This window comes from Lucilia sericata, unplaced genomic scaffold, assembly GCF_015586225.1.
Source record: "Lucilia sericata isolate MDLA Ls3-8-SP2 unplaced genomic scaffold, ASM1558622v1 Contig001096F_arrow, whole genome shotgun sequence".
NCBI lineage: Eukaryota > Metazoa > Arthropoda > Insecta > Diptera > Calliphoridae > Lucilia > Lucilia sericata.
Window position 1 is genome coordinate 1 of NW_023995070.1, and position 72,089 is coordinate 72,089.

General features: G+C 31.8%; 1 protein-coding gene across 1 annotated transcript; it reads left to right on the top strand.

Moving 5' to 3' along the window:
* Window positions 1-29: 29 nt before the first annotated feature.
* Window positions 30-33,510, top strand: LOC119609966 (leucine-rich repeat-containing protein 15; the record flags this gene model as incomplete). Its single annotated transcript, XM_037965028.1, is given in 12 exon segments — window positions 30-231; window positions 5,468-5,518; window positions 5,521-5,594; window positions 9,813-9,956; window positions 10,065-10,169; window positions 10,296-10,422; window positions 10,592-10,788; window positions 14,479-14,634; window positions 23,319-23,465; window positions 24,255-24,420; window positions 26,959-27,090; window positions 32,064-33,510. Coding segments are annotated over 12 exon segments (2,124 nt in total), but the record flags the coding sequence as incomplete, so codon positions are not given.
* Between the last annotated feature and the right edge of the window lie 38,579 nt (window positions 33,511-72,089).

The window sequence follows — 72,089 nt, forward strand, 5'->3', positions numbered from 1 at the left end:
TAATATATTTGAACAAAATTTCTTTAATTTCAGGTGGCCTCACAAGATTTCCCTTCGAAAGCATAGACGGTGATGTCCAAGTTATTATCATACAAGGTCCACGAAATTCCATAACAACAGGAAACTTCTTACGTAATTTCCTCAAGTTGGAAATAGTACGTATCACAGATTCCAATGTGCCGGCCATAGGACCGGAATGTCTGTGGGGTCTGCAACATTTGAAAATTTTAGGTGAGTAAATATAATCAGCTAAATAAATACGATTAAATGATTTCTTTAAATTATCCCCCAATTTTGTCATGTGATTTAAGGAGGGATTTACATTTCCATAACATTAAATAAATAGACAAATTCTAAACTGAATAAATATTAACATTTCAAAACATAACAATGTAGAGGTAGAAGAAATGTTAAAAGAACAAGTACATTTTATAGCGTTTTCTCAAAATAACAAGAATTTATGACCTTTAAATGTCTCAATCTCTTTTTTTATATGAATGAATGTAAGCAAATACTGCTATAAAATGTTGCGCCTTTTTTTATTTTCAACGTGTGTTAAGGGCAAACGAAGAGAAAAATCAGGAAAAAATTTAAATGTTTAACAATGGAATGTTTGGAAAACATCAACAACTAAGTATGTAGGCGTTTTTGGTTTGAACAATTTGAACAATTTTAAAATGTTTCTTCCTTGATTCTAGGTATTTTTAAGTTAAATCGAAATTTAAACATTTATAAGACTTTACAACCAAGATTTTAAGCAATAAAAACTTACATAAAAAATAGATATGAAAGTATAGTTGGTCAAGTCCAAACATATGACACCCAACAACAACTATATAAAGCTTAAAGTGTTTTTTGGTTTGTCATCTTATATGTGTTTTATAAAGCGAAATTTTTTCAAAATTTTGATTTCCGGCAGTAGGCTTTTTATATGTGTTTGAACTAATTCCTGCTATAGAGATGTTTATCTAATGTTATCGAATTAAAAGTTACGTTTATCCGAATTTTAAGTAGATTAGTTTATGTGGAACTAATATTTTTGTGCATTACAAACAACAACAGCAACCTATTATACCTTTTTCAATGTAGTGATGTTGGTTAGGAAAAAGTACTTTTCAAATCTTGTTTCTTAGTATTCGCGGGAGTGGGTGTTGAATGTTTGTCAGAAGAGCAGATATGTCGATGTCTATATACTGTATACTTTCTAATATAGCAACTATGTTTATGAGCTTGATTATGGCTGTATTAACTCTCGTTTCTGGAATTATTTTTATACCAACAATAATCTCCTTTTTATCTAGATGTTGTATTTTAAGCATTCCATGTTTTTTTCTGTCATCATTTATATGGAGATGTAGACAAATAAAAATAAATACATAGATAAATAAATAATCTAATGCCAATCATTGACTTCATAAGAAAAAAAAAAAAAACAAAGAAAATATAAAGAAAAATTAAAGTACGTATACAATAAAATGAAATATAAAGGAAAATGAACTCAAACAAATGTTGATGACACTTCAAAATTATTGCATTTGTTAACAACAGCCTTTTTGACATTTCAGTACAACTTGAGCATTTCAATTTCAGTTCTGTAGATAACAAGCATTTGTTGTTATAGCTGCAGTTAATAAAATTTTAAGTCTGAAGCTGAACAAATATCTATGTTCGAATGTATGTATGTATTTGATTTCAACTTAAATGATTTTGATGAAAATAAATTCGTTTAAAAATCAATGTCTAACAAATGAAAGTTAAAATTGAAAGAGCCATATTTCAGCTGTCAAGAAAATAAGTTTTTGTATAATGCGTCGTACGTAATTAATTAACTCTAAAATTATTTTGACATTTAATTTATTACCATTTTAAATTAAAAGAATATAATTGTGCAAGCTGTTGAGAAACAATAGCTCAAAAATTCAACTATAGAAAAACAAATTTATAAAGACAAATTTAGTAAGTTCAGTTCTAGTTCAGTTCTAGTACAGTTCTAGTTCAGTTCTAATGCAGTTCTAGTTCAGTTCTATGCAGTTCTAGTTCAGTTCTAGTTCAGTCTAGTTCAGTTCTAGTTCAGTTCTAGTTCAGTTCTAGTTCAGTTCTAGTTCAGTTCTAGTTCAGTTCTAGTTCAGTTCTAGTTCAGTTTCTAGTTCAGTTCTAGTTCAGTTCTAGTTCAGTTCTAGTTCAGTTCTAGTTCAGTTCTAGTTCAGGTCTATTTCAGTTCTAGTTCAGTTCGTCAGTTCAGTTCGTCTAGTTCAGTTCTAGTTCAGTTCTAGTTCAGTTCTAGTCAGTTCTAGTTCAGTTCTAGTTCAGTTCTAGTTCAGTTCTAGTTCAGTTCTAGTTCAGTTCTAGTTCAGTTCTAGTTCAGTTCTAGTTCAGTTCTAGTTCAGTTCTAGTTCAGTTCTAGTTCAGTTCTAGTTCAGTTCTAGTTCAGTTCTAGTTCAGTTCTAGTTCAGTTCTAGTTCAGTTCTAGTTCAGTTCTAGTTCAGTTCTAGTTCAGTTCTAGTTCAGTTCTAGTTCAGTTCTAGTTCAGTTCTAGTTCAGTTCTAGTTCAGTTCTAGTTCAGTTCTAGTTCAGTTCTAGTTCAGTTCTAGTCAGTTCTAGTTCAGTTCTAGTTCAGTTCTAGTTCAGTTCTAGTTCAGTTCTAGTTCAGTTCTAGTTCAGTTCTAGTTCAGTTCTAGTTCAGTTCTAGTTCAGTTCTAGTTCAGTTCTAGTTCAGTTCTAGTTCAGTTCTAGTTCAGTTCTAGTTCAGTTCTAGTTCAGTTCTAGTTCAGTTCTAGTTCAGTTCTAGTTCAGTTCTAGTTCAGTTCTAGTTCAGTTCTAGTTCAGTTCTAGTTCAGTTCTAGTTCAGTTCTAGTTCAGTTCTAGTTCAGTTCTAGTTCAGTTCTAGTTCAGTTCTAGTTCAGTTCTAGTTCAGTTCTAGTTCAGTTCTAGTTCAGTTCTAGTTCAGTTCTAGTTCAGTTCTAGTTCAGTTCTAGTTCAGTTCTAGTTCAGTTCTAGTTCAGTTCTAGTTCAGTTCTAGTTCAGTTCTAGTTCAGTTCTAGTTCAGTTCTAGTTCAGTTCTAGTTCAGTTCTAGTTCAGTTCTAGTTCAGTTCTAGTTCAGTTCTAGTTCAGTTCTAGTTCAGTTCTAGTTCAGTTCTAGTTCAGTTCTAGTTCAGTTCTAGTTCAGTTCTAGTTCAGTTCTAGTTCAGTTCTAGTTCAGTTCTAGTTCAGTTCTAGTTCAGTTCTAGTTCAGTTCTAGTTCAGTTCTAGTTCAGTTCTAGTTCAGTTCTAGTTCAGTTCTAGTCAGTTCTAGTTCAGTTCTAGGTCAGTTCTAGTTCAGTTCTAGTTCAGTTTAGTTCAGTTCTAGTTCAGTTCTAGTTCAGTTCTGTTCAGTTCTAGTTCAGTTCTAGTTCAGTTCTAGTTCAGTTCTAGTCGTTCTAGTTCATTCTAGTTCAGTTCTAGTTAGTTCAGTTCTAGTTCAGTTTAGTTCAGTTCTAGTTCAGTTCTAGTCAGTTCTAGTCAGTTCTAGTCAGTTCTAGTTCAGTTCTAGTTCAGTTCTAGTTCAGTTCTAGTTCAGTTCTAGTTCAGTTCTAGTTCAGTTCTAGTTCAGTTCTAGTTCAGTTCTAGTTCAGTTCTAGTTCAGTTCTAGTTTCAGTTCTAGTTCAGTTCTAGTTCAGTTCTAGTTCAGTTCTAGTTCAGTTCTAGTTCAGTTCTAGTTCAGTTCTAGTTCAGTTCTAGTTCAGTTCTAGTTCAGTTCTAGTTCAGTTCTAGTTCAGTTCTAGTTCAGTTCTAGTTCAGTTCTAGTTCAGTTCTAGTTCAGTTCTAGTTCAGTTCTAGTTCAGTTCTAGTTCAGTTCTAGTTCAGTTCTAGTTCAGTTCTAGTTCAGTTCTAGTTCAGTTCTAGTTCAGTTCTAGTTCAGTTCTAGTTCAGTTCTAGTTCAGTTCTAGTTCAGTTCTAGTTCAGTTCTAGTTCAGTTTAGTTCAGTTCTAGTTCAGTTCTAGTTCAGTTCTAGTTCAGTTCTAGTTCAGTTCTAGTTCAGTTCTAGTTCAGTTCTAGTTCAGTTCTAGTTCAGTTCTAGTTCAGTTCTAGTTCAGTTCTAGTTCAGTTCTAGTTCAGTTCTAGTTCAGTTCTAGTTCAGTTCTAGTTCAGTTCTAGTTCAGTTCTAGTTCAGTTCTAGTTCAGTTCTAGTTCAGTTCTAGTTCAGTTCTAGTTCAGTTCTAGTTTACAACTACAACAATCTACAACTTGCAATTTTGATGATAATTCTATGTAATCTGACAGTTTGTGCTTTTCACTTCTTCGTTTCGTCTTTTTCAAGATTTGACCAACACATTTACTTTAATATCCTTTACACTTATATATAGTAGATTTCTATCGATTTTCAAAATATTTAAATGATATATTTTTCGTATAACACTGACCTATTAGAAAAGTATTCTTGAACAATTACTTCAATTGTATTACCACCATTCTCATACATATTATAACCTAAAATGCAAAAGGCCATAACATCGCAGAAAAATACAGACATGTCCTTTTCAACGATTTCAGATGTAATTAAGTTTAATCACACGCATTTTAAATAAAGCATTAAATGCACAAAGGGTTCTGTAATAATGATGAAGGAATGCTAATAATCTTGCTATTCTGTCCATGATTGGTTATTGCATAGGTTTTTTACATAAATATTATTTATTCAATATAGAGTTTTATTGAACCAATTTTCAGGTATTGGAATTAATACTTCAATATCAATCCTCAAATATTTTTGTGGTTAATTTTGACATTCAAAAAATAATCTGCCAATGAGCACCAAAAATTTTATCTGGCACTTTTTTAAGAATTCTGCAAGAGGACCAAAGGTCGTTAATTTAATTTTTGTCTACTCAGTCAAGCACTGAAAGGACCAAAATAATATTAAGGCCACTTTAGAGCACAACATTGTTGAACTTGGATTGTTTTGAATTCGCATGTCCTTTATAATTCCATTCCTCTTTAAAATCAATCTGTCCTTATTGAAAAACCCTTTTTATATGAACAATGTTTTCATATATTTCACTATTATATCTGGTTTTTGCTTTTTATCTTTTATCTGTATATATATTTTTCTTAATTTCATGTTTATCCGGACTCAATGTTATACCATGCCACACAACATCGATAACGAACGACAAAAAAAATTAAAAAATATATAACTGAATAAAATTATTAACAATCCATGTTTTGCAAAAAATAATCTTTGGAATCAACAACAAAATAAACATGGCTGCCGTTACATCTTTACCATACAATACCACTCCAACAAATTACTTAAAATGTCATAAATGTCCGTTTCCTGTGAATAATGTGTATGTGCCTTACATATTTGTATGGCTCTGTGCTGCTGTAAATCGTATGGAATGCCCTGCATGCATCCTTATCACAATCGTTATCTTTTCTCTTGTAATCTTCATCAAAATAAAACACAACAACAAATATAAAATGCAGATTTCTCCAAGAATAATATTTCACTTGTCCAGCAGAGAGATTTTCGGGGACAAATAATTTGCTGGAATTGGATTTATCGAAAAATAAAATTATAAAAATGGCCAGTTCGGTATTTTGTAATTTAACGGTGAGTAATAAAAGAAAATAAAGTTGAGGTTTTCTATTCTGTTTTGCTCTACTTTTTGTGTTTCTTTAGAACAGATATTCATAAATTCTATTGAAGAATTCCAATGAAAAGGATTAAGAAATACAGGCTAGTCCAATAGCTAGTCTACAGTCTAGCAATATATAAGAATACAGTCTAGTCTATAGCCTAGTCTATAGCAATTCCATAGTCTACTTTATAGCCAAGTCCATACCCTTAGCCTATTAGCCTAGTCTAGTATATAGTCTAGTCTATAGTCTAGTCTATAGTCTAGTCTATAGTCTAGTCTAGTCTATAGTCTAGTCTATAGTCTAGTCTAGTCATAGTCTAGCTTATAGTCTAGTCTAGTCTAGTCTGTATTCATCTATAATCTAGTCTATAGTCTAGTCTATAGTCTAGTTCATAGTCTAGTCTATAGTCTAGTCTATAGTCTAGTCTATAGTCTAGTCTAGAGTCTATCTATAGTCTAGTCTATAGTCTAGTCTATAGTCTAGTCTATAGTCTAGTCTATAGTCTAGTCTATAGTCTAGTCTATAGTCTAGTCTATAGTCTAGTCTATAGTCTAGTCTATAGTCTAGTCTATAGTCTAGTCTATAGTCTGTCTATAGTCTAGTCTATAGTCTAGTCTATAGTCTAGTCTATAGTCTAGTCTAGTCTAGTCTATAGTCTAGTCTATAGTCTAGTCTATGTCTAGTCTATAGTCTAGCTATAGTCCTAGTCTATAGTCTAGTCATAGTCTAGTATAGTCTAGTCTATAGTCTAGTCTATAGTCTAGTCTATAGTCTAGTCTATAGTCTAGTCTATAGTCTAGTCTATAGTCTAGTCTATAGTCTAGTCTATAGTCTAGTCTATAGTCTAGTCTATAGTCTAGTCTATAGTCTAGTCTATAGTCAGTCTATAGTCTAGTCTATAGTCTAGGTCTATAGTCTAGTCTATATCTAGTCTAGTCTATATCTAGTCTAGTCTATAGTCTAGTCTAGTCTATAGTCTAGTCTAGTCTAGTCTATCTATAGTCTAGTCATAGTCTAGTCTATAGTCTAGTCTATAGTCTAGTCTATAGTCTAGTCTATAGTCTAGTCTAGTCTAGTCTATAGTCTAGTCTATAGTCTAGTCTATAGTCTAGTCTATAGTCTAGTCTATAGTCTAGTCTATAGTCTAGTCTATAGTCTAGTCTATAGTCTAGTCTATAGTCTAGTCTATAGTCTAGTCTATAGTCTAGTATAGTCTAGTCTATAGTCTAGTCTATAGTCTAGTATATAGTCTAGTCTAGTCTAGTCTATAGTCTAGTCTATAGTCTAGTCTATAGTCTAGTCTATAGTCTAGTCTATAGTCTAGTCTATAGTCTAGTCTATAGTCTAGTCTAGTCTATAGTCTAGTCTAGTCTATAGTCTAGTCTAGTCTATAGTCTAGTCTATAGTCTAGTCTAGTCTATAGTCTAGTCTATAGTCTAGTCTATAGTCTAGTCTATAGTCTAGTCTATAGTCTAGTCTATAGTCTAGTCTATAGTCTAGTCTATAGTCTAGTCTATAGTCTAGTCTATAGTCTAGTCTATAGTCTAGTCTATAGTCTAGTCTATAGTCTAGTCTATAGTCTAGTCTATAGTCTAGTCTATAGTCTAGTCTATAGTCTAGTCTATAGTCTAGTCTATAGTCTAGTCTATAGTCTAGTCTATAGTCTAGTCTATAGTCTAGTCTATAGTCTAGTCTATAGTCTAGTCTATAGTCTAGTCTATAGTCTAGTCTATAGTCTAGTCTATAGTCTAGTCTATAGTCTAGTCTATAGTCTAGTCTATAGTCTAGTCTATAGTCTAGTCTATAGTCTAGTCTATAGTCTAGTCTATAGTCTAGTCTATAGTCTAGTCTATAGTCTAGTCTATAGTCTAGTCTATAGTCTAGTCTATAGTCTAGTCTATAGTCTAGTCTATAGTCTAGTCTATAGTCTAGTCTATAGTCTAGTCTATAGTCTAGTCTATAGTCTAGTCTATAGTCTAGTCTATAGTCTAGTCTATAGTCTAGTCTATAGTCTAGTCTATAGTCTAGTCTATAGTCTAGTCTATAGTCTAGTCTATAGTCTAGTCTATAGTCTAGTCTATAGTCTAGTCTATAGTCTAGTCTATAGTCTAGTCTATAGTCTAGTCTATAGTCTAGTCTATAGTCTAGTCTATAGTCTAGTCTATAGTCTAGTCTATAGTCTAGTCTATAGTCTAGTCTATAGTCTAGTCTAGTCTAGTCTAGTCTAGTCTAGTTAGTCTAGTCTAGTAGTGTAGTGTAGTGTAGTAGTAGTGTAGTGTAGTGTAGTGTAGGTAGTGTAGTGTAGTGTAGTGTAGTGTAGTGTAGTGTAGTCTAGTCTAGTCTAGTCTAGTCTAGTCTAATCTAATCAGGTCTAGTCTAGTCATAGTCTATAGTCTAGTCTATAGTCTAGTCTATAGTCTAGTCTATAGTCTAGTCTATAGTCTAGTCTATAGTCTAGTCTATAGTCTAGTCTATAGTCTAGTCTATAGTCTAGTCTATAGTCTAGTCTATAATCTATTCTATAGTCTAGTCTATTGTCTAGTCTATAGTATAGTCTGTAGTCAGGTCTGTAGTCTAGTCCATGTCTAGTCTATAGTCTAGTCTATAGTCTAGTCTAGAGTCTAGTCTTATAGTCTAGTCTATAGTTTAGTCTATAGTCTAGTCTATTAGTCTGGTCTATAGTCTAGTCTATAGTTAGTCTATAGTCTAGTCTATAGTCTAGTCTTAGTTAGTCTTATAGTCTAGTCTATAGTCTAGTCTATAGTCTAGTCTAGTCTAGTCTTAGTTAGTCTATAGTCTAGTCTATAGTCTAGTCTATAGTCTAGTCTATAGTCTAGTCTATAGTCTAGTCTATAGTCTAGTCTATAGTCTATAGTCTAGTCTATAGTCTAGTCTATAGTCTAGTCTATAGTCTAGTCTATAGTCTAGTCTATAGTCTAGTCTATAGTCTAGTCTATAGTCTAGTCTATAGTCTAGTCTATAGTATAGTCTATAGTCTAAGTCTTATAGTCTAGTCTATCGTCTAGTCTATAGGTCTAGTCTATAGTCTAGTCTATAGTCTAGTCTATGTCTAGTCTATGGTCTAGTCTATGGTCTAGTCTATGGTGTAGTCTAGGTCTAGTCTATGTCTAGTCTATTCTGTCTAGTCTAGTAGCTAGTCTATAGTCTTAGTCTATATTCTAGTCTATAGTCTAGTCTATATTCTAGTTCTATTAGTCTAGTCTTTAGTCTAGTCTATAGTCTAGTCTAGTCTACAGTCTGTCTATAGTCTAGTCTATAGTATCGTCTATGTCTAATCTGTATTAGTCTATAGTCTAGTCTATAGTCTAGTCTATTAGTCAAGTCTATAGTCTAGTCTATTGTCTAGTCTATAGTCTAGTCTATAGTGTAGTCTATAGTCTAGACTATAGTCCAGTCTATAGTGTAGTCTATAGTCTAGACTATAGTCTAGTCTATAGTCTAGTCTATAATCTAGTCTATAGTCTAGTCTATAGTCTAGGATATAGTCTAGTCTATAGTCTAGTATATAGTCTAGTCTAAAGCCTAGTCTATAGTCTAGTCTATAGTCTAGTCTATAGTCTAGTCTATAGTCTAGTCTAGTCTATAGTCTAGTCTATAGTCTAGTCTATAGTCTAGTCTATAGTCTAGTCTATAGTCTAGTCTATAGTCTAGTCTATAGTCTAGTCTATAGTCTAGTCTATAGTCTAGTCTATAGTCTAGTCTATAGTCTAGTCTATAGTCTAGTCTATAGTCTAGTCTATAGTCTAGTCTATAGTCTAGTCTAGTCTAGTCTATAGTCTAGTCTATAGTCTAGTCTATAGTCTAGTCTATAGTCTAGTCTATAGTCTAGTCTATAGTCTAGTCTATAGTCTAGTCTATAGTCTAGTCTAGTCTAGTCTATAGTCTAGTCTATAGTCTAGTCTAGTCTAGTCTAGTCTAGTCTATAGTCTAGTATATAGTCTACTCTATAGTCTAGTCTATAGTCTAGTCTATAGTCTAGTCTATTGTCTAGTCTATAGTATAGTCTGAGTTATATTTGTGGGTATTCTGTAGTCTAGATTTAAGTTTAGTTTAAAGTCAGTCTATTGTTTATACTGAAAACTAGTTTATAGCCTAGCCTAGTGTCTTATCTGAAGTCTAAAGGTCATTTGCTTAACTTTACACTACAATTTTATAATTTTTCTTTCAGGAATTAAGACGCTTAAACTTGGCTGATAACTCTATTGGAGAGTTAGTACAGCGTATATTCTTTATGATGAGTAAATTGAAATATTTGGATTTAAGTGGAAATCCTCTCCAGGAATTGCCACCAGATGTGTTTCGTGATATATCGGTAAGGAGAAAAAAATAAATATAAAAATTCCTTAACCACAATATTAATAATAATATTTCAATATTTTTTTGTGCAACCGCAACTATATTGTCATTGTTCATTGTGCAGCAACTGAAAGTATTCAAATGTCGTAACTGTCAGTTAAAGAAAATCAATCCGCAATTGTACAATTTATTACCCTCGCTGAGTGAACTCGATTTAGGAAGAAATGAGGTATGAAATTTAAAGAGTAGAAAGAAAGAAAAAACCTAAATTCTTTATAAATTATTACATTTATTTTATTTTAACCCTCACAAACTGTTCTTTTTTCTTCTTTTATTTCTTTTTGCCTTGCTCTAGTTTAAATTTCTTGACAAGGATGAATTTCGTGATGTCAAGCATTTAACCAAAGTTCTATTAGATGGCAATCAATTATCTGTTGTTGTCGATGAACTATTTCGCATGCAAAAAAGTCTTAAACATTTAGGTATGTATCTCTAAAGTAACTCATCATTATCGTTCTACTTCAAGTATTTCTTAGTTCATTTAGTATTTTTATTTTTTTTTGTCTGTTAAAAAGCATTTAAAATTATAAAAGGAAATCCTTTGTTTACTTAATGTAAAGTTTTCTGTTATTTTTTACAATTTTCTTTTAGATTTGTCCTACAATCGTTTGGCTAAAGTTCCAAACGATTCATTTTTACATTTGACTAATTTGACTTTTCTGGATTTGTCATATAACAAATTGGTGCGTTTAGAACCGCAGTCTGTGAGGCGTCTTAGCAATTTGCGAACTTTAAATATAAGTGGTAACATACATATGGATCTTCATGAAATACGAGACACATTTGAAGTAAGTTAAAATTAAAAAAAAAGTAACAATAATGTTAAACTAAGTAAGTTCGTTTCAAATTGAAAGAGACAAATTGCAAGATTAGTTGAAAGCATTATAAAGTAAAATAAAAATAATTTTAAATAATTTGTGAAGTGTTGAAGTATTTAACAGAGAAGAAGAGTGCAGTCTAGAGCCTAGACAAGATTCCAGCCTAGAGTATATTATGCAGTTTAGTCTAGAATCTAGAGACTAGCATAGTGTTTAGACCAGAATCTAGTCTAAAGCATAGACTAGAATCTAGGATTCAGTTCTAGTCAATTAAAGACTAGTGCTAGTTCAGTTCTAGTTCAGTTCTAGTTCAGTTCTAGTTCAGTTCTAGTTCAGTTCTAGTTCAGTTCTAGTCCTAGTCCTAGTTCAGTTCTAGTTCTAGTTCAGTTCTAGTTCAGTTCTAGTTCAGTTCTAGTTCAGTTCTAGTTCAGTTCTAGTTCAGTTCTAGTTCAGTTCTAGTTCAGTTCTAGTTCAGTTCTAGTTCAGTTCTAGTTCAGTTCTAGTTCAGTTCTAGTTCAGTTCTAGTTCAGTTCTAGTTCAGTTCTAGTTCAGTTCTAGTTCAGTTCTAGTTCAGTTCTAGTTCAGTTCTAGTTCAGTTCTAGTTCAGTTCTAGTTCAGTTCTAGTTCAGTTCTAGTTCAGTTCTAGTTCAGTTCTAGTTCAGTTAGTTCAGTTCTAGTTCAGTTCTAGTTCAGTTCTAGTTCAGTTCTAGTTCAGTTCTAGTTCAGTTCTAGTTCAGTTCTAGTTCAGTTCTAGTTCAGTTCTAGTTCAGTTCTAGTTCAGTTCTAGTTCAGTTCTAGTTCAGTTCTAGTTCAGTTCTAGTTCAGTTCTAGTTCAGTTCTAGTTCAGTTCTAGTTCAGTTCTAGTTCAGTTCTAGTTCAGTTCTAGTTCAGTTCTAGTTCAGTTCTAGTTCAGTTCTAGTTCAGTTCTTCAGTTCTAGTTCAGTTCTAGTTCAGTTCTAGTTCAGTTCTAGTTCAGTTCTAGTTCAGTTCTAGTTCAGTTCTAGTTCAGTTCTAGTTCAGTTCTAGTTCAGTTTAGTTCAGTTCTAGTTCAGTTCTAGTTCAGTTCTAGTTCAGTTCTAGTTCAGTTCTAGTTCAGTTCTAGTTCAGTTCTAGTTCAGTTCTAGTTCAGTTCTAGTTCAGTTCTAGTTCAGTTCTAGTTCAGTTCTAGTTCAGTTCTAGTTCAGTTCTAGTTCAGTTCTAGTTCAGTTCTAGTTCAGTTCTAGTTCAGTTCTAGTTCAGTTCTAGTTCTAGTTCAGTTCTAGTGCAGTTCTAGTTCAGTTCTAGTTCAGTTCTAGTTCAGTTCTAGTTCAGTTCTAGTTCAGTTCTAGTTCAGTTCTAGTTCAGTTCTAGTTCAGTTCTAGTTCAGTTCTAGTTCAGTTCTAGTTCAGTTCTAGTTCAGTTCTAGTTCAGTTCTAGTTCAGTTCTAGTTCAGTTCTAGTTCAGTTCTAGTTCAGTTCTAGTTCAGTTCTAGTTCAGTTCAGTTCTAGTTTAGTTCTAGTTCAGTTCTAGTTCAGTTCTAGTTCAGTTCTAGTTCAGTTCTAGTTCAGTTCTAGTTCAGTTCTAGTTCAGTTCTAGTTCAGTTCTAGTTCAGTTCTAGTTCAGTTCTAGTTCAGTTCTAGTTCAGTTCTAGTTCAGTTCTAGTTCAGTTCTAGTTCAGTTCTAGTTCAGTTCTAGTTCAGTTCTAGTTCAGTTCTAGTTCAGTTCTAGTTCAGTTTAGTTCAGTTAGTTCAGTTCTAGTTCAGTTCTAGTTCAGTTCTAGTTCAGTTCTAGTTCAGTTCTAGTTCAGTTCTAGTTCAGTTCTAGTTCAGTTCTAGTTCAGTTCTAGTTCAGTTCTAGTTCAGTTCTAGTTCAGTTCTAGTTCAGTTCTAGTTCAGTTCAAGTTCAGTTCAAGTTCAGTTCTAGTTCAGTTCTAGTTCAGTTCTAGTTCAGTTCTAGTTCAGTTCTAGTTCAGTTCTAGTTTAGTTCTAGTTCAGTTCTAGTTCAGTTCTAGTTCAGTTCTAGTTCAGTTCTAGTTCAGTTCTAGTTCAGTTCTAGTTCAGTTCTAGTTCAGTTCTAGTTCAGTTCTAGTTCAGTTCTAGTTCAGTTCTAGTTCAGTTCTAGTTCAGTTCTAGTTCAGTTCTAGTTCAGTTCTAGTTCAGTTCTAGTTCAGTTCAGTTCTAGTTCAGTTCTAGTTCAGTTCTAGTTCAGTTCTAGTCAGTTCTAGTTCAGTTCTAGTTCAGTTCTAGTTCAGTTCTAGTTCAGTTCTAGTTCAGTTCTAGTAGTTCAGTTAGTCTAGTTCAGTTCTAGTTCAGTTCTAGTTCAGTTCTAGTTCAGTTCTAGTTCAGTTCTAGTTCAGTTCTAGTTCAGTTCTAGTTCAGTTCTAGTTCAGTTCTAGTTCAGTTCTAGTTCAGTTCTAGTTCAGTTCTAGTTCAGTTCTAGTTCAGTTCTAGTCAGTTCTAGTTCAGTTCTAGTTCAGTTCTAGTTCAGTTCTAGTTCAGTTCTAGTTCAGTTCTAGTTCAGTTCTAGTTCAGTTCAGTTCAGTCTAGTCAGTTCTAGTTCAGTTCTAGTTCAGTTCTAGTTCAGTTCTAGTTCAGTTCTAGTTCAGTTCTAGTTCAGTTCTAGTTCAGTGCTAGTTCAGTTCTAGTTCAGTTCTAGTCAGTTCTAGTTCAGTTCTAGTTCAGTTCTAGTTCAGTTCTAGTTCAGTTCTAGTTCAGTTCTAGTTCAGTTCTAGGTTCAGTTCTAGTTCAGTTCTAGTTCAGTTCTAGTTCAGTTCTAGTTCAGTTCTAGTTCAGTTCTAGTTCAGTTCTAGTTCAGTTCTAGTTCAGTTCTAGTTCAGTTCTAGTTCAGTTCTAGTTCAGTTCTAGTTCAGTTCTAGTTCAGTTCTAGTTCAGTTCTAGTTCCGTCTCTTGTTTACAGTATGCGTCGTGGGGGGAAATTTAAGGATTTTACCTTCCTGTAGTTTTAAACATTTTTCTTGTTTAAGGATATTTTTAAAGAAAGATTATCTACGCATTTCTATAGAATTCAAGGTCGTAATATTCAAAACACAAACAAATATATATCTGCTTTTATTTATAAATCTTTTGAATTTGTTTTCACAAAATAAAATAAAAACTATAAATAAATAAAATACATAAAGAAAACTTAAAGGTTATTACATTTTCTACAATAAATAAAATAAAAAGCATACTTACAGGCTTACAAATATACCACAATGGCAAAGATTGCTTTTAGGCAGCTTTTCATGCTTCTCATATTAAATTTACATTTTATGAAAATATCATATAAAGAACCATATACCTTGTGTAGTTGTAAGGAAGACACAAAATAGAAAAGTTATGTTTTTTTCTAAATATTACAAATAAATAACCAATAAAAATTCTTTTAAACACATCATAAAATAAAAAGAAATGAACAAATGCTTGTTAGTGGAGGTAAGAGTAAATTTGCAACAACATTTGAACACATGTTAACAAATACTCGATAGATAAAGAAAAAGAAAATGTATATTTTATTTAAATCCTGAAAAATACACAGATATATATATTTTTTTATTAAATTCTATCCTTGGCTTAAAAATCAGCAGTATGTTGTTGATTTTCTTGCCACACTGTATTTGTGTACGATATTTTTTCTTATTATTTTTGTGTTTTTGCTCTCTTGTATTTTACAATTTTATAGCTTTTGCCACACCTGACACATCTTTCTATTGCTGATATGGGAATATTGCCTGTCGGTTTGTTAGTGCCATTCAAACATTTGCGTTATTTGAATATTTCCGGTAATCACTTGGATATCATGTCCTTACAAGTCATTGAGCCCTGTCAGGAGCTAGAGGTAAGTGTAACATTGGTTTCTTTATTCCTTTTTTTTTTCATTTTATTGTATTTTCTCGGATGTCTATCATTCATAACTGGAAAAAATCCTTGTAAATAATACTTGTTTTTTATCCACAACTGAAGAAGTGTGTGTATGTGTTAATGTTTTGAAAAAATGCTTATATTATGTATATGTATGTGTGATGGATGCTATTGTGTATGTATATGTGTGGTTTTTAAAGTATAATGTATGTATTTCGTTTTCAACTGTCTTTCATTTGTGAAAGAAAAGGGGAAGAAAACAATAAAATGCAATCATATATGACTTAGGAAGCATATTAAAAGGATGTGTGGTGCTTACTTACGTAATGGTTTTTATCATAAAATATTTTCGTTATAAGAAAAAAAGGAAACTTTTTTTAAAGGGGAAACTAAATGGTGTGTTTTATAAGGGAATATTTAGAGGACGACGACAGTTTGTTAGTCAGACAGACTAATAAATACATTGAATATTAGATTATCAGCTGGTATGACAGATAAAGGTCATTCTGGCCCCATCATCATGAAAATCGTCAGTATCTTTTTAGACGTATGTATATAAAACTAAGTTTTACCAATTTTTATGAAAATACTAGGACATTTAATATAATTATGAGCTTAAAAGCCCTATTCGAGGGGATCGGTTGTATAGGGGCTAGGTGAAATAATTGACCGATTTCAACCATTCACCCTTGGACCAAAAGGGGAGTACGTACAAATCATAAAAATTCATCAAATCATCATAAAAAGTGCGATCTATAGCGTGAGTACAAATTTTACATGGACACACAGACAGACAGAGGGACGGACAGACGGACATAGCTTAGTCGACTCAGGATGTGCTTCTGAGCCGATTGGTTTACTTTAAGGTGAGTGTAGGATCAAGCATAATCGCATTAAACCCATTTTTTAATGAAATAAAAATCATATTTTCTAGAAAAATTCTTGTAAAAGTTTCGCCAACTTTTTTATGTTTCCTGAAACACGAAATGGTAAGAGGGATCATAGGAGTATTAAAACTAAATACCATTACAAATTACTCTAGAAAAGACTTAAATGTTTGCATTTAATTATAATAATTTCAAAGATGTATCTAATCATATATCATTACATTAAAAATAAGACAATTTTATTACATTCCTTAAATTTAATTACCAAACCTAAGTATTTTAAATGCTTTATAATTTAATCATTTTAAATAACAGAAAATGATAAAATATATATAAACACATATGAACAAATATACTTATACACATATAGACAAATATACTTATATGAACTATAAAAAAATTGGAATTGGAAAAGTAAAAATTATGAAAATATGAAAATATTTTACAACCACAACATTTGATATAACAGCAGTTGTGTGTGAAAATAAAACCAGAAAAAATAAGAAAAAAAGGACATGACTGTCCATTACCATACCACAATAGAACAACATCGAGTGACCAACACAGTTCTCTGGTACTTATCGCATCCAATGGCAAGCATGTTCGGTTGTATTCTTTTGCAACTGCTGGTAGCAACAACTTCTTAACTTAAAAACTACCAAACAACATTTACTAAATGTGAAAATGTTTATGTGTCTGTGTGTATATTTATAAGTGAGTCCTTGTGTGCAATTTTTTTTTGGAAAATGTGGGAGTAATAGGGTTTTTTTTCGAATTTCCTGAAGTATTAAAAATTCCATTAAAATTAGTTCGATTACAAGCGAAGTTACAAATTTACTGAACGCAACAAAACTTTCAAAATTCTGAAAATTAAAAAATTTCATACAAAAAATCCACCCTCGTAAGTATCATAAACTCTGTGTACTCAGTTTTTAGCTTTCAAAAATAATTTATTATTGCCTCCAGCAAGTAGAGAGAAGGATCATACGAGAAAAAAATCTCAATACTTTTAGTTTACAACAAATAAAAGCAGCTTTTGTTGTTTTTGTTCAATGTTTTCATTTTTGGACATTTATCCACAAGAACAGTAGTCGTAAGCTTACATCCACAGCAGCTGTAAACATTTTGAATGTTTTTATTGTTAATATGAAAGTGCAAGAAAAAAATGCATAAAAGGGAACTGACACATTTCCCAACAGGCATTTTAGGTTAAGTTTAAATCAATGACACATATTACATCAGATCCGAATCAGGCCGCTAATGGGCCTGTAGTGTGCGCTTGGAAAATGTCCAAAGTTTAGAAACTCAGATTCCTTGAATTAGATCCTTAGAACTTTTCAGTCAGTGTTCCTGAGGTGTCCTGGGATAATATCACTTCTTATTTGTCCACTCAAAGTATGTACCATCATATTAACCTGAGATTTGCACATTTTAAGGAGGCTTTTCATACTCCTCTCGTTAATGTCACCCTATATGATCTTTGTAGTTCTATCTCCAGACCCGTTTTAACTCAAAGTCAGGAGCCATGCCCCTAATATCTTAACATTACTTTGTCTGTAATCAGTATTTACTTGTTTAGTTTTAATGTACTCTGGAACTTTCAACTTTCTTCTGAAAAGACAGATTTCAGTCTCCGCCAGGTTAACATTTAGCCCTTTTGGTTACGCCCAGATAAAGGCTTTGTTCAGGGCCTCCTCGACCCTTCTACACAAATAATTTGTATCACTTCCCTTTACAAGTATTACGATATCATCTGTATAGCAGACAGGCCAAAGTACATACCGTGGCTTCCCCGAGTAAACATGAGATCTATTTATTAAGATCTTTGTGTTACGATTGTTGGCTTCTTTAAAAAAATTGTACAAAATACTTTCATAACTCCAAATAAACATAAATTTTCCAGACACATACCAATACATGGCTGCTTATAGTTACATACTAATAGACCCGTCCGTAAAATGATATATCCACTTTTGATTTCAAACAAGTAAGAAATATTAAATATTCAGGTAGAGAAGTAAGTTATCGATATTTTCAATTTGTTTGACCAATGTTTACCTTAGGTATACGAAGGTATAGTTGGTATTGCGATCAGGTCTAATATACTTTGCAGTTCCTGTTTTTGAACGTTTATTAATATTTTCTGCTTATATCTATCTCTTTGTCTGAGTCTGTTGTGTGCTCGTAATTTTTGTCAACATTTTATTTTCATTTTGAGTACATTCTTAACATTGTTCGACGTATGTATGAATGCATATGTGTGTAGTGTGTATTTAAGTGTTAATACTTGTAACCTAGCAGTTTTATATGTAATGTATTTACCAAATAGTCGATTTAAGTACTTGGTTCTCATAAATTTGCAACTCATCAGAAAACCTATTAAAACCAACAATGTTCCATTCTTTACCTCAAATGTTACATTATTTACATATTATTATAAAATATACGAAAAATCTTAAAAGTTGTTAAAAAAATATTGTTTTAGTTTGAAATTTACATTATTTACATAATGTCAAAAAAGTAAAATTTATTTATGATTATTTTTACATAATCATAGTTCCACAAAATCAATTAATTTAAGATATATTCTATAGATTACCTTAAAATTTTCATTATTTACATAATGTCAACAAGTCCAATATTCCAATATTTCCCTTTTCATCACAAAAATATGTGATTTTGCATTGTTTACAAAAAAATTTAAATGATGTCAACAATTGAAATTTTTAATAAAATTGTGATTTACAATAAATTTAAATGTAAAATTAATTTTTACTCATTTGTTTACTTAAACTTGATGTTGTTTACATTATATCAACAATTACAATTTTTGATAAAATTTCAAAAGAAATTTGTCAAAATAATATTTTGTTGTAAACTTAAATTTTATACACTACACCACTATAGTGGGGAGGGTATTATGCGTATGTGCTGATGTTTGTAACACCTAAAAATATTGGTCATACAATCATCGAATCACTTCCTGAGTCAATCTGTCTGTCCGTCCGTCTGTCTGCGTGTCCATGTAAACCTTTGAGCACTCTACAGGTCGCAATTTTTGGGATTTTTGATGTAATTTGGAACGTGCGCTTATATTGGTCCAAGGACAAACGCTACTGAAAATGGTTGAAATCGGTCCATTATTTCACCAAGACCCCATACAATCGGACCCCCCGAATAGGGTTTTAAATGATCTACTATTTGACCCTAGCCCCCATACAAAGTTCCCATCAGAAAATGACTTGAAATTTGGCACAAATAAGTTTTATAAAAGCATCGGCCAATATAACCGGACCTTTCGATTTGGGCCTTTTAGCTCATAACTACGCCAAATATACTACTATATTCCAAAAAATTGGCACAGCTAAGTTTGTTGTAATCCTTAATAACACGGTAAATTTTAGTAATGATCGGGCCGCATTTGACCCTAGCCCCTATACAAAGTCCCCTTCTGAAAATGACTTGAATGCCCACGACTTACTTATAAACACTAGTATCACGATGAAATTTGGCACAAATAAGTTTTATATAAACATAATTCCCGACAATAACTTTTATAAGGATCGGCTCAATTTCTGCCCTAGCCCCCATACAACCGGGCCTTTAGATTTGGTCATTTTACCTTTTAAATCGGCACAATTTGCAGAATCACTTTCTGATTCGATTAAGCTATGTCCCTTTTTGTATAAATCCATTTAATATTCGCAATTGATGTAGGGTATCATATGGTCGACCACGCCGGACTATAGTTTCTTACTTGTTTACATTAAATTTACTTTTAATTCATTGTTTTAAACACCAAAATTTACATTGTTTACATAATGTCAGAGAAAATCTAAAATAATAATAATAAAGAAAATATAAAGATTTACAAAAATACACAGTTTACATTGTTTACCTAATGTCAATAATGTAAAATTTTTAAGGATTTATATTAAATGTTTAAAGTAATGACAAAATCATAAATACCAAAAAATTTCAATTGTTTACCACTAGATTTACATTATTTACATAATGTCAACAATGAAAAATTAGTTGTTAATAATTGGTTTACTTAAATATTGTTTAAATAAAATTTACATTATGCCAAGAATTGCTATTTTCGATCACCTCCTGAAGACACTAACTTAATTCTTAACCCAGCCATAGCTGTAATTTCCAAGGGAAATGTTTTGTTCCGAACTACTGGGATGTATATTTGTTTATGTATACATATGTGTCTGCTTGTAATTGTGTTTGCGTATATTTTGATTACTGTAATCCTGTTTTTATCATAGTTTTTTTTTCACTTGTCTCACACATACAAAAACACATTAATTTTGGTCAAGATGTATTATTAAACCATTTGCACGCTGACCGAAACTACAAAAAACACCAGCAATTTTGGACAGAAGAAACCGAAAAAAAATAACAAGAAAAGCATTGCACTCTTGCACATAATAAAAGGCAGGGCAATAAAGTAATGAAATCGTCAAAAGAAACATTCTGGTAATGCATTATTTTTTAGTCCAACGTATTGTAGTCAACAAATTCAGAACATAATCTATGTTGTGACACATTTTTAACAAGTTACTGCATTTGGAAAAAATTTGACAAATTATAAAGCTTTTTATCACCCTTATTTAACAAATGTTTTCATTTCCTTATCCCCCTTTTAAAACATATGTAAATCGAACTCCTTTATATCTCTGACAAAAAATATTTTGGCTCAACACAGAGTTGTGGGTATTTTGTTGTTAGAACAAATATTAGTATAAAATTTTAGCAGTTTGTTTGCACAAACCAATCTACACACAAATTTTAACAAATATTGTTGACAATTGGTTTAATTTTATATGTTCATATGTATATATTTTGTTTGTGTGGTCAACACATGCTCTAGAGAAAAAAGAAACAGAACCAAAAACCTTACTATTTAGAAATCAATTTTATTTTAGAAACAACATTTTGAAATTGAATCTGGTGCATGTGTTGTTAAGAAAAGTCATTTGATCACAGATTGTGTTTGAATTTATATATTTAATATATTTATTACATATTTAATAAAAATAATATGAAAATTATTTAAAACAAGTTTTAAAGTTTTACAAAAATAAGTCTTAATAATGTGATGAGGCGGAAGATGAAATCGACACCTTCACTGGTATTTGTCTTACAAACTGTAAGGCACTGGTTCAAACTGAGCTATATGAAGTTGCTCAAATCACATGGTTCAGCGAAACCACCCATTTCACTTCAAGGTCAACCTAGCCTATGCTTCTAGGTCAAGCTTATTGTTAAACTTTCATAGTAAGCAACTAAGAAGGCTGTTATCGGTAATAACGGGACACTGTGCTATCGACAATCATGCAAGAAAAATGGGTCTCGAGTACAATGACTAATGCAAAAGTTGTTTTCATAATGAGGAGGAAGAGGAGACTATATCTCATCTTCTCTGCTATTGTCCGACATTCATCGAGAAGAGAAAATGTTATTTTGGCTCTGCTGTTCCCTCAAGTATGGAGGAGCTATTTGGTATGAATCGTAAAAATTTCCTAAATTTCGTAAATCGAACCGGCGGCTATTAAGCTTTCGTAGTAAGCAAATAAGAACGTTGTGATCACTAGTAATGGGATTGTGCTATCGGTAATCATTCCAGAAAAATGGGTCTCGAGTACAATGACTACTGCAAAAGTTGTCACAATGAGGATAAAGACGAGACTATATCTCATCTTCTCTGCACTGTGCCATCGGCAATCATTCCAGAAAAAGTTGTCGTAATGAGGAGGAAGACGAGACTATAGCTATTCTTATCTGCTACTATCGGACATTCTTCGAGAGCAGAGAAGGTTATTTTGCCTCTGCTTTTCCCTCATGTATGAAGGAGCTATTTGGTATAAATCTCAAAAATTTCCTAAATTTCGTAAATTGAACCGACTGGGTTAACGCTGGATGTAGTAAGAAGTACTATAAAGGACTCCTATGACCATTAGATCATCACAACGGCACCGCGCTTAGGTGGACTCAAGTGAGTTACTGAAATTGAGTGGCTTTCCTTAAACCTAAGGTATAGATGTCCTTCCATCCAATAAATGGCTACAGTGTGCGAAAGGAAAGAAAGCAAACCTTTAATTTCAACACAGTGGCACTTGTTTCCCAAAAGTAGGACATCCGAACCTTTATACTTGTCCTAACTTATGGACTAGTATATGGTGTAGTCTATGGCCTAATCTATTGAATACTCTATGGTCTAGCCAAGTCTATAGAAGTTTCTATTAACTGATATCTTTACTAGTCTATTGACTAGTCTACAGTCTATTGACTAGTCTACAGTCTATTGACTTTCCTTAGTCTATTGACTAGTCTATTAAGTACTTGGTCTACGGAACTAATTAGTATATGAATTAACCATTTAACTGCTCTGCTTACTAGTATAGTTTATATAGTCTGTATAGTCGATATACTAGTCTTTCCACTATTATATTGTCTAGTATGTGTCTGTGGACTTGTGTGTTTACTAATCTACAAACTTGTCTAATGGCAAGTCTATGAATCAGTCTTAGCACTTATTAGTCTGAATTACCCAAATGCATGGAATATCTGAATTTTGAGATCACTTCTTTCTTTCTTATTCTATTTTATCCCCTGTAATGGAAAAATTCCAAATTGTATAATAGCATTCGCGAAACTTACAGAAAAACAAGTAAGAAATACCTTACACCAATTGTGAATGTTAAATGTGATTCATTTATAATAATAAAGCATTTATGTTGAATCTTACATAGGTTCCAAATAATGTCTGTTCATGTACGGTTGTATGCTGACTAGGAGAAATAAACGACCGATTTTAAAAATATTCAATAGACTTCGTCATTGGATCCAGAGTAGAGTATGTGATAAATTTTATTAAATTATATTGAAAATTGCGAGCTGTAGCGTGGTTTACACGGTCACAAAGACGGACATACAAAGCTTAATCGAATCAGAAAGTAATTCTGAACCTACTGGTATACTTAAGGACAAATATCGACAGTGTTATTTATAACTATATCAAACTTAATTGTACTGATTTTTGGAAAGTAGTATATTTGACGTTGGCCCAAATCGATCGGTCCGGTTGTATGGGAGCTATGGTGAAAATTGGTCCGATCCCTATTAAATTTATTGTTAGGATTTATTTTTATATAAAACTTATTTGTGCCAAATTTCATCGTGATACAAGTGTTTATAAGTGAAATGTGGACGTTTAAGTCATTTTATGAAGGGGACTTAGTATGGGGGCTAGGGTCCAATGAGGCCCGATCATTACTTAAATTGACTGTGATATTTAGGATTATGTCAAACTTAGTTTTGTCAAATTTTGGGAAGATAGTGGTATATATGACGTAGTTATGTGCTAAAAGGACCAAATCGGAAGGTCTGGATATATGGCGGCTAGGGAAAAACTTGGGCCGATCCTTATAAAATTTATTGTCGGGATTTATTTTTATATAAAACTGATTTGTGCCAAATTTCATCGTCATACTAGTGTTTATAAGTGAATTGTGGACATTCAAGTCATTTTCTGAAGGGCACTTTGATGGGGGGTTAAATAATGATCGATGATCGGACATAGTTTAATCGACGCAGAAAGTGATTCTGAGCCGATTATTTTTTATTTTATTTTTGTTATTTATTTTTAAAATATTTTAAAATTAAGAATCTTTCCTCTTTTAAATCTCTGGAAATATCTTACGAAATCCATTCAATAACCTTAATAATATTGTGTCATCTTAATATTTGTTCTTCTTTACAGTTTCTCGATCTCTCAAGAAATCAATTGCATGGCATTAATGCTGATATTGTTTTACGCATACAGGCGATACGAAATGTACGTTTGGATAATAATCCGCTTATATGTGATGAATGTCACATGGGAAAATTAATAGATGTTGTACGTCAGGTAAGAATAAGTTGCAGTAAAGAAGGTGATGGTTTTAAATTGTATTTATACATATGAGAATTTTTTTTTTTCATTAAACAACTACAACTATTGGAATAAAGAGAATTTCGTCATTGGCGATCCAAGCATTTGAACACTAGAAAGATATTTTACAATATGTTTATTTTCAGAATAATATCGAATATTTTCATCATATATCCGGTAGCTCCATACCTTAAACGAAAGATATACAAATTCCGTTAATCACATACATACATCTGTGTCTATTTCAAACGTGTCACTCTCTGGAGAGAATTATATCTACTAATAGAGATAATTTCTTACTTCTATGAAGAAATAACATCTATATTTTTTAAACATATTTACAATTTTCAAAGAACTTTCAATAAAATTATCATCTGCCTATTTCAACATTCCCATAAATTTTTGCTCGTTAAGTCGCTAACAAATTGTTACCTCTTCTCGTCATATTTTTTAAGAGCAATTTACTTTTCACTACCTTCCCACCTCCATAAGTAATACGAAATGTAAACAAATTTGTTTAGCAAAATATATATAATTTTTTTTATATATAAAAAAATACTATAAAAATATTATGGAAATTATTTCAAACTCATATTTAGCATAAAACTTTTTTTTTTTTGGAATGTTGTAGCATTATTTTTATACATGCTACTAGTCGTATAATATTTATAATTTTTTTTTATTATTTATACTTTGTTTTACACCGAATAGTTGATGATTTACAATTTGTAATTTTTTTCTATTTTATGGTTCTTTCTTATGCAGCTGCAATGGAAATGGGAAACATATCCAATTTGTTTCTTACCCAAGACTCTCAGGGGTGCTGAAATAACAGATTTGGATGCAAATGGTTTAGATCGTTGTTTGGATTATATAACTGATGAGGAACAGAATGCAGCTAGTACTTCACATGCAAATTTTCTTGAGAGAGGTAAGAAGGATATAAATTAAGTTAAATGTAGAGAAGATTAAAAATTAGTTTCTACTACAAATGGTAATGTAAATATCAGCACTAATGGTGGCAGACTATGGACAACACTAAACAATAGCCTATAGAATACACCAAAGGTTAGACAGTGGACCGGACTATAGACTAAACTATAGACTGTACTATAGAATATACTATAGACTAGACTATAGACTAGAATATAGACTAGAATATAGACTAGACTATAGACTAGACTATAGACTAGACTATAAACTATACTTTAGACTAGACTATAGACTAGACTATAGACTAGACTATAGACTAGAATATAGACTAGACTATAGACTAGACTATAGACTAGACTATAGACTAGACTATAGACTAGACTATAGACTAGACTATAGACTAGACTATAGACTAGACTATAGACTAGACTATAGACTAGACTATAGACTAGACTATAGACTAGACTATAGACTAGACTATAGACTAGAATATAGACTAGAATATAAACTAGAATATAGACTAGAATACAGACTAGACTATATACTAGACTATAGACTAGAATATAGACTAGAATACAGACTAGAATATAGACTAGAATATAGACTAGACTATAGAATAGACTATAGGCTAGACTATAGACTAGACTATAGACTAAACTATAGACTAGACCATAGACTAGACTATAGACTAGACTATAGGCTAGACTATAGACTAGACTATAGGCTAGACTATAGGCTAGACTATAGAGACTATAGGCTAGACTATAGACTAGACATAGACTAGACTAAAGACTAGACTATAGACTAGACTATAGACTAGACTATAGACTAGACTATAGACTAGACTATAACTAGACTATAGACTAGACTATAGACTAGACTATAGACTAGACTATACTAGACTATAGACTAGACTATAGACTAGACTATAGACTAGACTAGACTAGACTATAGACTAGACTATAGACTAGACTATAGACTAGACTATAGACTAGACTATAGACTAGACTATAGACTAGACTATAGACTAGACTATAGACTAGACTATAGACTAGACTATAGACTAGACTATAGACTAGACTATAGACTAGACTATAGACTAGACTATAGACTAGACTATAGACTAGACTATAGACTAGACTATAGACTAGACTATAGACTAGACTAGACTAGACTATAGACTAGACTATAGACTAGACTATAGACTAGACTATAGACTAGACTATAGACTAGACTATAGACTAGACTATAGACTAACTAGAGACTAGACTATAGACTAGACTATAGACTAGACTATAGACTAGAACTATAGACTAGACTATAGACTAGACTATAGACTAGACTATAGACTAGACTATAGACTAGACTATAGACTAGACTATAGACTAGACTATAGACTAGACTATAGACTAGACTATAGACTAGACTATAGACTAGACTATAGACTAGACTATAGACTAGACTATAGACTAGACTATAGACTAGACTATAGACTAGACTATAGACTAGACTATAGACTAGACTATAGACTAGACTATAGACTAGACTATAGACTAGACTATAGACTAGACTATAGACTAGACTATAGACTAGACTATAGACTAGACTATAGACTAGACTATAGACTAGACTATAGACTAGACTATAGACTAGACTATAGACTAGACTATAGACTAGACTATAGACTAGACTATAGACTAGACTATAGACTAGACTATAGACTAGACTATAGACTAGACTATAGACTACTATAGACTAGACTATAGACTAGACTATAGACTAGACTATAGACTACTAGACTAGACTATAGACTAGACTATAGACTAGACTATAGACTAGACTATAGACTAGACTATAGACTAGACTATAGACTAGACTATAGACTAGACTATAGACTAGACTATAGACTAGACTATAGACTAGACTATAGACTAGACTATAGACTAGACTATAGACTAGACTATAGACTAGACTATAGACTAGACTATAGACTAGACTATAGACTAGACTATAGACTACTATAGACTAGACTATAGACTAGACTATAGACTAGACTATAGACTAGACTATAGACTAGACTATAGACTAGACTATAGACTAGACTATAGACTAGACTATAGACTAGACTATAGACTAGACTATAGACTAGACTATAGACTAGACTATAGACTAGACTATACTAGACTATAGACTAGACTATAGACTAGACTATAGACTAGACTATAGACTAGACTATAGACTAGACTATAGACTAGACTATAGACTAGACTATAGACTAGACTATAGACTAGACTATAGACTAGACTAGACTGTAGACCAGACTATAGACTAGACTATAGACTAGACTATATACCAGACTATAGACTATACTACAGACAAGACTCTAGACTAGACTATACTATATGCCAGACTAAATCAATTAGATTTTAAAAAGACCATTATTGTACAGTTTATTTTATTTTTATAAAATATTTAATTACATGAAAAATTGTATATCCATTAATTCCTTTATTCTCTCTTTTTTATTTCTTTCTAGGTGGCCTTAATACACTTGCAATTTTGGGTGGCATTATTTTCGTTTTAATTGCCATTATAATCATTTCCGTTGCCATTTGCTATTCGAAACATCGGGCACGTTATTATACGCGAGAGGATCATCTTAATGGCAGTAAGTAGTTACAAAAAATCTAAAAAAAAAAAAAATCTAACTATAGCAAACTTTTTAATTTAACTATTGTTTATTGCATAAAACACACACCGAAAATAGAATTACTAAAGGTTATACATAGAAGTAATGCGAATTAAAAAACCCCCGAACAGAACTCATGCATTTATTTCATTTTATATGCTAAACTAATTTTTTGTTTGTTTTAGTTTAAGTTTTTTGTAGCAACAAAAAAGTATTACTATGGTTTTTATTTTGTTCGCTCTTTTAACAATTGCGGTAAAAATTAGTTTGGCAATAATACAAATATTGTTTTATTTTGCTCTTGCTGATGTTGTAATTGTTACCATATACTTTGACCCACTTACATTCGAGAGAAATTTCTGAAAAAAAAACCCAAACAAACATATTGTAGAATGGCAACAAAAAGAAAACGCTTCAACTTTAAACTAATAGTAATAATAATAGTGGGAAAACAAAGTAAACTTCTTATTGTAATAGTTTGTTTCTTTTTAATATAAATGCTGTATCAATATAGGTGGGTTGTGTGAGAATTTTATGATTGTGGAGTATTGCTGATTTTATATTTTGCTGTAAAGTCTGAAATTTTGAATCGTTTTTAAATCTCCTTATTACTCAAACCTCTTACTTTACAAATAATTTATATTTTCTGTGCACTTTTTGCCAGTGACTAATTTTTTCTTTCCTCACCACTAACAAACCAATCAATTTACTAAGTAGTTGGCAGAAACAAAACGTTCACAGAACAAAAACAAATAAAAAGAATATAAAACTGAAAAAAGTGCTAAAATTATATAAAGCAAAAAACAAAAAAACTTAAATGGATATTCTTTATGTTTTGGTGTGATTTTTATATTTCAAGTTTTCTTTGTTATCGTTTTTTTTTTTTTTGAGACTAAAACACAACGCGCCAAAAAAATATAATTTTCCAACAATCAAATGTATTTGCTATTTTCTTCTACAGTTTTCAGTTCTTTACAAAACTTTCGAACGGAAGGAAAAAGTTTTTTAAAGTTAAGAAAATATTTTTTCTTCTATTGGTTATTTGTGTTAAAATCACAAGTTGTACAAATATTTGTTGGTGCCCATGAAAATATGAAAGTGTGAGAAATGTTGTTTACTTTGCAAATTTTCCGATTTTTTTTTTTTTTTTTTTGTCTTAGTTTTGAGACAATTGCACAAATATACATTTTTAACCGGGGTAGGGGAAGTCTCCCAAGCAGACAATTTTTATACGAAAACTGTGTACCAACGGACCAATATGAAAACTGCCTCCAAAAGGAGAGATATTTTCTACACGATAACTCTCTTACAAACAATAACAACTTCTATACTAAAACTGTCTCATAAAGAAGACAAATTTCCATTTTCCGAAAACTGTCTCTTAAATGAGGCCATTTTTAACATAAAAACTGTCTTCCAAAGGATATAATTTTCTACAAGAAATCTGTCTCTTAAAGGAGGCAATTTTCTATACGCAACCTGTCTCTTAAAGGAGACAATTTTCTATACGAAAACTGTCTCTTAAAGGAGACAATTTTCTATACGAAACCTGTCTCTTAAAGGAGACAATTTTCTATAATAAAAATGTCTCTTAAAGGAGACAATTTTCTATACTAAAACTGTCTCTCAAAGTAAACAATTTTCTATACTAAAACTGTCTCTCAAAGTAAACAATTTTCTATACGAAAACTGTCTCTTAAAGGAGACATTTTTCTATACGAAAACTGTCTCTTAAAGGAGACATTTTTCTATACGAAAACTGTCTCTTAAAGGAGAAATTTTTCTATACGAAAACTGCTTCTTAAAGGAGACAATTTTCTATACGAAAACTGTCTCTTAAAGGAGACAATTTTCTATACGAAAACTGTCTCTTAAAGGAGACAATTTTCTATATGAAAACTGTCTCTTAAAGGAGACAATTTTCTATACGAAAACTGTGTCTTAAAGGAGACAATTTTCTATACGAAAACTGTCTCTTAAAGGAGACAATTTTCTATACGAAAACTGTCTCTTAAAGGAGACAATTTTCTATACGAAAACTGTCTCTTAAAGGAGACAATTTTCTATACGAAAACTGTCTCTTAAAGGAGACAATTTTCTATACGAAAAGTGTCTCTTAAAGGAGACAATTTTCTATACGAAAACTGTCTCTTAAAGGAGACAACCTGTCTCTTAAAGGAGACAATTTCTATACTAAAACTGTCTCTTAAAGGAGACAATTTTCTATACTAAAACTGTCTCTCAAAGTAAACAATTTTCTATACGAAAACTGTCTCTTAAAGGAGACATTTTTCTATACGAAAACTGTCTCTTAAAGGAGACAATTTTCTATACGAAAACTGTCTCTTAAAGGAGACAATTTTCTCTACGAAAACTGTCTCTTAAAGGAGACAATTTTCTATACGAAAACTGTTTCTTAAAGGAGACAATTTTCCATACGAAAACTGTCTCTTAAAGGAGACAATTTTCTATACGAAAACTGTCTTTTAAAGGAGACAATTTCCTATACGAAAACTGTCTCTTAAAAGAGACAATTTCCTATACGAAAACTGTCTCTTAATGGAGACAATTTTCTATACGAAAACTGTCTCTTAAAGGAGACAATTTTCTATACGAAAAGTGTCTCTTAAAGGAGACAATTTTCTATACGAAAACTGTCTCTTAAAGGAGACAATTTTCTATACGAAAACTGTCTTTTAAAGGAGACAATTTTCTATACGAAAACTGTCTTTTAAAGGAGACAATTTTCTATACGAAAACTGTCTTTTAAAGGAGACAATTTCCTATACGAAAACTGTCTCTTAAAGGAGACAATTTTCTAAACGAATACTGTATCTTAAAGGAGACAATTTTATATACGAAAACTGTCTTTTAAAGGAGACAATTTTCTATACGAAAACTGTCTCTTAAAGGAGGCAATTTTCTATACGAAAACTGTCTCTCCAAGGAGACGATCTTCTACATGAAAACCGTCTCTTAAAGGAGACAATTTTCTATACGAAAACTGTCTCTTAAAGGAGACAATTTTCTATACGAAAACTGTCTCTTAAAGGAGACAATTTTCTATACGAAAACTGTCTCTTAAAGGAGACAATTTTCTATACGAAAACTGTCTCTTAAAGGAGACAATTTTCTATACGAAAACTGTCTCTTAAAGGAGACAATTTGCTATACGAAAACTGTCTCTTAAAGGAGACAATTTTCTATACGAAAACTGTCTCTTAAAGGAGACAATTTTCTATACGAAAACTGTCTCTTAAAGGAGACAATTTTCTATATGAAAACTGTCTCTTAAAGGAGACGATTTTCTATACGAAAACTGTCTCTTAAAGGAGACGATTTTCTATACGAAAACTATCTCTTAAAGGAGACAATTTTCTATACGAAAACTGTCTCTTAAAGGAGACAATTTTCTATACGAAAACTGTCTCTTAAAGGAGACAATTTTCTATACCAAAACTGTCTCTTAAAGGAGACAATTTTCTATACGAAAACTGTCTCTTAAAGGAGACAATTTTCTATACGAAAACTGTCTCTTAAAGGAGACAATTTTCTATACGAAAACTGTCTCTTAAAGGAGACAATTTTCTATATGAAAACTGTATCTTAAAGGAGATAATTTTCTATACGAAAACTGTCTCTTAAAGGAGACAATTTTCTATACGAAAACTGCCTCTTAAAGGAAACAATTTTCTATACGAAAACTGTCTCTTAAAGGATACAATTTTCTATACAAAAACCTTCTCTTTAATGAGACAATTTTCTATACGAAAGGGCAAAATTTTCTATACGAAAACTGTCTCTAATGGCACGCAATATTCTATTAAAGAAATGTTTCTTATATGAGACAATTTTCGATACAAAAAGTATATCTTAAATGAAAAAATTTTCTACAAAATTTTTTTTTATAAGAAAACTGCCACTTAAGGGAAGGAATTTGTATCTGAAAGAGGAACATTTTTTACGCGAAAACTGTCTACCAAAGTAAAAAACAAATCTATAAGAAAACCGTCTCCCAAAGGCTGAAAAACTATACTAAAATGTTTCAAATTGAGAATTCAAAAGCTTACTGTTAGCACGAAGTTAAGCAGTTGTAAATATTTAGCTAAAATAGTAATTAAAATTCTTATTTAAGCAGCAATAAAATTACTTTTACAACTTTAAAACAGTTTAAACTTAAATTTATAAATTTTGTTCCGAACAAAGTATTTTCCTCTTTTGAATTTGATTTTGAGACGCCAGAAAACATTAAACATTTTATTACATTTTCATAAAGTCTCGCGCATTTTTAAAAGTTTTCTCAAAAACAGACATAAATAATTGAACATTTTATTAACAGTCTGCAAATGCTTTCCAGTACTTATGGCGTAAAGCAAGAGCAATATTTTCTATGAATTTCATTTATTGACACCCTAAAATTATGCTACAATAATGTAAATAACAAATTTTCTTTAAGCGGTAAAAGTTTTGAGAGTACAGTATACTTTCTAATTTGCCAAACACTTTAAATTGTGAGTCGTGCCCTAGTGGAGCTTTCTCTAAACTTGTTAATATATTGCTTATTCGATGTAAAAGTGTTATAACTCAAAAAAGCCAATATTTTGAGAAATTTTCAGTTAAACCAAACACACACTAAAAGTTTTTCTGTGCTTTAAAATTTCTGTTCTTTTGAGTTAGGACATTATTGAAACTATTGAGAAATATGAAAAAAAAATAATACAAAGTTTTTAGCTTTAATTCCCAGAAGAAATTTATTTCGTAATTTTTGAAAAGAAAAATTTTAATGTTTTTCTTACCGCCCACATAAAAACAAATTGAAAAGACATAAAGAAAATAAGAAGAAATAAATTCTCTTTTTTTATTTGTTTAAATACAGCATATTTTGCCATTTGTTTTATTAACTGATGTTTTTCTCATTGCTTTTTATTTCGCTTCTTTGTAATCCCCTTTAGGTGAGGACAAATGTTTGGAAAAGAATTTACAAACGACCACAATTACAGCCCAAGGAAATGGTAAAACAAATGCTAAGTTAGCATCGCCCACAAATGGCAGCAGTAATAATACAAAAACACCCTACTCAAGTGGCAATGGACTGGAGTCTCTAGCTGCGGAACCTTTAAATCCCAGTAATGGTCACAGTACCAATGAAATTAATTTTAAATTTCCCATAGATGATCGTGTGTGTACTATTGATGAACTGGTAGTGGTACCGCCAGCACCACCGCCTCCCACAAAACAACCACCGGCAGCAACTGTTCAAGAAATGAATACTGGCAATCTACGTTACACACAATCACCACTGAATTGTGGTAGTACAACGGCCAGAGCGGCAGTGGCTGCTGCAGCGACTGTCATACCACCAGGGGCACCATCAGCAGGAGCACCCACATTGATAACAACACCAATGACACCAACACATGCAACAACGACACTGCCACCAGAGGCTATAGTGGTAGTACTGCCACCACCGCCCACAAACGAACAACTCTATTCCCAGCAACAACATCAACAACAACAACAGCAGCAGCAGTTATTGCACTTAACCACAATTGAACCATTGGTAAGCGTTAACTGACCTCAGGGTATAATGGGTCACACGATAAGAATGTCACATTTGGATGAATATCACCAGCAGCAGCAACAACAACAGCAAAATACCACAAATACATAGATAATAATAACAACAACAAACCTATAATCACAACAATTATAGTTGTAAACGGTATATACATACGTATGTATGTACCTCTATATGTAAATATATTATTTATATATTAATTTATGTATAAACGAACTTAAGACTATATATGTGGTTAAAATTGTACATAAAGAAATCACTTTGTAAATTTGTGTGTATAATTTTTGAAAAAAAAGAACGACAAAAAAAAATATCTTTATATCACTTCTTTAATTGACGTAATATTAAGATTTTCTTTATATAAAAGATGTTAAAGAAATATAATTGCAATGCAACTTTCTACAGTTAAATAATATACTAATTATTTAAGTATGATATTGAATATAATTATTTTTAATTAAGTATATTTTTTTAACTTTCTCTATAAACTAAAGTTATTTATAAATAACGCCTTAATAGTTTTTACCAGGGATCGAAAAAAAAACTGATGTATTTTCAAAACAACGGACGATGAACTCATTGTTGTAACTTTTTTGAATAAGAAACTAATTCCCATCTAAATTGACAAAAATAAATTCATATAAAAGGCAACTTTGTAGCAAAAGAAGACATTTTCTATATGAAAACTGTCTCTAAAAGGAGTCAATTTTCTATAGATAAACTGTCTCTAAAAGGAGACAATTTTCTATAGATAAACTGTCTCTTAAAGGAGACAATTTTCTATACGAAAACTGTATTTTAAAGTAGATAATATTCTATACGAAAACTGTCTCTTAAAGGAGACAATTTTCTATACGAAAACTGTCTCTTAAAGGAGATAATTTTCTATACAAAAACTGTCTCTTAAAGGAGACAATTTTCTATACGAAAAGTGTCTCTTATAGGAGACAATTTTCTATACGAAAAGTGTCTCTTATAGGAGACAATTTTCTATACGAAAAGTGTCTCTTATAGGAGACAATTTTCTGTACGAAAAGTGTCTTTTATAGGAGACAATTTTCTGTACGAAAAGTGTCTCTTATAGGAGACAATTTTCTATACGAAAAGTGTCTCTTATAGGAAACAATTTTCTATACGAAAAGTGCCTCTTATAGGAGACAATTTTCTATACGAAAAGTGTCTCTTATAGGAGACAATTTTCTATACGAAAACTGTCACTTATTGGAGACAATTTTCTAAACGAAAACTGTCTCTTATAGGAGACAATTTTCTATACGAAAACTGTCTCTTATAGGAGACAATTTTCTATACGAAAACTGTCTCTTATAGGATACAATTTTCTATACGAAAACTGTCTCTTATATGAGACAATTTTCTATACGAAAACTGTTTCTTATAGGAGACAATTTTCTATACGAAAACTGTCTCTAATAGGAGACAATTTTCTATACGAAAATATGCCAAGAAAATGAGAAATGATTGTCGTCCAGGTAACACATCTCGTGTTACCTTATAGTATAAATAAGGTGGTTTGTAGATCTTTGGAAAAATGTGAATCTTGTGATTAGTGGCTATATAAAGAACTTCATAGATCCGATATTAAGTAGAGCTAGACTGATGATAACGAATCATCTTTGGCATAATCCTAGATTGTAAACTATCATGGAATCTAAATGTCCAAAATGAAATCAATAACATTATTTATTCCTGCCTGGTATTCTGAATTTCTTTTCGACAACAAGATTATTCCGATAATTCTAGGTATATCTCAATGATATAGTGAGATATTCTTAGGTGATACTCATATGGATACCGGATTAATGCAACAACCAGGGAAACTATATAGCTGAGTTTGACAATTTTCTGTACGAAAATTGTCTCTTATAGGAGACAATTTTCTATAGGAAAAGTGTCTCTTATAGGAAACAATTTTCTATACGAAAAGTGCCTCTTATAGGAGACAATTTTCTATACGAAAAGTGCCTCTTATAGGAGACAATTTTCTATACGAAAAGTGTCTCTTATAGGAGACAATTTTCTATACGAAAACTGTCTCTTATTGGAGACAATTTTCTAAACGAAAACTGTCTCTTATAGGAGACAATTTTCTATACGAAAACTGTCTCTTATAGGAGACAATTTTCTATACGAAAACTGTCTCTTATAGGATACAATTTTCTATACGAAAACTGTCTCTTATATGAGACAATTTTCTATACGAAAACTGTTTCTTATAGGAGACAATTTTCTATACGAAAACTGTCTCTAATAGGAGACAATTTTCTATACGAAAACTGTCTCTTATAGGAGACAATATTTTATACGAAAATTGTCTCTTAAAGGAGACAATTTTCTATACGAAAACTGTCTCTTATAGGAGACAATTTTCTATACGAAAACTGTCTCTTATAGGAGACAATTTTCTATACGAAAACTGTCTCTTAAAGGAGACAATTTTCTATACGAAAACTGTCTCTTAAAGGAGACAATTTTCTATACGAAAACTGTCTCTTAAAGGAGACAATTTTCTATACGAAAACTGTCTCTTAAAGGAGACAATTTTCTATACGAAAACTGTCTCTTAAAGGAGACAATTTTCTATATGAAAACTGTCTCTTTAAGGAGACAATATTCTATACGAAAACTGGCTTTTAAAGATGAAAATTTTTTATACGAAAACTGTCTCTTAAAGGAGACAATTTTTAGTACGAAAACTGTCTCTCGAAAGATACAATTTTTGGTATGAAAACTGTCTCCTAAAGGAGAGAAGATTCTGTACGAAAACTGTCGCCCAAGGGATACAATATTCTTTATGAAACTGCCTCCCAATGGAGATAGTTTTCTATATATAAACTGTCTCTTAAAAGAGACATCTTTCTAAATGAAAACTGTCTCTTAAGGGAGACATTTTTTTATACGAAAACTGTCTCTTAAAGGAGACAATTTTCTATACGAAAACTGTAACTTAAAGAAGACAATTTTCTATTTGAAAACTGTCTCCTTACGGCAACAATTTCCTATATGAAAACTGTTTCCTTTAGTTGAATATTTTCAATATGAAAACTGTCTGAATAACATTTTTACGGTCCCTGCTTTTAAATATATTATTTAACCTTTATATCAACCTAAAGCAATATTTAATTAATATAATTATTATTTTCAATCATTTGTAAAGGTATAATTTTCATTCACGATAATTTTCACAACTAATAATTAATTAAAAAAAAAAAAAAATAATTAACAAAAAGTGACAAATTTTTATATAATTTTGAAAAAAAAAAACGAATCGTTTAAAACATTTTTTTTAAACAAATCATTAATTTCGAACAAAGTTTTTTTTAAGAATTAATTGAAAACAAAATCAACAAAAGAACACATTATCAATGTGATATTTTTCTAAAAATTAAATAAATTTGTAAATATTACTAAAAAAATAAGTAAAGAAAACAACACCCACAAATATAACTGATGTATGAATTGCAAATAACTTTTTAAGAACGAAAATAAATAAAATTTAAAACCGAATAACAAGTGATCTAAACTACAAATCAAATTTGTAGAAAAATCACATAAATTATAAATAAAAACTACAAAGATTAAAAAAAAAATAAATAAACAAGCGAAATAAACTTAGTTATAAAAGAAATGTTTGTCATATATTAAGAAAGTAAAATAAAAAGTAAATTAAACTTAAGTCAATATATTAGAAATTAAGAAAATAAATCTATATAGAATTGAGAATGGACTATTTTTAACAAAAAAAAAAAAAAACACTTTTTTATTTTCAGTTTAAATTTTAAATTAAACAAGACAAGAAATATTTAATGAAGAAAAAAAAAAAAACAAATAAACATGATTTATAGTTAGACAACAAAATTCAATAATAAATAGAAAAAAATGTCATTTAATATAAATTGGTTTCATAACTCTCAATTATAAATTTGATATACAAACATAAATGATTTTAATTTACATATGAATTTAAGTTCTTTTTGTTAAGAAAACAAGTTAAAAGTATAAATATATTAAAATATTTTTCATAAAAAAAACTGCATTTATTTAGCATTTCTTTTATATGTTTATAATTAAAGAAATATTTCAAAAATATTTTTATTACTCTTAAATTGAATTATTCCATTATGTAATCTTTTAATTATTATATTTATTTGAATAATTTTTGTAACACATCAATTTCTTTTTAAGCAAGATTTAATATAGAACAAAAAAAATTGATTTTTTTAATAAAAATGATTGAAATTGTTTTGTTATTATTTAAGGGTGAAAAGTATGTAAGTTTGTTTGCTCCTCAGACGTATAAGTGATAATTATTTCTCACATTTTCCAATATTAATCATTCGCCCCCATATACTAATACTGTGTGTATTTTTATACCCTGCAGCACCAGCAGTGGTGATAGAGGGTATACATAACTTTGTATATATATTCTGGGTCCTTATCGAATTCTGAGTCGATTTAGCTATGTCCGTCTGTCCGTCTGTCTGTGTAAAACACGCTCACGATAAAAAGAATTTAACCAAATTCACCCAAAATGTTTTTCATTTTCCTAAATTGTTTGGTATTGAAAATGAGCAAAACTGATTCACACCGGGAAAAGTTATGAATCAAAATTTAAAGCAACCTTGAAAAAATAAGCATTTTTTAACACATTCTAATGTTATTTTCTCGAAAACTATACAAGATAATTACATACAATCACAACACATTCGTCTCTACACAAGAAAACTGCTGAAAACTGCCAGAATCGGTCCACAATTTCATATACCTCCCATACAAAAATACATATTCCCGGAAAATGTGTTTTTTGCTAATAACTTCCGTTACAATGTCCATATCTTCACACAATTTTACAAATTAAAATCTTACATCAATAGAATTATTTCAGAGAAAAAATTTTCTGGATCGGTCCATAATTGGACATAGCTCCCATACAAGGTCCCCTCCCAAAAATCACTTAAATCACTCATTACCAGATTAAAATATCCATATAAAATTTGGTACAAGTATTGCCCATATGCATAGAAATATATAATAATATAATATAATAATATGTGAAAGTTTATCCGATCGGTTCGAAATTGGTCATAGCTCCCATACAAGGTCCTTTCCCGAAAATCACTTAAACGCGCATAACTCATTACTAAATTAAGATATCCATGTGAAGTTTGGCAGAACACTCTCTATGTTGCTGGCTCTTTATTTAACTGTCTACTACTCCCACCAGTGTGATTCTTAAAAAAAAAAAATTTGGAAGTTACTCAACCTTTACTTTGTTCACCATCCATTGAAAGTTTGAATTATATTGAGGTAGTGGTAAACAATTATTCGATTGTTGCCGGTAGACTTTCCATGAAAAGAGGTAAATCGAAACATAGCGTAAGCCATAAGAGAGATAAAGTCGTACGGTGTTAAATAGCGTAAAGCAATCAGGCAGGAAGTTACAAGTCTTCATTGAATCGCTTTAAAAATGTAACCAAATATGCCAAGAAAATGAGAAATGATTGTCGTCCATGTAACACATCTCGTGTTACCTTATAGTATAAATAAGGTGGTTTGTAGATCTTTGGAAAAATGTGAATCTTGTGATAAGTGGCTATATAAAGAACTTCGTAGATCCGATATTAAGTAGAGCTAGAATGATGATAACGAATCATCTTTGGCATAATCCTAGATTGTAAACTATCATGGAATCTAAATGTCCAAAATGAAATCAATAACATTATTTATTCCTGTCTGGTATTCTGAATTTCTTTTCGACAACAAGATTATTCCGAGAATTCTAGGTATATCTCAAAGATATAGTGAGATATTCTTAGGTGATACTCATATGGATACCGGATTAATTGAACAACCAGGGAAACTATATAGCTGAGTTTGAAAGTGTTAGGTTAAGGCAGGACCTCATAGTTGTGTGAGTTTACAAGACCAAATTGCTGATCCATAGTATGTCCTCAGTGTTAGGATTGTACAATGATATAGCCTCCATTGTCGCTACCATGCCATTTGCTCCAATTGCTGGCTTTCGTATGGTTGTATAAGTTTTATGTATCATTGAACTGATTTCTTTAAGCTCCTCAAGACTCTGAAAAAAAATAAGACTCAAAGCATTCAGGCTTAACTGAGGTGGTTAAACTTGTCCACAATTAACATCTGTATTATTTCCATTATAGAAGTTGTTATAATGAAGATCATTATGAAAAGTATTATTTAAGGTTATATAAATCGAAGTTGTAATGATTTTTGTGGAGATTTTTAGATCCAAAACCCTATTCGAAGACTGGACTGATTTCAACCATTTTCATTAGGCTATGTCATTGAGTAAACATAAAGGTATTTGCCAAATTTCATTAAATTATCTTGAAAACTACGATCTATTAACCTGTTAACATGGACAGACGGACATACCTAAATCAATTTTGAAAACAAGTATGAAATTTTTCGGGACGTGGCAACCCTTCACCAGTTATGAAAATTAACTCTGATTTATTTTTCATAACAAAGCATTTATGTAGAACTGTATATTGCTCTGATATGTTTCAGCAGTTGATTGATGAAAAACTTAATTTTCTAAACGAGGCTTTATGTGGGGATTTGAGGGGAAATATTAATAATATTCTTCACAAAATTTTATCGATGGATTTATGCTTAATTTCAACAGTAGTCTTTTTTAGAGAATTGTGAACATTTTCAGACGTTGTAAGGGCGGCTAGGATCAAACGAGGCCCGATCATTGCAAAATTCGGCAGAGTCTAGTTATTCTACTTTTTGTCGAGATACGAGTATATTAAACATAACTATGAGCTCAAGTCCCCCTATCCGGGGGTCAGTTATATAGGATCTAGGTGAAATAATGGACCGATTTTAACCATTATCTTCAAAATTGCGATTTGTAGTTTGATTACAAGATTTACGGACAGACGGACAGATGGACTGACGGACGAACATATCTAAATCGACTCAGAAGATGATTCTAACCGATTATTATACGAATATGAGTACACGTTACAAACATCAGTACAAACTAATATACCCTCCCCATTTGAGTGGTGTACTTAAGCAAAATCCCAAAACACTCTGGGTAAAAAAATCTAGCTTCATTACGATCATTCGTTAGTTAAGTATGCCAAATTTCATCTGCAAATGTCAGCATATTGATGATTATGTTAAGACATGTTCAATTAGGAGTCGATAATACTAAATTATATAAATGATTTTTCGTTATCATATCATTCAAATAATATCCTTTTATTTTCTTAAGTGTAACCAACAAGACGCTAAAAAACTAGCAAGCAAACAAGACAAAAATCGAAGAAATAAAATAAAGAACAAAAAATTTAGTTCAAGGTATTAATTTACCACTCAGTTCAATGTAAATAGCACTTAATAGCCATTAGTAAACTGACACAATTTTGTTTTCCGCACAAACCCGCAAACACAAGCACACTGTTCAGCACTTACATACATACATAGAGACACACCAGCAAACACAATATGTAGAGATACAATTGAAAGGAACGAATTAATAACTTGGTCTTTTAGAGTTTGACATCATTATCAAATAACCAACATACAAGATACAACTTTACTCGTACTAAAATTGGTAAAAGCAGATGGTAAGAAAGCAATTAATAGACTCTCTACCAAAATCTACTACAAATACCTATGAGTCTGTTTTAAGTAGTATTTATGTATGTGTGTGTGTTTAGTAGTGGTGGTAGATAGTGTGTAAATGATAAAATATGCAACATATCTTGTGAGAAATAGACACACATATGTTTAATAGTGTATGAAAGGAGAGTTGGAAATTAGGGAGTATGGTAGTTTGGAAGGGAGGGGTTAGATGGTTTGCACGGTATAATTCTATTGGAACTTCCGTTGGTTCTGTTGTGCAAATTGTTTCTGCCGTTAGTATTCAAGAAATTTAAATATATTTTATGAATGCCAAGAATCTATGAATATTTGTTGTCCATAATCTTACCTAAGATAGTCTTCATTAAGTTGCTTTGTTGGTTTTTCAATAGAAGCTTGGTAAATATGAATTTGGCAATAGAATGGCATATTGACAGGTTTTATGTGCTTAATACAGGAAAAAATAGCAAAGTTGGAAACGGAAATCGTGAATAATAAAGAGACTTAAATTAAAAGGACCTGATGGTGATTTATAAAAAGAAAGTATCTAAATGAGTAAGAGTGTTATATGGAAAAAAATGAACAAGGTACTCTTGATCTCTGCAAAAAAATCCTTCATACATCCTTCTCTATGACAATTTATAACAAAACTTTAATTTTCTATTACACTTTTCCCCTAACCCACAGTACATTAACCATCTAATTTCACTTTAACATTTGATTAGTAATTTTAATACGAAATGATAAAAGTTCAACAAAAAAACCCAAAATTACATTAAGAATACTTTTTTTCGATACCAAAATGTTGAGGAAAAAGCAAATGGTAAAAATTGCAGGTACTTGTCCTTTTAACGAAGTGGAAATAGTAATAATTGTTATGTAAAGAAATTTTATTAGTTTTATTTTCGCTCTATCTCTCCTTTCTATATTTATACTCTGGACAGCATTGTAAATATGGTCACCTTTAATTAGTTTACTTTTTGGTACTTGGTAAAAAAAAGAAGACATAGCAGGAAGAAGAAAAAAACTACTCGACCAAAAGTTCATTCGTCTAGGTGTATGCGATGCTAATTAAAATCAACGAATATGGGGGATTTTGTTTGGATTGAAGTATGATGTGGGGAGTTTCATATATAAAAATGAAATAAAATTTGGAGATATCATATAGATTCATAAATCCCGACCATTTTCAAAATGTCTGGACTATAGATCAATCTATAGTCTGGACTATAGATCAATCTATAGTCTGGACTAAAGATCAGTCTATAGTCTGGACTATAGATCAGTCTATAGTCTGGACTATAGATCAGTCTATAGTCTGGACTATAGATCAGTCTATAGTCTGGACTATAGATCAGTCTATAGTCTGGCCTATAGATCGGTCTATAGTCTGGACTATAGATCAGTCTATAGTCTGGACTATAGATCAGTCTATAGTCTGGACTATAGATCGGTCTATAGTCTGGACTATAAATCAGTCTATAGTCTGGACTATAGATCAGTCTATAGTCTAGATTATAGATCAGTCTGTAGTCTGGACTATAGATCAGTCTATAGTCTAGATTATAGATCAGTCTGTAGTCTGGACTATAGATCAGTCTGGACTATGGATCAGTCTATAGTCTGGACTATAGATCAGTCTATAGTCTGGACTTTAGATCAGTCTATAGTCTGGACTATAGATCAGTCTATAGTCTGGACTATAGATCAGTATATAGTTTGGACTATAGATCAGTATATAGTCTGGACTATAGATCAGTCTATAGTCTGGACTATAGATCAGTCTATATTCTGGACTATAGATCAGTCTATAGTCTGGACTATAGATCAGTCTATAGGCTGGACTATCGACCAGTCTATAGTCTGGACTATCGACCAGTCTATAGTCTGGACTATCGACCAGCTTATAGTCTGGACTATAGACCAGTCTATAATCTGGACTATAGATCAGTCCATAGTCTGGACTATAGGTCTGTCTATAGTCTGGACTATAGATCAGTCTATAGTCTGGACTATAGATCAGTCTATAGTCTGTACTATAGATCAGTCTATAGTCTGGACTATAGATCAGTCTATAGTCTGGACTATAGATCAGTCTATAGTCTGGACTATAGATCAGTCTATAGTCTGGACTATAGATCAGTCTATAGTCTGGACTATAGATCAGTCTATAGTCTGGACTATAGATCAGTCTATAATCTGGGCTATAGATCAGTCTAGATTCTGGACTATAGATCAGTCTATTGTATGAACTATAGGTCATTCTATAGTATGGACTATAGGTCATTCTATAGTATGAACTATAGGTCATTCTATAGTATGAACTATAGGTCATTCAATAGTATGTCATGTAGATCAGCCTATGGTTTGAACTATGGACCAATCTATTGTCTGGACTATAGATCGGTCTGGAATATAGATCAGCCTCTAATATGGTCTATAGATCACTCTATGGTCTATACTTTATATACATCAGTCTATAGTTGGGACAGTATATTAGTCTATAGTATGGAATACATGTAGATCAGTCTATAGACAGTTTATGGGTTAGTCTATAGTCTGATCTATAAATTAACCTGTAGTGTGGACTATAGATCTGTGCGTAGTCTAGACTGTACTTCTGTATGTCTTCTGGGCAATAAATTATAACGTAGACCATTGATTAGTATATAATCAGGGCTTTGAAATAGTCTAGTGTATATATACAGATTAGTCTAACCACAGCATAGTTTCTAATGGAAATTATGGATTAGGTTATTTTATAGACTTAAATTAGTACATAGTCTGGTTATAGTTTATAGTCAATTGTTTAGATCATTGATTAATCTATGGTTCAAACATCTGCTTAAAACTGTACTATATTCGACGATACAATTGTGTAGTCTATAATAAAATATATAAAAAGTATGTTTTTAGTTCCTTAAATTATTAAGAATTTTAAAACTTACACACATTTACAATACATTTATTTGTTTTACTATTACTTTATTGCATAAAGTTTTAAATTTAATATATCTGCACAAAATAAACAAATTTTCTTTTAAATAAAACAAAAAAACGAATAAAGTTATATTGCAACAATGTAGATTTCCATCAAGAATTGTCGAATTTAAATTTGTTTACTTTTTAGTTTCTAATTTCTTTTTTTATATATTTTTCCAAAAAAAAAAAAAAAAAAACTCGTAAAATATAAAAATATACTGTGATTTTTTATTTGAACTTATTTTTATATAGAATAATTTAAACCACAATGTTTGTGGTTTATACTTGCATGTATTCTATTAGATTTTCTATACAGTTTAGTATACATTTAAAATACAGTCTATTTGATGTAACTACTACTGATAAAACCACTGCTACAAAATAGTATTTGCATTTTAGTCTGTGTATATAAACTACTAAAAATTAGTACCAGTAGTAGTGGTAGTTTACCACTAGTTCCAGACTTCTTCGTGCACACTAGTATTTGTTATTATTTGGTTAAGCAAGAGTTTGGTTGTTAAACTATGTACACCAGTTCCATGCCTGAACCACTATGGCACTTGTCAATTAAAAGTTTTGCAAAGAAGTTCTACAACTACGACAAAAAACTAATAATAAACAAAAAAATCTATAAAGAGAAGACTTAAAAAATAAACTAAAGGAGAGAGGAAAAAAGTCTAACAGAATACTAGTTTGAGGGAATTTCTACAAAAATATTTGTTTTTCTCCTATTTTTTTAATAAAATAAAAGATTAAAGAGAATTGAAAGAAAATGAAAAAAAAAAACACAGTAATAAAAGCAGACGAAAATAAAATAAACTCACACAATTAAACCTACATGCATACACACACACACAACTATTTAAACAGACATACAACGGAAAGCGGAAGTCATTTTTACAAATAAACGGAAATTGCACTTAAAACATAAAGACATTTAATAGAGTAAAAAATCCTACGAGCAAAGGAAGTATGAAAGTTTGTGAGAAGCAGAAAATAAAAAATAATTATAATAAAAAGCACATTCTTCATATTAAAATCATATAAAGGAAAACAATCAACTAAATTTAACTCTTTATTAAGTATAATGGTTGAGTTATTTAAAAGGAAGAAAATTAAATCTTTAATATTTAAATTGAATTTATAATTCATTCTTCTTTGAATGAAATTTTATTTTATGTTAAAAAAAATTAAATGGGAATTTTTAAGAAGGAGTTGCTATATACTTTATATTAATTTTATATATTTGAGAAATAAATAATTTTGCATATAATAAGTAACAATAATATATTGTCACATTCAAGACTAAAACAAATCCATTTACTTAAAAAGGGGTTCAAATATCCAGTCTATTAATCGAATGACGCAAGATCTGGACTACAAGGCGTGTGAGGTAAAATTTTTCATCCACTTCTTTTAAAATAGGTTTAAGCTGCATGTTTTAGGCATCTTTTGACCGTTGGCATCGGTACAATTTCTCTGTGATCGGTACAATTTCCCTTGAATAAATAAATTTCGGAAAGATCGGTCTATTATAGGACCTGGTCCCGTTAACTAGAGGTCTTCCTAAATTCAAATGTCTAAGATCATATGGTTGAACAGGATCTACTTTAATTTCTTAAAGTAGAAAACTATAGTCGGGCTTGGTCGACCTTATATAAAACTTAGTTGTGCCGGTTTTTGGAGAAAGCCCAAATCGGAAGGTCCGGTTGTGAGGGGGCTAGGTGAAATAATCTTTCAACCATTTTTAATGTGTTTCGTTCTAGTGCCGATAATCATATATGGCCGAAATTGTATCAAAATATCTCGAAATTTGCGCACAAGGTTTACCTGGAGCCAGCCAGCCAGACAGACACGAATGTGGAGTGCTTAACGTAAACATCTGCCTTGACGGCCTTATTTCATGGTGGTCTTTTTCATCGACTGGGTAGCTTAGAAACGGTCTACAACGCGCCCCTGAATCCTTCTGTGAAGAACTCAGGTGTCAATTTTTTACATGGCTGAGCCGGTCCATGTACAAGCACTTTGCTGGAGAACTCGGGCTATCTAATCTCTTGCCCGCTGCGGAATGTCAGGCAGCATGGGACCAATCCCAATGCAAACCCCGACAAGGAAAAAGCAATCACTGGTCTAAAGTCAATAGAAGGGGCGACAAACCCCAACATCAGGTGACCACCCTTATAATGTCATGCAAGATTGCATTATTTAAAATGCAATCACCATCAACTAATGACCCATTCCAGTGCATTCCTTAACCTCTTAAAGCCCGCGCAACCATACTACTGAGATGGCTCTGTTGATTCGGCAACAGCACCTAGAGACGTATTTGGTAGTCTGAAATATTCAGCCAGTAAATCAGGATCCCTCTGTATGTCAGATAATGTGACAAAGGATGTAGAAATTTCCAAAGTCAATTCGAACCCAATAGTTGCCATGACGAGTTGAGAGAACGGACCTCAACCATATGTCGCGTAGCATGAAACAATATGAATCCTGTTGAGATGGCAACAGCACCGAGAACTTCCCTACTAGTCTACTGTCGGGCAGTGGAGTCTTTCCCAAATGTTCACAAATTACATCAGTTCCATTCTCAGACCATAAAGAACAATCTACGGAATGACAGGCAACTACCAAGTGTCAACTTGAAAATTTTCCAACATATACTGGCGCCCTACTACGCGAAGAGTTAGAGATACTCAACAAGTTCAGGAATCCAGCATAAGTTGCTCTGTCACATCACCCAGTGACATCTGTTGAGATGCACCGAAGAAAGAATCCACACATATTTGGCATTTGGATATATCAGTCCTTAAACCAACATTCTCTCCCCGCGAATTTGGGTATAAACCACAGCCACTACGTGGAACCTCAACCAATTGACCGGTAAGAACTGGATCCTGTGGGCAACTGGCCACCCGTAGTGCCAGATTATATGGTACTCTGGTTAGACCCCATGTCAAATAATTCCAAGGAAAGACCTAGGATACATTTGATCATCACCAGTTTATAGTCCCGGCAGACTTGAGTAAGGGATAACACCTCTATAACTCGGGACTGCAATACACCAAGATGGAGTTTTTCATCAAGGAAACATGCCCCGGGGGGAAGCCGGACAGACGGATGGACATGTGTTAATCGACTCAGAAAGTGTCGATCTGTATATTTTAAAGTATAACCAATATTTTTATGCATTACAAACATTAGCCCAAACGCCTAATACCCTCCCTGCTATAGTGGTGTAGGGTATAAATGGTTCTCATTTATAATCATTTATTAAAGGTTTATAGAACACACTTTATGTAAACATTTGTTTTATAAATCTGTCATAAACTACAATGAATAATACCTTATATTTTCAACTTGATTCCGTTATATAAAGGGTTTAAATTAAACCGAAATTATATTTAAATCGTTTTCAAACACTTGCAATACACACTTACGAACAACAAAAGAATAATATTCCTTAATATGATGGCAAATATAAAAAACCGTAAGTTTTGTTTCTTCTATAAACACTTTAGAAGAAATCGAAGAACAAACACGCACATGGACACATAACTATAAAATAACACATACATATAAGTATGTGTGTACATAAAATGTTTAATATAAAACCAAAGAACGATCAACCATTTTCCATAATAATGTGATAACGCAAAAATTTTAAATTTTGGAACTTATTACGTCAAAAAATAAGTTTTTCTACATCTACACATACATCAGCAGTTGATCAACAAAACTTCATCGAAATTAATTGTTAATTATGATTTTTAATTTATATAAATCGGTTTTGGTAGATGGATATATAAGTTTCGAGAAGCTTGAGAGTTTTATTAGTGAGAATGAAAAGTCATCATTTCATCCTAAGTGATCAAGTTCTGAATTGTTTTCAAATCCCTTTATTGCAATACCCTATATGAACGTTATTACATCTAACTGCTTTTCCACTTCTTCAGCAATTTCCTCTAATCTGAGTCATGCTTAGTCGAAGGTTGTTTCCAAAAAAAAACATATTAAAGAAAATATACACACAGCGTTAATGTTAGACCAATACAAGTTGAATTTGCCATAATTTAGCGTTTCCTTCCTTGCAAAAAAAAAAAAAAAAATACCAAAAAAAGAAAGGGTTTGTTTTCAACCAACACACAGTGGGAAAAACTGTAAATATTTTGATTATATGCATGTATCGTAAATTTAAAACAAGTAAGAAATTATAGTCGGGCGAGGCCGACCATATAATACCCTATACCTTTGACAAAAATATAATGTGATTTAGTTGCCATAATAAAGCATTTAAGTTGAATTGTACCTTGCCTTAGATATACATACTTAAGCCGTTTATTGTTGAATAAAATTGTGGACATTTAAGTGAAATTTTGATGGGGGCTTTTCATAGGGGCTAGGGTCATATGAGAACATATTATTATTATGGAATTCGTGGGGGTCATCAAGTCTTGTATACAACTTGGTTATTGCAGCTTTTTGTCGAGATATGAGTATATTAAACATAATTATGAACTTAAAAGCCCTATTCGGCGGGTTCAGTTGTATGGGGGCTAGGTGAAATAATGGACCGATGTAAACCATTTTCAACAGGCTTCATCTACGGTACCATAAAAGATCATGTGCCAAATTTCATTGAATTATCTCCGAAATTGCGACCTGTAGTTTGATTAAAAGTTTTAAAAGTCCTATTCGGGGTTTCAGTTGTATGGGGACTAGGTGAAATAATGGACCGATGGTAACCATTTTCAATAGGCTTCGTCTACGGTACCATAAAAGATCATGTGCCAAATTTCATTGAATTATCTCCAAAATTGCGACCTGTAGTTTGATTACAAGTTTTAAAAGCCCTATTCGGGGGTTCAGTTGTATGGGGGCTAGGTGAAATAATGGACCGATATTAACCATTTTCAATAGGCTTCGTCTACGATACCATAAAAGATCATGTGCCAAATTTCATTGAATTATCTCCAAAATTGCGACCTGTAGTTTGATTACAAGTTTTAAAAGCCCTGTTCGAGGGATTCAGTTGTATGGGGGCTAGGTGAAATAATGGACCGATGTAAACCATTTTCAACAGGCTTCATCCTCGGTACCATAAAAGATCATGTGCTAAATTTTATTGAATTATTTCCAAAATTGCGACCTGTAGTTTGATTACAAGTTTTAAAAGCCCTATTCGAGGGGTTCAGTTGTATGGGGGCTAGGTGAAATAATAGACCGATGTTAACCATTTTCAATAGGCTTCGTCCCTGGGACAATAAAAGATCATGTACCAAATTTCATTGAATTATCTTCAAAATTGCGACCTGTAGTTTGATTACAAGGATTACAAGCCCTATTGGGGGGTTCAGTTGTATGGGGGCTAGGTGAAATAATGGACCGATCTTAACCATTTTCAATAGGCTTCGTCCCTGGGACAATAGAAGATCATGTACCAAATTTCATTGAATTATCTTCAAAATTGCGACCTGTATTTTGATTACAAGGTTTACATGGACGGACGGACAGACGGACGGACATAGCTAAATCGACTCAGAAAATGATTCTGAGCCGATTGGTATACTTTAAGGTGGGTATAGGACCAATATTATTGTGCGTTACAAACATCAGCACAAACCCAATATACCCACCCCACTAAAGTGGTGTAGGGTATAATGAATTTCGAAAGACGGTTCTATGTATATTACTAACTTAGTACAGGAGCTATCCTCAATCGTTTAATGTCATTCTCAGAAGTGGAGTTTGTATGGTGCTAAATACAAATGTGAACCGTTTTTGACAATTTAATACAGAAAAACAGACTGATGGACAAACGCATGGATACTCATGGCAAAATCGTCGTAAAATCTTATAAATATACATAAGTAAATGCTTTGATCAGCCTTCAACCAATATTTCGATTATTTAGTTATAAACATAATAATAAAATCGATATACACATGTGCATTCCATTTGCAAATCGTAGTACAATTCAGGAGGCAGTTTTTGTCAGACCAATGAGGCTGTTTATACTTGCAAGACGGAGATTGGCATCAGCTGGAGAAAAACGAAAGGCATCAACTGGTACCATGAGAAATATTATGGGATCATTAAAAGCAACTACAACAACATAACAACTGTTAACTATGTTAAACTGGTTACCAACTGACTTGGATGATGATTCAATTACAACTCCAACAAAAACACTGTTAACTATATTGAACTGGTTACCAGCTGACTTAATGGCGATTCAATTTGCCCTTAAATCTGCGTCTGTAAAAATAATAGACATTGAAGAATTATAACTACTGTATTTGAGTGTTGATTATTATGTTTGAACTTTTCTCATCTGGATTCTAGGATAAGATTCGGTACAAGAGACTTACCCTTATCTGGAAGCAAAGACCGATTTCATTGACATCTCCAAGAGGGGTGGAAGAGTTGGTAGTGCTGTCTTCTTGGAAGTATTAATGTATGGAAGTATAAGTGTTCTTCTGCTATCAAACGAGCAGCGAACTGGCTGGGGTATTTATATCGAGTGCTTTACGTGAACACCTGCCCTATTGGCCTATTTCACGGTGGTCTTTGTCAACCACTGGGTGAGCTTCTGTGAAGACTCAGTACCGCCCGATTGCCACGCAGGTGGCAATTTACTTATATGTAATTTACGGTCCAGTATACCGTGCACTTTTCTCGAGTACTTGACCTATCTAATCTCTGCTTAATTTGCGAGATGCAAAAACATCACTTCCGTTTACAACCACGTAGATGGGATGGCCTCTGTTGAGTCGGCAATAGCATCTAGAGACAGTGACACACTGGTGGTAAATCTGGTGTGTCAGAGTTTACTTTGAAAATATCTGGTCAAGGAAGGAAAATTCGATGGTATCAATTGTATAAGATACCTTTCATCCATCACCATTCAATCCTGCACACTTCTCATTTATCCGACACACTCATAAGAGAACAACATACGACAGACTCACTCTAGGTATATGGGCGGATGAGTTCCTACATTCATTCTGTATCATATACAATTAACACCAATTAACTCATTTCCAACGCTTAGTCCCACAGTCACTCCTTTGTTGGGTATCTGTTGTCAATCGGCAATAGCACCGAACTTATCCCGAAATGTAGATTTCACCGTACATCAGTCTTTTATCGCAACTTACTCTTACCGCGAATGTGCCTAAACCAACTGACCAGCCAGGACCACCTGTAGTACCAGATTATGTGGTTCTCTGGTTCGACCCCATGTCAAATCATTCTAAGGACTAAGCGAATAGTGAAATGACATCAGTTTATAGTACCGGTAGACTACCGGGATTGCAATGTACCAATATGAGTGTTTTTCATCAAGGAAACATGCCCCGGAGGGAGATGGCTGAGGTATTATCACATATCGGTGGAATCTAGCGGGTGTATTTACGATAGCTAGGTTATTCAGCGAGGTGGGGGTTAATGAAATAGACATCTTTACTAGCATATCTCTTAAAAAATGAACCGAATGAAGAAGTCCAAACCAGGTGGTTCGATGAAGTCAGCTTTCAGACCTCAAAGTCTAGGTCAAGAAAAGAGCAGATAAAATGCAATCTCATGCCAGAAAACTAGATCTTAAATGCAATGACTACTGCAGTGGTTGCCATAATGAGGTGAAAGATGAAAATGTGTGTTTTGGACTGCCCTCTAAAACAACGGGAAACGAAATAAAATGAGTTCCTCATGGAGCAGCTGTTCTTTATACCTAACCAAACTTTTGATTGTGGAACAATGACATAAATCTAGGACATAGCCTTACTACTTCTATTTGTAATTTCATATGAACTGGAGTATTAAATTTCATATTTATTTACAAAACATTTTTTATTCTATACCACTGTACACTATGGCGTGTGCTTTATATTATTGTTTTTTTTTTTTTCAACTTCTCAATCTTCGCTAAACCATTTTATATGTGTTTCATGTACAATAATAAAAATATTTTGTAGCATTTAATGCACGTTCATCTTTGGTTGTGCGGTTATAACCGAAAAAATATGTGTATGAGTTTATGTGTATTAAAATTTTAACAACGTTTTTACACCCTACAGTGTACATATAAAGAGACTAAAAGGCTTAATGCAAATTTCATAAGACAAAAAATCTTTGCAGATTTCAATAATATTTTCGTATATAAATTTATATTTTCTTAATATGATCGATTTTTTCGATATTTGAAATAGATTTACGCTTTAGGGTATAACCCTTAGTCTCTAGCAATGTTTCCTCTTTTAAACTTTAATCATATTCTTTTTTGTCTGTCTGCCACCATACATGGTGTAGATATTTCTTTAACCACTTTATCAATGGTTTTGTTGCACAACAATAAAATCATATACTTAACATTAACATTGTGGTTATTGGAATAAAGTTAACAAAAACGAAGAAAAAATAAGAAAATTGTACACATAAAACGTATTCAAGAATTATTTAACTTATTTTGGTTTAAGACGAAAATCCTTTACAAACACATGTAACTACAAACAAATGCTTAATGCTGCTGCGGATGCACAATGCAGTATTGTTGGGTTAACAACAAAAAATAAAAAAAAAAGAAGCAAGAGAAAATAATAAAATAAATTTCCTTGGTCAATACGCTTGCAACAACGCATTGTGGTAAGTACAACTAAAGTAGAACATACAAAAAAACTACTAGGGGATATATAATGGCCAAAGGAAGCATAAATAGTCTAGAGGGGAAGATACATACAAAGACACACGAAATTGTTATTTGAAATTACATTCTATTGTAGAAATAAATTTTGGTAAATAAGTTCTTTCTTTATAGTTATTGTTATTATTGATTTCATTTTCTTTTTCTTACATTTCTAGTTATTATTGGGAAATACTTATGTTTTGGTTGTAGAAAGAAAATATTTTAAATGGGTTTAAGACACTAATATGGAGTTATGTCATGTATTAAAGTAAATAATGGTTTAGCTTAAAAAAGAAATTATTTTCGAAGAATAGTGTTCTTTTTATTTAAGCTTTGTTTATGAGTTTCAGAATCAATTATTGAGCGGTTTTTCCGAAGACCTTCCATTTATCCTTGATGTCCTCTAGATTCAAACAACTACCAGTTTACTATAACAGCTTGGCTGTTCGTACGTATGTAGGTTAAGTTAGTTTACGTGGGTTCACTCGCAGGCCTTGTGGTACTCTTAGAATTAATATTCCCTTATGTTATGTACCTTCCTAATTTCCTTGACTATGTGGTTCCTGTGGTCCCAACAAGGCGGTACATCTAATAATTATTATTGACGCATCTCTGAGACAGTCCAGATCATGAAAAAGAGCTCTATCAAGATAAAGTAGTCTCTGCTCATGTGAGGCTGTGCAGTCACATAGAAGGTGTTTTACCGATTCCTCTTCTTCCTCATTCAAACAACTTCCAATAATACAGTTCCCAATAATTATACCCGTAAGAAGCCTAATCTAGTTCCTACTAAAAGACAAGAGAGTCCTAGTCCTATCCTTTGTCGGAGTGGATCAAAGCAGTCTGGATATTTTAATAATGGTGATATTCTACCACCTATGTTCCATCTCACTCAAAGCTTTGCACAAGAGTTGGGTCTAGGGACGAGCCTTTAGCTGCGTATTCATCAGATATTTCATTTCACCGGATGCCCTCATGTTCTATGACCCATATCAACTCAACGTGATGTTGTGTTAGTTGTCGCAGAGATTGAATACAATTGAGAAAACACTTCGACTTAATAACGTTGAAGTTAAAAGTCTTAATTGCTACAAGGCTGTCCAAGTAGATATGTATAGTCGATTTTTTGAGATTATTTACGACAAGATTCCACAGGAGTGAAGAGATGACACTAACTTGTGGTGTGCCCCTTGTCACAACTTTCCTTGGGTTAATGGCCCTACTATGTTTTCTGTTCAATTTTTTATCCGCTAATCAACTCCTAAGTCATCGAATGCATCGACTATTGCGGATATGATCATGTTATTAAACGCACCCTTTATGTCCAAGAAAGATTCCATAACATACGGTTTTTCTTTTTGTCAAGTGTCCTCTCTATATATTTCCGACAACGTCATGCAAGGCTGTCTCCACCGACCTCCCTTTAAGTTATGCGTGTTGTGCCCTACAGGAATTATCAGGGGAGACGATGTTCCTGACATGGATATCGACCTGATCTGTCTTTGAGTCTTTGTCGATTCAAAGCTGCTCCTAAATATCATAATAATCCTTGGCATTGTGGTTGAAGTATCGCTGGGAATATGCCTTCTGTCACAAACTACAGGGCAAGGCTGTGGATTAGTAAAATGTTGGAATTGAGCTGATAATGCAAAGATTGGGTATATGATGAAGCGAGGTGTACCATTCGGATACTTGTATCTGGTGGACGAGAGGGATCTTGAGTTGTATCTGTGAAGATGTCGTTATGACAGAAGGAGTGACGGTTGAAATGTTGATGAAATTGGTTGAGACGTTTAATTTTATGTTTAATTTGTCGGCGGTTTTTCTTCATGTTTGAGTTTATTGGAGTTTACTCTAAATATGCTCAACTTATCACAGCAGGTCCTTGTGGTCACTGATATAGGGCTGACTGATTAAGTATAGATCTGTGTTTTGGAACCACCAATTATGTCCTCTAGGTGCTGTTGCCGAAACAACAAAGCCATCTCAGTAGTGTAGTTGGGCGAATTTAAGAGGTCAATGAATGCACTGGTGTCAATCTTTAGATGATGAGAATGTTTGTGCGCCAACATTAGCATCAATTGGATGTTTTCATCTGATGTTAGGTCCGCCCCTTCTATCGACTCTAACCAGTGATTGCCTATTCCTTTGTCGGGGTTAGATTGAGCTTGACTCATGACACCTGTCATTCCCCAACGGGACTACTATGGCAAGAGATTAGATATCTCGAGTACTTCAGCAAAGTGACATATACTGGACCGGAAATTCCATATACGAAAATGTCCACGGTGGTGAGGCGTTACAAAAGTTCACCCTGTGATTGAAAAAGACCACCGTGAAATAGGCCAACAGGGCAGGTGTTCCCGTAAAGCACTTCGACATTGAAAACCCTTCCCACGAAAGTGAAGGGTATAAAAATATAACTACATGAATGTAAGTAAATAAACGTAGTATTACGCAAGTTTCAGGACAATCGGTTCATAAACTTAACCTTTTAACCCTTTGAGTGCAAAGTATCTTATTAAAGTAATCATTTCAACTAAAAAATAAGATTTCTTTATATGGTAATGCTTTTCTATGAGTATCCCAGCAAAAACTAGGTAATCCCTCTCAAATGTAATTACTTACCAAATAGCATACTTTTCAATGACTACTACATATCGTCTAGATTACATAGAAATAGTCTAATAAGGTTCTACTAATAATGTGTTGTATAAATACTTTCTAATTACTTAGTTCTCTTGCCTGTGAAGCTATAGAAGCTGCATGTGTTTATGTGACAACTTTTTCTAATTAAGTGTAATAATGTAAGTGCTTGTGATAAGTGCTTGCCTCTAATGATATCACCTTGTTAGAATAATGACTTAAAATGCTATTGTGTAAGTAAATGTTAGCATAACCCCTTACATGGTAATTAAAGTTTTTGCTGGGATATTTGTTATAAGTAATTCCTTGTTATTTATACATGACCATGTTGTGTTTAAACAACATGTAGAAAATACGTGATTTAATTTCAGTTTTATAACTGTTCAGTTAGTTACTGCAATAAGATTGAGAATAGAGTCAGCAGAATGCTATTGCATAAATATATGTGAAAAACTTAGTATTTCTAAAAACTAATTCTGAACTAATAAACAAGCTCATAAAACAATCAAATGAAGTAAGGGTGCTATATTGAGCTACAACTACAACTAACAAGAGATTGAAATTGTTTTTATACCCTTCACCTTCGTGAGAAGGGTATATATAAGTTTGTCATTCCGTTTGTAATTTCTATAATATAATTTTCCGACTCCAAAAAGTATATATATTCTGGATCCTTATAGGTAGCGGAGTTGATTAAGCTATGTCCGTCTGTCTGTCTGTCTGTCTGTCTGTCTGTCTGTCCATCTGTCTGTCTGTCTGTCTGTCCGTCTGTGTATTTGTTGAAATCAGTTTTTAGAGGACCCCAGATAACGGCGAGATTCAAATCTTCAATAATTCTGTTAGACATGCTTTCGAGAAGATCGCTATTTAAAATCAGCAAAATCGGTCCATAAATACCGGAGATATCAGCAAAAATCCGAGACAACCTCTGAAAATTTCATAAAAAAGACAATATTTTTAATGCTTTGATATAAGCAACAACAACACTGCTTATTCATTGAGTATTTCGGTTCATATGTTTGAATGGCTGTGTGTTTCATTGCCTTGTATATATATTGTTTTTGTTTCTCGGTTCATATGTTTGAATGGCTGTGTGTTTCATTGCCTTGTATATATATTGTTTTTGTTTCTTGGTGCATTCAGTTTCGTATGTTTGGATGTCTGTTGTTTTCTTTGCGTTGTGTATTTTGTTTTTGCTTTTTTGTGAGTATTTCGTTTCGTATGTTTCATTGCCTTGTGTATATTGTTTTTGTGTTTTGGTGTATTCAGTTTCGTATGTTTGGATGTCTGTTGGTTTCATTGCGTTGTGTATTTTGTTTTTTTTTTTTATGTAGTTCGTTTCGTATGTTTGGATGTCTGTTGGTTTTACTGCCTTGTGTATTTTGTTTTTTGTGTGGTTATTTCGTTTTGCGTTGTTGTTGTTCGTTTTGCGTTGTTGTTGTTCGTTTTGCTATTGGTATAATAGTGATTTAACGGAAAAACGAAATAAATTAAAATTTTATAGATTTAATTTTTTTAAGTACACCGTGGTGAAGGGTATATAAGATTCGGCATAGCCGAATATAGCACTCTTACTCGTTTTTTTTTTAACTTTCTATATCAATATACTTTTAAGTAAACCTCTTTATTTGGAGGTTAGATTCTCTTGCCCGTTTTGGAGCAAATCGTGTTGCATTCATCAAGTAAACTTATTCAAGCAATCTTGCCATTATAGCAAGTACTTTCGTACTTTTTTCATTACGGAGGTCTGGCACCCATTTGATGTAGATTTTATCACTGGAAGTTATGGCTTTTTTAGAGTGGAATATGTTCTTAGATTTAACCTGATACCACCTTCAGTCCCTTCTGACTGTCGGAAAATGTGTTAACCTCTGTTGAAACTATATTCAATATAAGTTTTCAATGCAGATCTCCACACCTCTCTTGTCTCCTAACTTAGAGCAATGTGTATAGCAACCAGGGTTGTGGGATAATGACTACATTTTCAATTACAATTACATTTGAAGTAATTGTAATTGAAGCTTTACCAATTACAATTACTTATAATTGTAATTGAAGTTTTGGCAATTACAATTACTTGTAATGGTAATTGAAGTTTTGCCAATTACAATTACTTATAATTGTAATTGAAGAATTTCCAATTACAATTACTTGTAATTGTGAATTTTGTTCCTTATAATTAGTAATACCTTAATGACATTTACAAATAATTTTAATTGGAAACTTCAATTGCAATTACAAGTAATTGTAATTAACAAAACTTCAATTACAATTATAAGTAATTGTAATTGGCAAAACTTCAATTACAATTACAAGTATTTGTAATTGGTTATTGCTCAATTATACATTACAATTAATTGTTATTGACCATGTAATCAATTACTTTGTGTAATCATTACGCCTCCATACCCCCTCCCCCCGTATCTTATAACAACAGATTCTCACAGGGATTTACTCTAATATTCCGCTTGATCATCAGTGAATTGTAAATCAAAATTTCCGACAAATACCCTTCACAATCATACCTTATCAATTTCAATTCAATTATCTAGCTTTTCTCTTTTGAGTCCTGCTTTAAACAGACGGACGGACAGGGCTAGTTTCACTTGTGGTGTAATAAGGAATATGATTATTCTACGACCAAAATTCCTTTTTGTTGTGAACTTAATGACAAAATCGTTTAATGTTAAGTATAAATAGTTAAGTGGAGATCCTTAACAACTAAGTATAAAATAAATATTTAGTTATGAATTGTCACTTTTCCCTAATTAAGATGAAGATTAAAGAAACTTAGAAAACATGAATATTTTAATTATTTTAAATAGCTGTCATAAAAATCAAAACTTAATTCCACTACTCTAGAAATATTTGTAGAAAACACACACCATCATACCGACATACATAAATTATCACATCAACTAAAATTTGTACTCGTAAATATATAAAAAAAAAGTTTTTTTTTCGTTTATTTCTTTACTGTTCAATGTTAATATCTGTTGTTTGTTTATTTTTGTATTGCTCCCCTTTGCGTAATTTTTTCTAATCGTTCAAAGATTAAAACTTTTATTTAATGAAGCGTAAAATATATACAATCATGTATACAACATAGATATTCTTAAACGTCAATTTAGTATTTCCTCTACCACTACATCCGCCCGCCATTGCCTTCAATAACAAGAATTCCCTAAACATACAGCTTCTCAAAAAAAAAAAAAACCATTCACATTAAACGTAAGTAGAACTTCATTTATAAAAAGCGAAAAAACAACAAAACTTTTTTCTTTCCGTTTTTTTTTCTCTTTTGGTAATTGTAACAAAATAAAATTATGAAAGAAAAATAAACATAACAATAATAATGTCCATAAAATATTAAGAAAATGACTGTAGTTTGACTGGGGCCGCCACCGAGCACAATGAAAAAACACAACATGTATAAATTTTATTTCGACAAAAAAAAATAAAAGAATAAAAAACAAATAATATGAACAATAATAAGAAATAAACGTTACTAAACGGCGGCATATATAAATTTAACGTATATAGGTTGAAATCGAGAAAAAAAGTGCGAAAAGTTGTAAGAATAAATAATATGCACAGTGGTTAGATAATGTTAAACATTCCCTGGTATTAAGATAATATCTTATATTTATTAATATTTTTTAAAATATTTCAAATCAATAATAAATTCAACATCACCTTACGTATGAGTGATATTTGTCATACTGTGGTTTTATGTCCATGTAATATTTATCATACGCTGTGTGATAAACTTTTATTGAAAAGTTGTGTAAATTACACTTATTTTTACAATTAAATAGAAAACATCTAACATATCCGAAGTGCTTCGTTGCCCTAATCTAAATTATGTAAAAAATAGACTACACAAATATAACTGTTTAATATGTGAATTTCATAGAATATTTAAGAAGTAAAAGTTTCTTTAAGTCTCTATAAAAACGTTGCATATGTCAAGGGACGATCAGTGGAAACCGCATCAAATGACGGTGTTCATTATATAGGTGAATCTCTCGTTAGCAAACTATATACGCTGACGGTATGCATTAACATCGAAGGCGCTTTCAATAACATGCACACTGGTACTCTTAACTTATCCTTAGGCCAGTTTTATGATGACTGGGTTAGTTGGTAGGTTAACGAGGTAGTTCACTGCACTGCACGGAAATAGTAAAGTAGAGTCGTTGACTTTGACCGGAACACTCCACTTGTTAGATGTAGTAATGTATAGTATTAGATCCAGCCTGTAACAGTGCGAAATCTCAGGATATTATTAATCTTAGATCCAAATATCTCAATAAGGTTAGATATAAAATAACTGCCAAGAAAACGGGTTCTTTTAACGGATAGAGCAGGGCATTCGCAGAGAATGAATGTCGAAGTGCTTTCAGAGCAGAAATATAACGACTCACCACCGCCCCTTTGTGGTTGCAATTTACGTATATAGATGCCGGTCCATTATACGCGCACTTTGTTGAAGTACACGAGCTATCTAATTTATTGCCATAGTAGTCCCGTTGAGGAAGAACAGGTATCATGAGCAAGCTCAATCTAGATCCGACAAATTAAAAACCTTATATATCGCTCAACCATACTACTGAGATGGCTCTGTTGATTAGGGGACGTTATTGGTAGTCCGAAACACGGTGCATGCTGAGCATGTTTTAGAGTAAACTCTAATACACTCAACCATGAAGGAAAATCGCCGATAAATGAATGAAAGGGCTATGACGAGCTTGCACCACAACCTCCACCTTGATACACAATTATTTAGCACATCATAGGCCGCCAATCACCATCCGTCAAATCCATCAATTACTCCATCCGCTCTATCGAATCAGAGTTAACACCAGAAAGCACCAAAAAAAAAACACCAGGAAAACTCCACCTTTTATACCCAATCTTTGCATTATCAGCTCAATTCATTCGCAGAGAATATGGAAGACCGTTTCTTCCTTTTCCCTTCCTTTTTGCAACTGCGACAGTGTTCTTTGAAGAGTAGCTCAAGCCGACTTGCATGCCTGCCTAGCACCCAGTGTCCTGTTGTTACTGCTATCAATCTCGATATAACCCGTATACTACGGTTTATAAAGTATCTGTGTGTTTTTATTAAAGGATAGGACAATATCTTGGCCCCTTTACATGTGTCTAGGTTATTTCACCTATTTTCAGCCTTTTGAAGATAGAATCAAAGGATACTAGCTCATCTGCCTGTTTATTTCCATAATAGTCCCCAAGCGCATTGACAAGGGTAATGTCAGACAGACGACCCAGCCTTGACAGATCTTTCTTGCATTGTCTAACTAATAGGGAAGTTGTAGTATAAGAATTTAGTGAGAGAAGTGCCGCTTGACTATCGACGAAAATTTCTATCTTGCAGCGAATATTGAGGTCATGTAGTACCCTACAAACTGACATTATCGCGAATATTTCAGTCTGAAACACACTACAGTTGTTGGGAAGACGGTGTGATATAAGTACCTCAGCATCTTCACAGAAGACATCAGAACCAATACCACAATTCATTTAAGAACCATCTGTAAAGATTCTGTTAGTATATTCGCTCGGTACTGGGTGCTTCGTAATTGAATCAAATACATGCTAAGGAATATATGGATAAGCTGCGATATATGTATATGATATCAGGAAAGGTGTATTTCGATATAAACTACAGGGTTGCATTTTGTCCTCTTTACTCAGGGTAATAACATTTATTAGCCTCATAAGGATCCCAACCAAGAAAAGCCCTATCTGCTATACAGACTATGTCGTTATACTTCTAAGGGGAAAGGATCTAAATAACTTGTGTCGAAGGACACAAGGCTAAAATCTGTATTTTCACAAAAAATACAAAAATTGCTAAGTGACGGGTGATCGATAGAGTTAAGTACTTAAGTATAATATTGATCTTAAATTAAAATGAATATTCCATATAGTGGATAGCATCAAAAAGGAACATTAGTACTTGGCACTATGTAAGAGAACCATAGGCACAAAATGGCATCTTAGTCCTACCATGATACATTGGCTTTATAAAAGTGTAATTATACCAATTCTAACTAATGCTTCAATAATCTGGTGAACTTCTTTGAACAAAAAGTGTAACTACTTGGATATAAGTTGTGCCACAAGCACTACTTCAAACTAGGATCAGGAAACGTTGCCATATATTCTACTCATTTTAACGTATATTACATGAGATGGTACTCACAGTCGAACTGAACAACGGCACAAACCTCCGACGTGCCTGATTGCATAACAGACACAGATTATGTTGAAAAATTTAAAACAGAGATAGAAATATACAACTGTTTTCCTAGAAGGCAGAAGTGCAAGCAATAATGGGTTGTGTAAAATGGATTAGAATAATTATAGCGCCAACAGGGGCGATATCAGGTGATAAGGCTTAATCTGAAACCGTATTGGATTTACTCAAAAACACTCCTAGAGGTAAGATTTACATCATATGAATACCAGGCCACTCGAGAGTAGACGCAACGAAAGAGCGAATGTACTATCTTTAAAGGGAAAGCAGTTCGAAGTGGTTAACATGATGAAAGCAAAACCATTCCACGCAACGAGGGCTAAATTTAAAATATGTTCGATAGAATCCCATAAGGCCCCTTGTAATAATTAAACTAAGATCCAATGGTGTGGCCCCAATGGCAGAAGAACTAGAAACCTCCTCAAACTGAGCAAATCTGAGGTTAGTAGGATGGTACGTATTTTGAGTGAACACATAGGATTACGGGCACAACTATACAAAATTGGTAGTGAGGATTCAGACGATATTGTATGTAGAGAGAGAGGAATACTCTTGAGCACTTTTGTCGAAATTAGATAAAAATATCTTGCTAATTCCGGATATAAAATCCCTCACGAAAACTGACTGGAAAACTCTTCGAAATAACGTCTAGAAAACTGAGTTTCTGAACGTTAGGCGATATACATTCAGTGAACTCTAGAGGTTCGATAGTGGCCTAGGAATATTTCTTCGGATTTGATGTAGTACACATCCTCCTATCAATCTAACCTATGTACGTTTTTAAAGAAAATCCATCATCCATTTGATGAACGAGAAAGTACCAATGAGTCCTTTCTTATAATTTAGCCAATTCTGTTAATGTTTAATTAAACGTTCCAAAAAAATTCCAAAGTGTTCCATTGCATACAGTTTAATTCTATCATAACCTCTGATTTAATATTCAATGAAAATTATATATTTTTTCCATAGTTTCAATACGTGTTTGTTGGCTGTTTAACGATACAACATTGCGTATGAGTTATAATTTTTTTGTATTGCTGGCAAAATATAACTCATACGCATAATTTTCTTTTATAAATTTATTAAAATTATTGCATAAATTTTTAATGTACGAAATTTAATAAATTAACCATAACTAAATAAAATACAATTACAAAAGATTTTCTTAATCCTTTATTTACTTTCGTTCCACTGTCTACCCACTAAGAGACAACAAATTCACTTATTTTCCACACAAACTCAAAAAAAAAAAAAAATGTGTAAATGAAAACAACAAAAGAAAAATAAGTTAAATTATGTTATTTTCTTTTGTTTTAATATAGGCTGTTGTTGTTATTGTTTATTTTTCTAAACGGTGGTTCTTCTTTAGCATATGAAGTTTACAAGAGAAAAAAAAAAAACTTTATGTATCACGTTAAGTGATCCCCAGAGGCCTTTTTCACTCTAAAACATTCAAACGAAGCATTAAATTAGATGATTACGGATAAAGAGAAAAAAACATAATAAAATATAAAACAAAATAACAAAAGCGATTTTGCTAATATGAAATTATTTGTTTTAAAAAAGTTTATATAAAGTTTTGTTGTATTTCTTTTTTAACTAAATGCACTAATATGTTGTTAGGAGATACAAAAAAAGTAAATAAAAATAAAAACATATTCCCTAAGAAGTTGTTCGAGAAAATATACATGTCTAATATATTTTTTGTTTAATAATGGCAAACAATACACCGAAAATTAATTGCTTTTAAAAATTAACTCTACGAAATCTAATTCAAATTAACAACACATGATGGTGACCGTTTTATAATCTCAAGAAATAAAATTAAAATTTTAAGTCTATAGTCAATTTGTTGCTAGATAAAACAGAATTGGCCTATAGATCAAAAGTATCTAAGAACAATATATGCTCTTTCTATCTGCTTTTTCTTCTTTTCACTTCTGACAAAGGCATATTTTATAGTTGAAACTAGAATGGTTCGAATTTTCATTGAAAATTTCCTTTAATTTCTTTTCAGTTTTCTTCAAGTGCAGTCACTATCTTTTGTAAGTGTCGTTTTTTTCCATTTTTTTGTTATTCCATTTTAAAATCACTTGATTTGCTATTCACTGGGGATTTGTCAATGTATAAATGCACTATTTTTTCGTAACCATTTTCAAAGTACTGGGAAAGTAGAAAACAATTCAAAAATGAACATTGATTTACGTTACTCTTTCTTATTGTGCCGTTTAGCACAAGTATAATATGTGTTTTAATACCCTACAATACTGTAGTCAGGAGTCTGCAATGCGTTTGTTTCACAACAAATACTTTGCTTATTTCAATCATCGACTTTTTTAAAGATTTTTTTCCCAATTTGTTTATTTCATTCGATCAATATACGAATTTTTGTATGTAGAGGTGTCAAGCCCCTTATTGAAAGTCCGCCCATTTTTCTCAAATGTTAATATGAATGTCATAGTTCTTCGGGTTAAACTTGAGCATTCTAGCTCTTACAGTTTCCCAGATAAATTAATGTATTTATTTAATTCATATGGGAGGCCAAATTTTAGGATTTTAGATCTAATATAATATTTTGTCATATATGCGGAGGGCGGACTTCTATTAGTGGGGCTTACAACACACTAATGAAAGCCCACCCATTTTTCCCAAAACGCTCACAAAAAATTGTTTATATTTAATTCGTATGGGAGATGCCAGACCTCTAATGCCAGTCTGAGCATTTTTTGTATCGACACTAAAGTGGTTCCGACAAATTTTGAGGATTCTAACTGTTCTAGTTTCTATATACTAATTTAATGTATTTCTATGCGGAAGGTGCTACGTACACTACAGCAGTTGTCTTGATATGTTCATATGGAAATCAAAGTTGCTTTACAAAATTAATGGAACCCTAGTGTTGCAGTTTCAGAGATTATACGACGTTTAAATATATTTTGTAATGTGATAGCTATAGTTCCTACAGACATGTAGTTAGTTAGTTTAGTTAGTTAGTTAGTTAGTTAGATAGTAGTTAGTTAGTTAGTTAGTTAGTAGTTATTAGTTATGTTATTTAGTTAGTTAGTAGTTAGTTAGTTAGTAGTTAGTTAGTTAGTTAGTTAGTATTTAGTTAGTTAGTTGTAGTTAGTTATTTAGTTAGTTAGTTAGTTATTTAGTTCGTTAGTTAGGTAGTGTTAGTTAGTTAGTTAGTTATTTAGTTAGTTAGTAGTTAGTTAGTTAGTTAGTTAGTAGTTAGTTAGTTAGTTAGTTAGTTAGTTAGTTAGTTAGTTAGTTAGTTAGTTAGTTAGTAGTAGTTAGTAGTTAGTTAGTAGTTAGTTAGTTAGTTAGTTAGTTAGTTAGTTAGTTAGTTAGTTAGTTAGTTAGTTAGTTAGGTAGTTAGTAGTTAGTTAGTTAGTTAGTTAGTTAGTTAGTTAGTTAGTTAGTAGTAGTTAGTTAGTTAGTTAGTTAGTTAGTTAGTTAGTTAGTTAGTTAGTTAGTTAGTTAGTAGTTAGTTTAGTAGTTAGTTAGTTAGTAGTTAGTGTTAGTTAGTTAGTTAGTTTTAGTTAGTTAGTTAGTTAGTTAGTAGTTAGTTGTAGTAGTTAGTTAGTTAGTTAGTAGTTAGTTAGTTAGTTAGTAGTTAGTTAGTTAGTTAGTTAGTTAGTAGTTAGTTAGTTAGTTAGTTAGTTAGTTAGTTAGGTAGTAGTTAGTTAGTTAGTTAGTAGTTAGTAGTTAGTTAGTTAGTAGTTAGTAGTTAGTTAGTTAGTTAGTAGTTAGTTAGTGTTAGTTAGTTAGTTAGTTAGTTAGTTAGTTAGTTAGTTAGTTAGTTAGTAGTTAGTTAGTTAGTTAGTTAGTTAGTTAGTTAGTTAGTTAGTTAGTTAGTTAGTTAGTTAGTTAGTTAGTTAGTTAGTTAGTTAGTAGTTAGTTAGTTAGTTAGTTAGTTAGTTAGTTAGTTAGTTAGTTAGTTAGTTAGTTAGTTAGTTAGTTAGTTAGTTAGTTAGTTAGTTAGTTAGTAGTTAGTTAGTTAGTTAGTTAGTTAGTTAGTTAGTTAGTTAGTTAGTTAGTTAGTTAGTTAGTTAGTTAGTTAGTTAGTTAGTTAGTAGTTAGTTAGTTAGTTAGTTAGTTAGTTAGTTAGTTAGTTAGTTAGTTAGTTAGTTAGTTAGTTAGTTAGTTAGTTAGTAGTTAGTTAGTTAGTTAGTTAGTTAGTTAGTTAGTTAGTTAGTTAGTTAGTTAGTTAGTTAGTTAGTTAGTTAGTTAGTTAGTTAGTTAGTTAGTTAGTTAGTTAGTTAGTTAGTTAGTTAGTTAGTTAGTTAGTTAGTTAGTTAGTTAGTTAGTTAGTTAGTAGTTAGTTAGTTAGTTAGTTAGTTAGTTAGTTAGTTAGTTAGTTAGTTAGTTAGTTAGTTAGTTAGTTAGTTAGTTAGTAGTTAGTTAGTTAGTTAGTTAGTTAGTTAGTTAGTTAGTTAGTTAGTTAGTTAGTTAGTTAGTTAGTTAGTTAGTTAGTAGTTAGTTAGTTAGTTAGTTAGTTAGTTAGTTAGTTAGTAGTTAGTTAGTTAGTTAGTTAGTTAGTTAGTTAGTTAGTTAGTAGTTAGTTAGTTAGTTAGTTAGTTAGTTAGTTAGTTAGTTAGTTAGTTAGTTAGTTAGTAGTTAGTTAGTTAGTTAGTTAGTTAGTTAGTTAGTTAGTTAGTTAGTTAGTTAGTTAGTTAGTTAGTTAGTTAGTTAGTTAGTTAGTTAGTTAGTTAGTTAGTTAGTTAGTTAGTTAGTTAGTTAGTTAGTTAGTTAGTTAGTTAGTTAGTTAGTTAGTTAGTTAGTTAGTTAGTTAGTTAGTTAGTTAGTTAGTTAGTTAGTTTAGTTAGTTAGTTAGTTAGTTAGTTAGTTAGTTAGTTAGTTAGTTAGTTAGTTGGTAGTTAGTAGTTAGTTAGTTAGTTAGTTAGTTAGTTAGTAGTAGTAGTTAGTAGTTAGTTAGTTAGTAGTTAGTTAGTTAGTAGTTGTAGTTAGTTAGTTGTTAGTTAGTTAGTAGTTAGTTAGTTAGTTAGTTAGTTAGTTAGTGAGTTAGTTAGTTAGTTAGTTAGTTAGTTAGTAGTTAGTTAGTTAGTTAGTTAGTTAGTTAGTTAGTTAGTTAGTTAGTTAGTTAGTAGTTAGTTAGTAGTTAGTTTAGTTAGTTAGTTAGTTAGTAGTTAGTTAGTTAGTTAGTTAGTTAGTTAGTTAGTAGTAGTTAGTTAGTAGTTAGTTAGTTAGTTAGTTAGTTAGTTAGTTAGTTAGTTAGTTAGTTAGTAGTTAGTTAGTTAGTTAGTTAGTTAGTTAGTTAGTTAGTTAGTAGTTAGTTAGTTAGTTAGTTAGTTAGTTAGTTAGTTAGTTAGTTAGTTAGTTAGTTAGTTAGTTAGTTAGTTAGTTAGTTAGTTAGTTAGTTAGTAGTTAGTTAGTTAGTTAGTTAGTTAGTTAGTTAGTTAGTTAGTTAGTTAGTTAGTTAGTTAGTAGTTAGTTAGTTAGTTAGTAGTTAGTTAGTTAGTTAGTTAGTTAGTTAGTTAGTTAGTTAGTTAGTTAGTTAGTTAGTTAGTTAGTTAGTTAGTTAGTTAGTTAGTTTGAAAGGATGATGTGTTTGATGCATCAAATCCCAAAAAATACCGAAGTCTTCTTATGTGCAGTTGTGTGCTCCCTGAACGTTGTCTCCTCTAGGAATCAAACCCACGACCTCCGGTCTTATTGCAAATACTATCCAATACCAACCTACGCAGAACAAAATCAGAATAGGGTGTTTACACTGCTCATAAATTTATTACAAAAAACTTGGGACGCACAACTCACATTGTCCTAGCTTCCACAATTCACTTCTATGCATTTTACATCCGTAAAGTGTTATACAGTCAGTCTTAACCACTTCTATGTAATTCTGTACCACTATTTCGTTTTCTATATTTCGCTTTCTTGTCTGTGTGATGTTGTATTTTTACCCAGTTTTTCAAATATATGTATGTATTTACATTGCAGCTTAGTACATATACATACATACGAATTTGAATGCACATACATACATATGTTAGTATAACATATATAAATGCATACATACATATGCATGCAGTTATATATTTATGTTTGCAATTTAGTGGGGTTGATGTTTATGTGTGAGTGTGTATTTTGTTTTATGGCGTGTGCCCTTACTCTTGTCTCATTTTATTTGTTTCTTGCGTTAGTAAGTCAAATGTTACCGTTATTCACCCAGATCGTTGTTAAGGTCCCATTTATGTTAGTTTTTTCTTACTGTTGGACTTAGGAGGTTCGATCGATTATCCTAGGGATGTTTGTTTACATACATATTTTTGTTTTATTATATAATTATAATTATTATTTTTTATTTTTTTCTTGAAAAGGAGCGCACAACAGGTCCGATAGTAGCCTAGGTCTATTTCTTCGGATTTGATGTACTATACATCCTCCAATCAACCTAACCTAACATATATAATTATTTATAGCCCAGAAACCTCAAGGACTAATTGGATATTTTATGGAACCGTTTGTATAGAAAGCTTTTCAATGGTTTATAAACGTCAATATAGAAATGGTCACAAATGCCTTGTTCAGGATAGCTTTACTCTACGAGAGTTGAGATCTGGGGAGATTCGTAATTTTGGGAGGACTCTTCCATGACATAAAACAACAATGTTCAGAGTATATGAAAAAAGCCATTAAACTTCTACTGGTCCCTCATTTCATACATGGTATAGAGAATCTTATGGAGAAAACGATAAGGTGAGAAGGGAAGGGAAGGCCATTTTCATGATATTTTCCCGGCACTCTTAAAGCAGAAGGTAAAACTTGCCACCACCCTCGTACGTAACATTTTTCTTAAAATTATATATTTTTTTAAACTGTATACATACACAGAGAAAACTGTTTTAGTTTGCAGTCAATCGAATGATTCGATTGCGTTAATTGAATCGAATGGCAGTAGTAACCAAAACTTTGTTATGCAAATTAAAAAACAGTTAAAGCAAACATATTTTTGTAGGTTTTTATCACAATTTTGTAATATGTAAACTGGTTAAAGACTTGAATCAATCAATTAGCTAAATTTAGTTTTTAAAACATAAATGTGTTTTCTACGTGTACAAGTATGCAAGTGTTTCTATATATTTTTCTCGCTATCCTGATTCCATGCATATTCATTCATAGGTTACATGTTGTTAGAATTACAATGGTGTTTGTTTTGGTAGCAATATTTTTTTCATTTTCAACGTTTTTTTAGTTTCTTTCGTTGTTGCAACAAAACCGAAAAAAATAAGAATCCTTGCTTGTTGAACGTGTCAATTTGCATGTGGCTTTAGGAGATTTTTCTTGTAGATTAATTTTATTATGCTTTGACTGTTCTACTTCTATCTTTTACTTTATGTTATAACGTTCATCTTCTTTGTAATTTTTCTTCTTATTCTTCTTTTATTATATTTTTTATTTTCCAATTTAAAAATGTATCTCCATCGATAGCCATAAACATGAATTTTGTTCAAAGATGAAAATGTTAAACGAATACAAAACAGCAAGTACTGCGATTCGTATATGAAATTAAATCTTATAAATCAGTAATGGAAAAGAAAAACACAGAAAAATAAAAAAACTAGAAGTTTTAAGAATGACAAAGCTGCAATAAAATTGTTTAAGATTTACTCAAGATGAAAGAAAAATAAATTAACAACGATTTAAGTTTTTAAGATATGTTTTCTATTTTTATTTTGTAATTGAAAAGATGAAAAGTTTAAGTGTAGCTATAATTTTATAAAATAGTGGAGTGTAAAATAAATATCCTGTAAATAAATAAAACTAGTTAGAAAGAAGATTAGTAGCTTTGGATATATTAAAGTTTTAAATAAAAAATATTTTCTGAAATTTAAATAAATACTAATAGATCTAGGCAATTTTTCTCACAAATATTGATATAATTGTTGTTGCCTTAACTAAAAACTATATTTTACCTTTCACCTGTACTGCACAACATCAATATTACAAAAAAACAAAAAAATATGTGTCATAATTTTATAAAAATATATGTAAAGTAAAACTACTGCAAACACAGCTTACATAATGATATATTTTTATATATGTGTATTATACATGCACACATCCTTAAAAATAACATAATTTATGATATTTAGAAGTAAAAAAGGGCCACAAAGCCCAAATATTAAAGCAAAATACAGTGGGAGGAAGAATTATAGTAGATATACATGTACAAATTACTTAAATTAGGATCCCTAGCTTCCAAAATCACCTCAACCTCAAGTCTATCGTATGCTTAACATCTTATATTTTTATACCCACCATCAAAAAAGATGGGGGGTATATTGATTTTGTCATTCCGTTTGTAACACATCGAAATATTGGTCATAGACCCATAAAAGTATATATATTCCGGGTCCTTATTCAATTCTAAGACGATCTAGCCATGTCCGTCCGTCTGTCCGTCTGTCCGTCCGTCCGTCCGTCCGTCTGTCCGTCTGTCTGTTGAAATCACGATAGGGACCACACGAGAGGAGCTAGACAATTGAAATTTTGCATAAATATTCTCCATTGTTAAGGTTTGTTTGGTATTGAAAATGGGCAATATCGGTCCACTTTTTCGGATAGCCCCCATACAAGTGGACCTCCAAGAAACAGCTTTAACGGGCATAACTGCTTTAGAAGTACAAGTATAGCGATAAAATTAGACATAAATAAGTCTCATATGAGCCAAAATCTTTCTACCAAATTTTTGGAGGATCGGCCCATAAATGACCCTACCCCCTCATATAAGGTCCCCTTCTGAAAATTACTTTAACACTCATTACTGGTCCCAAAATGCAAGTATTGCGATGAAATTCGGTATAAGTATGTTTCTTACGAACCAAAATCTCTCTACCAATTTTTTTTAGGATCGGCCCATAAATGACCCTACCCCCCATATAAGGTCCCCTTTAGAAAATGACTTTAACACTCATTACTAGCCTAAAAATTCGAGTATAGCGATGAAATTCAGTATAAGTAAGTTTCTTACGAACCAAAACCTTTTAACCAATTTTTTTTAGGATCGGCCCATAAATGACCCTACCCACCATATAAGGTCCCCTCCTGAAAATGACTTTAACACTCATTACTGGCCCCAAAATGCAAGTATAGCGATGAAATTCGACATAAATAAGTTTCATGTGAGCCAAAATCTTTCTACCAAATTTTTTGAGGATCGGTCCATAATTGACCCTACTTCCCATATAAGGTCCCCTTTAGAAAATTACTTTAACACTCATTACTGGTCCAAAAATGCGAGTATAGCGATGAAATGCTACATACGTAAGTTTCTTACGAACCATAATCGCTCTACGAATTTTTTTTAAGATCGGCACATAAATGACCCTATACCCCATATAAGTTCCCCTTCTGAAAATGACTTTAACGCTCATTACTGGCTAAAAAATACGAATATAGCAATAAAATTTTACACAATAAAGTTCCTCGCGAGCCAAAATCTTTTTAATAACTTTTATGTTGATAGGTCCATAATTGGCCCTACTCACCCTATTGGGTCCACTTCAGGAAATAGCTTAAACGCTTACTACTGTCTTAAAAATACGAGTAAAACGACGAAATGCTACACACGTAAGTTTCTTACGAGCCAAAACCTCTGTACCAATTTTTTTGGATCGGCTCAAAAATGACCCTTCCCCCATATAAGGTCCCCCTCTGCAAATAACTACAATGCTCATTACTGGCTTAAAAATATGAATGTGACGAAAATTGACGCACATAAGTTTAATCTCTCCACCAAATTTAGGGAGGAACGGTATATATATATATATATATATATATATATATATATATATATATATATATATATATATATATATATATATATATATATATATATATAATTTACCCTACCGCCCATATAAGAGGAAAGAGTTTTGGCTAATAAACTACTATATATATATATATATATATATATATATATATATATATATATATATATATATATATATATATATATATATATATATATATATATATATATATATATATATATATATATATATATATATATATATATTTTTTTTTTTTTTTTATTAATATTTTGTTAGTTCAAAAGAGCTCGGGCCATAATTGACTTAAGCCATATTCCAAATATAACGCTGATGTTTATAGGGAAGCATTCCTTTTACGGCATACGGTTTGATGGTGGGTATATGAGATTCGGCACAGCCGAATATAACACTCTTACTTGTTTTAATATGTAAAGCTTTTATTTTTACTGTGTATGTATACTGACCACAAGTAACATTTATACCTGAAGGAAATCGAATAAAACATAACGAATAAATGTAAATATCCTGTATCTTTATTATTGAATAATGTATTTTGTTGTAATATTTTTTCAAATTGTAAAAAATTGTAGCAAACATACACACCTTATATTACTTAGGTTAAAATAATATATCTACAAATACATGTCAATGAATGGAGTATTAAGATATGCATAAAAAAATAAAGAGAAAATGTAGAACATTAAACCATTAAACCAATATTTGTATACATACTTAATATTTTCATCGTTTTACCTTTTATACAAATCCTTACAATAAATCTATTAGAACTGTAGAGATGTAAAATGAAACATACACAATGTACCAAATTTGGTTAAGTTTGAAAAGAAATGGGTTTTAAAAAGATATCCATTATGGGATATTTGTTGGATCATGTGTAACAAGGAGTATATATGCTTATAGGTGCTAATGATCTGGAATATATGAACATTTGAATAACGAACAATGGCATTGTGTTGGATCTAGTAATACAGGTTATAAGAGGTTAGAGGGAGTATTGTTTGCGGACATTCGATTTAATTCTAGGTTGTCGGTTCGATTCCCACCTAAAAGCACTGGTTAACGAACGCATAAAAGGGACGACAGAGGCATACTTGTATTTATTCAGATTCCATGTATATACATCCTCCTTTGTAACAACTACTACTAACTAACTAACTAACTAACTAACTAACTAACTAACTAACTACTAACTAACTAACTAACTAACTAACTAACTAACTAACTAACTAACTAACTAACTAACTAACCTAACTAACTAACTAACTACTAACTAACTAACTAACTAACTAATAACTAACTAACGAACTAACTAACTAACTAACTAACTAACTAACTAACTAACTA